Below are 71,705 nucleotides of genomic sequence, written 5' to 3'. Positions count from 1 at the left end.
CTCCGGCCGCCCCCGCAGGCCCCGTCCCCGCCCGTCCCGCGGCTCCTCCGCCCTCGCCCTCCCCCCCGCGGGCCTCCCCCACGGGGGCCGCGAGGGACGCAGCTACTCCGGGAGCCCCGCGGCTCGTCTCCGCGGGCAGGGCTCCCGCCTCGGCTGGTCCGAGCGGCTCTTTGAGACTCTCCCGCCTGCTGCGGAGAGCCCCCCAGGACGCTTCGGACACCCTGACTCTCCTCTCCGGGGCAAGAGAGGCCCCTCGCTCCCCCTGCCCCGGCGCCCCGCGAAGGCGACCCCGCCACGTCCCCAGCCGCTGGCGTGGCCGTGAGCCCCGCCCTCCATGGGCTGTCCCCGTGCGCCGGGGGTCCGGGTGGGGGCGTCGGGCTCCTGCTCCCCCGCTGCGTCTGTGGCTCGCGGGGTCCCGGGCGGGTCCCCGCCGGCAGCTCGCCCTCCTCCCAGGTCTCCTCGGGCAGCTCCCGGGCCGCGTCCGCCTTCTGGGGGCCTCGGCGCCTCCAGGGTCGCCCCCCCCTCCCGGGCAGAGTTTGGGAGACGCTCACCCCAGACCTGCTCTGAACCGGGCCAAGTCCGTCCGCGGCCCCCACCAGGCGCACGGTCCCCCGCAGCTCGGAGTCGGGGGGCGGGTCTGAGAGGCTCTTCCGCTGGCGTCGTGGGCGTCCCTGGCGTGGGCCCGCGCTCCGGGGGCCCCGGCAGGCGGGAAGGGGGTCCTGGGGCCGTGGGGATGGTAGGGGGGGACTCCGGGGGTCCGGGCACGCGGGCGGAGGGTCCTGGGGCCGCGAGGGGGCTGGGGGGTCTCCGGGGGCCTGGGCACGCGGCATCCTGATTCTGCGCTCTCCCTGGCGCCCCCGCGGGGTCCGCTCCCCTCCCGCCGCCGCTCCCGCCCGGGCCGTGGAGGCGCCCCCTACATGCTCCGCCCGTGCCCAGGGGTCCCCCGCGCCCGGGCCCAGGTGGAGGCCGCAGAGCCCCCGCGCGCGGCGGAGCGGCGGCCTGTACCCCCATACCCCGCTCGGCCCTGAGTCCCCCGCGGGGCCCGGGATCTGCTCGGCCTCGCCCGCGAACATCGTGGCGTCTGGTCGGTCTCGGGAGAGGCTGAAGAGCCACCGCCGCGCGGGTGGCTGCCAGCGGGGACTCTTGGCAGCTCGGGGGCGCCCCATGTCACGCTCAGGCGCCTCCACGCAGTTACCCCACCTGCAGCTCGGGGGCGCCCCACCTCACTCTCGGGGCGCCTCCCCGCAGTTACCCCACCTGCGGCGCCGCGCGTTCCCACCACGGTGCTCCACATGCATTTAACCAAAATATTCCCGGGACCCGGCGCATCGCCCCCAAAGTGAATCACCCCGCTCCCACGAGGAATCCAGGCCGGCCCATTGCACCCCCACGCCCGCCCGGGACAGCCTCCTCCCCCCGCTGACGACACTGCTCTGCAGCTGCGCCCCCGCCCCTGCTCTGCGCCCCCGCCCTTACACCGCGACGGCTCAGCGCGCCCCTGCACTGGCGCTTCTTCAAGAGTCATTGACTGCGTGTCCACGCGTGGGTGTAGACCAGAGCGGGTGCACCAGGGGAGTGGGCAGCGGAACGGGGATCTGCTGAATCCCCGGTTCGGGAGCAGCGGGGGGCTGGGGGCGCTGCGCGCTCCTGGCCGCGGGTCCAGGTCAGGGCGGCGCAGCCCGGCGGCGCAGCCCGAGGGCGCCTCCTTCTGTTATAGAGCAACCCCGATATTAAACGGGTTCCTGGCTGTGGGTCCTCACCCGCGCGCTTTAAAGGGACTTATGAATACTCTACTACAGACACGCAAAAGGGTTAATAAAAGGTTTATTTACAAGAGAAAAAGAAATAAGGAAAATATACAACTCAGGGAGAAAATAGGGAAATAAAGTCTTTAATGCGTCCTACCCGATCCCACGACCTGGAAACCCAAAGTCACTCCCAGAGCTGGCCGGTCGGTGTGAGCTGGCGGAGAGCCAAAATGGAGAGAGCCCCCAAAGCCCACGTGTCTGCCTTTTGTATCCACCTGGCTGCTTAACCCCACCCTCAGGTCCCAGCCACCTTCCCTTTGGTGGTGATGGGATTTGGAGTTCCCAGTGTCTTTGGCTTTGACCTGGGGTGGGGGTGGAGTCCACAAAGCCTATATGGAATTTGCTTTGGGACATCCTTTTCCCCCTAACACTTCCACCCCAGGGCGGCCCTGCGGGGTCTTTCCGTGGGCGCCGTCGCTGTGGGTCTCAAGTCCGCGCGACTAGTATTTATTTACTCTTTCTCTCGGGGCTGCTGCTCGGCTCTCCCGCAGACGCGGGGCGCCTGGGGGGGGGGGCGAGGGGACATCGAGCCGTCCTTTCTGCGGGGTCTCTGGCTCCGCGGCAGGAAAGGGCGTGTCTCCGCTTTCCTCCCTCCCCCCCTCTCCCCCCGCACACGCGGCCGGGCCTCCCGACCACACCCCGTCCCCGCGGCCGTCGCAGGGGCGCGCTCCGCCCGACGCGCCGTCGCCTCCCGCGACCGTCCGGAACGCTCCCCCAGCCCGGGGCTCCCGGAGCGGTGTGGCCGCGGCGGCCCCGTTTCCGAGTGTGGGGGAGGGGAGCGCGGCTGGGCGGGCCGGAGGGCGGCGACTCGCGTCCGCGAGACCCGTACTGCTGGGGCGGGGGCGGGCGTGCACGGGGGGGGGGGCAGGGTGTGTGGATGCAGGGGGCGCCGCTCAGCGGGAGACGAGGGGGCGCTGCGTCCCTCACTGCGGGGAGGGGCAGCTGCGACAAAAGGGGAAAGACCCCCTGTGAACCGCACTAAAGCTAAGTGGGGGTTGCGGGGAGTGGGGGACAGGCGGTCTGCCAGCTGTGCCCACGGCACCCCGGGGCCAGTCTGTGTCCCGGCCCGTCCTCCCAACACCTGGTCCCCCTGACACCCCCTTCGGCCGCCGCCCCCGTCCTCTGACCCCAGCCCCTCGCTGACCTCTCGGAGCCCCTTCTTCTTTCCAGGAACTGGACTTGTCCCCCCGCCAAGTCAGCGAGCATATCTGTCTTGGTCATTCTCACTCGCCGTCCCCCCCAAACCCGCCCGTCCCCCGTGGGCTCCGCCATCCAGCGCCCGAGACGGACACCCGCGGTGCCGCGGCCTCCGCGGAAAGGACCTTCTCGCAGTCGGGGCGCGGCGGCCCCGGCTCCCGTCCCCGGGAAGGCGCAGCCGGCGGGCTGTCCCGAGGCGGGCCAGGGGGCCCGGCGCCGCCTTGGCCAGAGAGGTCCCGGAGAGCCCGCCCCGCCCTGGGCCGCGCCTGATCTCCGGGCCGCGCACCCCGGGCGCTGCGGAGCGCGGGTCTGCGGGTGCCGTGCCGGGCGGCCCCGCGGCTCCTCTGCGCTCCCCGGGATGACGGCGGCGGAGGCTCCAGGGGGCGCGGCCAGGCGGCGGCCCGTCCTCCTCGAGGGAACGGCCCCCCCGGGCGGCTGTTCGGGGCACGCGGGCCGGGCCCACATCGCCCCCGGGGCCCACGGGGCGCACCCTCACCGGGCCCCCAACCCCGGAGCCGCGGCGTCTGCAGGTCACCAAGTCCTGCCTCGCGTCGCCCACGCAGCGGGACCCACAGGCTGCGGGGCCACACGCCGCCCAGGCGGGCAGCTCCCCATCTCAGGGCTCCCGCCGACGAAGACGGGCGTGGACACGGGTGACCGCTCGTGTGCGCGCCCCGAGCAGAGGCGGCGAGCGCCCCGTCCCCGCCGCTGTGCCGGGAGAGCCGGGAGGCGTTTCAGGACCGCAGGCGCCTCTGCAGGAACTGTCCCCCAACCCGCGTGCACCCCGTCTTGCGTCCGCCCTCGCCAGGGGCCCCGCGACGGAGGCCAGGCGGGGGCTGCGGCGGGGCCGGGCGAGAGAGGGGCGGGGCCGGCGGGCCAGCCAGGCCAGCGGCCCCGGAGTCCCTGGCGGGCTCCCCTCCAAGCACCCCCCGGCCCGACGCTGCTGAGCTTCGTGATCAGAGACGGGGCGTGTCTGGGCGCTTTTGGGTTCCCCGGCCGCAGACCCAGCGCCTCCCCCGCGCGATCCAGAGCCCGCGCCGGCGCTGCCGGTCCCCTCACCGCCCGCTCCACCCGCCGCCAGGTCCGGCGCCGGCTGCCCGTGGCCAGGAGAGGCGGGGACGGGGAGGCGCGGGGGCGGGGCGGGGAACCAGGTCGCAGCAAACGCCGGCGCGAGGCCCGCGGTTTGGCTGCCAGGGCTCGTCCACCGCCCCTGTGCTCTGGGGCGTCCGCCCCGTCCGCCCCGCCCCGTCCCGTGACACAGGCCCCGCCCCACCCTGGCCCCGCCCTAACCCCGCCCCGGTACCTAGGCGACCCGGCCCCGCCTCAGCCCCACCACACCTCAGGACCCAGGCGACCCGGCCCCTCCCCGCCGCGCCCCGTCCTGCTCTGCCCCGGCCCTTACGCGCTATTGTAGCGATGACCCCGGGGGGCGGGTCCCGGCGCCGCCGCCGCCGCCCGCAGCGCGGCTGGGAGGGGCGGGGTCCAGGGGAAGCCCGCGGCCTGGGTTGGGACTCGCCGAGCAGCGTGGGCGCGGGCGGCGGAGTCCGCTGTCGGGTTCCCGCGAGGCCCCGGGGGCGCGGCCAGGGGCGGCCGGAGGGCGCCCCGGGGCCCCTCGCGCGTCGGCGCGGGGACAGCGAGGAGGGGCGCGCCCGGTCCTCCTTCGGGCGTCTCCCCACCCGACCTCCGCGCCGCCCTCGGCGCCCCGGCCGCGCCCTCGAGGCGCAGGGCAGAGGACGGGGTCGGGCGGGCAGGGCGAGGGCCGTGGCCGCGGGCGGGCGGGCGGCCGCCCCACACGCCCCGGCGACGGCGCCCAGCGAGCGCAGGAGGCCCGGCCGGATGGGTGGCCTGTCGCCATCTTGGCGAGCCATGCTCGCGACGTGGCCTGGAAGGGCGGGTCTCACCGGAGGCGGTGACGCCCCCGCACCGGTCACGTGCCGGCGGCGGGCCCGCGGGGGGCGGTCAGCTGCTCGCACAGCGGCCACGGGTCTCGCCGCGCCCCGCGAGTGCCGGAAGCAGAGTCGGGCTCGCAGGCCGCTGGGCTCCCCTCCTCGCCGCGCCCTCGGGCCGCCCGCCGCCTCGAGGCTGCGCAGGGCCACTGCCCGCCCCGGCCTCGCCGGCCCCGAGGGCTTCTCCCTCCCCAGCGCGTTTCCGTCCCTGCCGCGGACTGTGCCCGCGAGGGGCGTTCCGGACGGCCGTGTCGAAGGGGCCGGACCGCACCATCAGGGGCCCGACCGCACCATCAGGGGCCCGGAGGCCGCGGGGGCCGCCAGGGCGGAGGCACGAGGGATGATGCAACCCTCCCATCGCTGCAATGGCGCAGGGACGCCCGCCATTTGGCGAGCCCTGTCCCTCTGAGGGGGAGAGCCCGCGAGGTCCCAGCCACCCCCTCAGCGCGCTCTGAGGCGGGTCTGGGCGGCCCTGGGTCCGAGAGCACACGAGCCTTCCCACCCGCCAACTTGTGGTCAGGGACTCCCGCCTTCTTGGCGAGCCCCATCACTGAGATGTCGGGGCTCGGGAGACTCGCCCCAGCGATGCAGCGGGTACTCCACAGTGGGCGGTCACATGACACCCCCAAGGGGCACACGCGACCAGTACGTGGGACCCTCGCCAGTACACATTGAGACACAGGGCAAGCTAGGGTTATTAGGCAGTTTCAGGGACAGTGCAGGAGGGGACCTCTGAAGAATTTAGGGAGGCTTCAGAGATATGGACAACCAAGGGAAAGTAACCAATTCCACTAGGAAAAACAAACATCCCAGGACCAAGGACAACATTGTTAATGCTCGTCCTGGTTTCCTTCAGGTGGTAAAGGGAGGCAGAGATTGGAGAAATGGAAAGTGGTTTAATTTATGGACAACTTAGAAGGGCAGCTGTTTAACTTCAGTGCAGGGATGCCCATCCAGAGGACTGGGCCATAAAGATAAAGATGCAACAAATGGGGAAAGAGAAAGCTGTTAGATAAGGAATGTGAAGATCCCCCGCTCAGTAGCAAATTAAGTTAAGATAGCCGAGAACTAACCAATCACAAAGAGACTGGTGGAGTTTTAGAATAATGAGGGAAAGAAGGTCTATATTCCCTGAGACACGACTCCACTTTGGCTTCCTTGCCCCTCCCAGGCCTGGTTTTCCTGGCCTGGGAGTCCCACTTTATTTCTGTTCCTTTTCTCAATAAACTTTTTCTTTCTCTAAACAAACCTGCCTCTTCTCGCTTGCTTGCCTGAGCGTCTGCGAAGTTCCTGCTGCGGCTTCGTGAGACACCAACCCATGGGGGTCTAGTGGCTGGGGCTCAGCGCTGTCCCTGCAGCCTGGGATCTGTTCCTGGCTGGGAGACTAGGCCCGACAATTCCGGTATCAACATGACAGTGGTGGTCCTTATCCAAATGTCCATCTTCCCAAAAGCAATTTACAGATTCAATGCTATTCCACCAAAAATCTCAGTGACAGTCTTCAAAGAACTAGAACAAATACTGATGAAATTCACATGGAGCCACCAAAACCTGCCTAAGAATTTCACCAATATTTTGTTCCATTTCTTTGAAGACTGTCATTGCGATTTTTATGGAAACAGCGTTGAATCTGTAGATTGCTCTGGTAGGATGCCCATTTTAATCCTGTTAATTCTTCATGATCATGTTAATTCTTTTTTCATGTTTCTTAATGTTAATTCTTTCCATTTCTTTGTGTCGTCTTCTATTTCTTTTAATAGTGTTTTATAATTTTCTTTGATCCTTCCCCTCTTTTGCTAGGTTTGTTCCCAAGTATTTTCTATTTTTTTTTGTTTCAATTATAATAGGATTGTTTTCTTAATCTCTTCTGCAGAGTGATTGTTTGCATACAGGAAGTCTACTAATTTTTGTGTGTTGATTTAGTATCCTGCTTTTTACAAAACTGGTCCATTAGTTTGATTACTTTTTATGTGCAGTTTTTAGGAGTCTCTGTATATTATCATATCATCTGAAAATAGTGATAGTTTTCCTTCTTCTTTCCCTCTTTGGATTCCTTTTATGTCTTTCTCTTGTCCTATTGCTCTGGCTAGGACCTCCAGTATTATATTGAAAAGCAGTGGTGAGAGACGACATCCTTGTCTTGTTCCTGATCTTAAACGGAAGGCCAGAGCCTCCCCGCTGGTGCAGTGGGTTGAGCACAGCGCTGTGAAGCTGTCTGCGGCCTTTGCAGTGCCTATTTGATCCCCGGCCAGCCAGGGAGAAACCCACAAGGCGCTGCTTCCCTCAGCAGTGTCTTTGGTCAGTCTGCCTGTTCTGTTCCCTGTTCTGTCTCTGGTGAATTCTCTCACCCTCCCACGCCTCTGGCCTGTACCCCAGTTCTGTATAAATAAATCTTTAAAATAAAAAAAAATTAAAGGAAAGGCCTTCAGCTTTTTGCCATTGAGTATAATATTGGCAGTGGGTATGTCATATATGACTTTTATCATGTTATGTATGTTCCTTCTATCCAAAGAAATTCGAGGACCTTCATCATAAATGGATATTGAACTTTGTCAAATGTTTTTTCAGCATCTATTGATATGATCTTATGGAGTTTTTTTGTTCTTGTTGATGTGTTGGATTACACTGATCGATTTTTGTATGCCGAACCATCCTTGTGCCCCTGGGATAAATCCCACCTAATTGTGGTGGGATTGTAAATGTGATGCATTGTTGGATTCTGTTGGCAAGGATTTTGTTGAGGAGTTTTGCATCAGCATTCATTAGGGAGATTGGTCTGTGATTTTCTTTTTTGTGTGGTCTTTGTTTGGTTTTGGTATTAGTGTAATGTTGGCTTGGTAGAACATACTTAGTAGTATTCCTTCTTTTTCAAATTTTTGAAAGAAATTGTGTAGGATAGGCATTTTTTAAATCCAGCCTGCTACTCTGTGCCTTTTTATTGATGAGTTTAGTCCATTTACATTTAGGGTTAATATTGACACATTAGTCTTTGTACTTGCCCTTTTGTTTGTCTTTTTGTGATTTTATTCTCTGCTTTATTCTGTTCTTCTTAGTCATTCCTCTTTTGGTTTTGGCTTTAGGACTTCTTGTAGAATTATTTGGAGTGGGGGGTTTATTTGTAATGAATTTCTGGAGTTTCTGTTTGAGAAGGTCCTCATTTTTTCTTCGTAGAGAAAGGAGAGCTTTGCAGGGTAAAGTTTATTCTTGGTTGGTATTTGCTGTCTTGAATATGTTTCTCCATTTTCTTCTTGCCCATAGTATTTCTTCAGAGAGGTCTGATGTCAGCCTGATTGGTTTTCCTTTATAGGTTATCTGTTTCTTCACCCCCCCCCCGCAACCACAACACTGCCAGTTTCCTTATTTTTTCCTTGTCTTGGACTCTTGCAAGCTTTAATATTATGTGTCTTGCTGTAGTTTTCCTTTCAGTGTGGTAATTAGGTTTCTTCTTGCTTCTCGTATGTCTATATTTTTCTCCTTCATGTTTGGGTAGTTCTCTTTGATTATCTCCTTGAATAATTTATTGGTTCCTTTGTCTCTCTCCTCCCCTTCTGGAGTTCCTATAATTTTTATATTTCCTTTCCTCATGGTGTCAGCTAATTGTCGAAGAGTTTCCTCATTCTTTTTCCTTCATACTTCTCTCTCCTTTTCTCTTTTGGGGTCTTTTTATTTCTGTATCTTTAAAAGTATGGATCCATTCTTCCATTTCACTGATTCTGTTTTCATTGCTTTCCCAGAGTTCTTTAGTTCCTCCATTGATCTTTTGATCTCCTGCGTTTCTTTCATTTCCTTCTTTAGGGACTCAATTTCAATTTTCAGTTCATTGTTTTCCTCATTTCATTCTTTTTCTTTTTGTCTTCTTTGTTTTTAATCATGATGATTTTAAATTCTCTGTCAGGCAGAGTTCTTCCATGTCATTATTGTGGAGTTATGATGGCTGAATTTCTTTTTGTGATGTGTCCTTCCCCTGAAGGCTGGCTTGGTCATTTATATTTTTCCTTCTCCCTGCTGTTTGCTTTTTAATTAGTTCTATGTATTGGGACGTTGTGCTGCTGGTGCTAGCAAGCATCTCTTTGGGGTGCTCCTTCAGGGGTGTTAGATACAGTTTTACCAGACCAAGTCCAGTACTGTTAGGCCAAAACTCCACCAGGGTATTGATGCTGTGGCTATGTTGTTAGACTCTGTCCCTTATAGTTCCCTCCCTCTGTATTTACTCAGTTCCAGAACAGTCTTGGAGTCCCTGTCTTCCAATTATCAGGTAGTTGGTGATTTTGTTCTGATCACCAGGTGGCACCTGAGATGTCTCCTAGTAGACTTTCAGACCTGTGCTTTTTCCCAGTAATTCTCTGGGAAACAAAGAGGGGAGAGGAGCACCTCAACACAGGGGCTAATGCTCACACTGGGTTCTGTCTGCTCCGTGCTCACCCGATGCTGTGCCCGCAATGTGAAGATCCTGTGCCCTGAATTCTGTGCCCTAGCTCTCAGTTCCAGGGGCCTCAGATCCAAAATGCTGCCTGTGAAACTGTGTGGTGCCCACTGTTATGGCAGGTCCCACACCCTGGATCCTGTGCCAAGTTCTCAGTTCCAAAATGTGGGCTGCTGTGTGTGGGGCCTTCGGTGGTCTTGCTCTGTGCCTTCTTTCCCTTCTCCGTGGCTCACCCCCTCTCAGAGCCCGAGGGTGGTTTGAAGTCCCTGACTTCCAACTCTCATGTAGTTGGTTATTTTGTTCTTATCACTAGGTGGTGCCAGAGACCTCTCCTAGTATCCTTCCATAACTGTGCTTTCTCCCCATAGGTCTCCAGGGAACAGAGGAGGGGTGGAATGGACTGCTTCAACAGTGCTGGGTGCTGTGTCTGCCCCATGCCTCACCATTGTGGGGCTCCTGCACCCCAAATTTTGTGCCCTGGTTCTCAGTTCCAAAACTCTCAGATCTGGGACATGGGCAATAGCCCAGTTTAGTGCCCATAGATATGGCACCTTCTGTGCCTCAATCCCATGCCTGGGCGCTGGATTTTCGATTACCAAGTGCAGGTCCTTCACCTCGTTGGAGGCTCATGCACGTCTCCCCAGTCCTAGGTCTTGGGTGTGGGAACCTGAGCACCAATGATCTGCACATGCTTTTCACATGTGCACTTATACACACAAGCTGACCAGCTGGCCTTTGGTTATTTGCAGGTCTTTCCCTTTCTCTGTTCCAGGTGTGGCCTGCCAGAGTCCCTAACTTCCTCTGATGGCACCAGGTTTGTGATTACCCTGTGCCGGTCGCTCACCTTGGTGTCAGTTCCCACAGGGTTCCCTTCAGTTACAGGTCGCAGGACATGGTTCCTGCAGTAGTTTCTTTCTGCATGCTATCCTGCTTGGTTGCTGTGTCAGAGGGCAGGAGCCACAACAAGCTCCCCCATGCTTGGGTCTGGGTCCATGGCTGTGTGGCACAGTAGCAGGTCTGGGCTGGGTGGGCTATCCTTATGTGTTTTAAACCAGTTACTTCAATGAAAAAAAATTAATTGGCCCCATTAGAGATAATTTAAATAGACTGATTTCCCCAAAAGAAATAGAGAAAATTATCTACAATGAGTCACTTACACACTTTTTAAAAATGTAACAAGTCTTTGTGTTTCACAGGGTTATTCTATCAAATCTTCAACAGACTAGTCAAGTGCTTCAAAATTTTTTGTTTATATTCTTGGCTCCTTTGTGATACATAGATTAACTGCCCATATAGGTGTGTGTTTATTTCTGGACTCTCTATTCCATCCCATTGTTCATTCTGAGTTTGTCCAAGTACCATGCTGTTTAAATTATTATGACTTTATAGTATAGTGTGAATTCTGGAAGTGTGATGCTTCCATTCATTTTTATGTCAGGATTGTTTTGGCTATTCGATGTCTTACTTGGTTCCATATGAATTTCAGTAATGTTTGTTTCATTTCTTTGAGCTATTGAAATTTTTATCAGGATTGAATCTGTGTATTGCTTTAGGTAGGATATCCATTTTGACAATGTTGACTCATCCAATCCATGAACAGGAAATATCTTTCCATTTCTTTGTGTCTTCTATTTCTTTTAACAATGTCTTGTAGTTTTCTTTGTATGTGTCCCTCACTCCTTTGTTGGGTTTACTCCTATAGACTTTTTGTTTTGTTTTGTTTTGTTTTGGTGTGACTGTAAATGGAATCATTTTCGTAGTCTCTTCCCTTCTAGCTCATTGTTTGTATATAGGAAGGCAACTGTTTTCTGTGTATTACTTTTATAACTGGCTACTCAGCTGAACTGGCTTATTTTTCTATTAGTTTTTTAGTGGAGTCTTTAGGGTCGTCTACACAGATTGTCATGCCACCTGCAAATGATGATAGCTTACTTCTTTCCCAATCTGGATTCCATTTATATCATGTTCTTGCCTATTGCTCTAGCTAAGACTTCCAATACTATGTTCAGTAGCAGTGGCGTGTGTGGACATCCTTGTCTCATACCAGATCTTAGTGGAAAAGCTTTCAGTTTTTCACCATTGGGAACGATGTGAGTTGTGTGTTTGTCATATATGGCTTTTATTATATCAAGATATGTTCCATATATCTCTAATTTTGCTAATGGTTTTAATCATAAATGGATGTTGAATTTTATCAAATTCTTTCTTGGCCATCTGTTGATAGGATTACATCAACAGATGTCTTTCTTTTTGCTAATATGTGAATTACATTGATTTATTTTTGAATGTTGAACCAATCATGTGCTGTTGGTATAAATCCCACTTAGTCATGATGTATGATCTTTTCGATGCATTGTTGGATTCAGTTTCTTAAGATGTTGACTGAGGATTTTTGCATCAGTATCTATTAGGGAAATTGGTCTGTAGTTTCCTCTTTTTGTGTTGTCTTTGTTTGATTTTGGTATTAGAATAATGATGGTCTCATAAAATAGAATTGGTAATATTCCTTCTCTCATTTTTTGTAAAAGTTTGAGCAAATTAGGTATGAATTCATCTTTGAAAGTTTGCTAGAACTCACTTGTGAAGCCATCTGTTCCTGGACTTAAGGTTTTGGGGAGAGTTTTCATTGCTATCTCAATTTCCTTGCTTGTGATTGGTCTGTTCAAGTTTTCTACTTCTTCCCTATTCAGTCTAAGAACTTGTCCATCTCACTTAGTTTGTTGAACTTGCTTGCATAAAATTGCTCATAGAAATATCTTATCTCTGGATTCTGCAGCCTATTATAACTCCTCCTCTTTCATTTTTTATTATATTTTCTCCTTTTTTTGTACTGTGCCTAGCCAAAGGTTTGCCTATTTTATCTTTTTTTTTTTAAATCTATTTTTTTTAAAGATTTATTTATTTATCCAAGCACTGGGTACAGTCAGAAGTGCGGGAGGATGAGAGAATTCACCAGAGCCAGAGCAGGGAGCAGAGCAGGCAGAAGGACTTAAGTACACTGCTGAGGGGAGCAGCGGGCGGCAGGAGAGGTCTGTGCGCCATGTGGGACCCTCCTCTGGTGGCCGGGGAGCACCCAGGGATCGAACCAGCGTCGAAGAGGCTGCGGGCAGCTTCGCAACCCAGCGCTCAACCGCTGCGCCACCGGGGAGGGCCCTGCCTATTTTATCTTTTTAAAGATAAACTGATAAAGATTTCACTGATTTTTTGGATGGCCATTTAAACCTCTGTTTTATTTATTTCTGCGGTAATTTTTATTTCCCTTCTGTCTTTTGGCTTTTTTCTTTTCTTTTTTTTTCTAGTTTCATGGGATGAGAAATAGTGTTATTTATTGTGAGTGCTTTTTTCTTCATGTGAGACTGTATTATTATAAACTTCTCTCAGCAGTCTCAGGACTGCTTTAGCTGTATCCTGTAAGTGCTGGAAGGTTGTATCCTTGTCATTTGTCAGTATTTTTTAATTTCTTTTTTTTTTTGATGTCCTCATTAACCCAGTAGCCTTTCAGTAGAGTATTGTTCAGGCTCCACATATTAGATGATTTTTGTAGTTAATATCTAGTTTGATACCCCTATGGTCAGAGAATACACAAGGTATGATTTCAATCTTCTGTTGCATCAGCAACACCATACTGTCAAGGAAACAGGAGTTGTGGAGCAAGCTGTACAATGCAGGATGCTTCCCAAAACAAGATCTTGTCTTTTTTATTAATAGAATAATCATACAGTGTCAATTACATGGCAAAGGAAAAGAGTGGGTGAAACTGAAAATGTGCTTATGTCATTTAGGGATTCAGCAGGAAGGTGAATCTGCTGACCAGGTTTTTTTTAATATCTTTTATGACATGATATTGTAACGGAAAACTATACCCCAGACTCCCACACATGGTTCCAATCTTATTGACAAGGCATCCCACTGATCAGTGTGTGGGAAGCAGAGTCACACATGAGCCAATGGCCCTGTGGGCATTCCTGCTCATACCTTGTGATGTCCCAGGGTGATGAAGTGTCCTGCTCTTGCTTTAATTTGAAAGGAACCTTATGAGGTCTGGTATATTACATTCTTAGGTCAGATAACTGATTGACAGAGCTGTTCTGACCTTGTACTAGACTGCAGCACTTTCTCATAAACAAAATGTTTAAGTCTAGCAGACCCACAGTCTTCATTAATTTTATTATTATTTTTATATTCCCCATACAATTGCAACCCCCTGATTTTGACCCTAATTCCTCATTTCCCTGCCCCCCTCAAAGTGTGTCTCTGATTCATAGCTGTTTGTTGATTATGATTTTTCTTTCTTTCTTACAGTTATTCTTTTCCTGGTCCCTTATTTAGGTTTTCTAGATTCCTGCTATGAGTGAGACCATCTGGTATTTTTCTTTTTCTTTCTGGCTTATTTCACTGAGCATGATCCCTTCCAGCGCCATCCATGTTGCTGCAAATTGCATGTGTTTATCTTTTTTGAATGCTGAGTAATATTCCATGGTGTATATGTACCACATCTTCTTGATCCAGTCATCTATTTTTGGGCATTTGGGTTGTTTCCAAAGCTTAGCTATTGTAAACAGTGCTGCTATAAACACAGGGGTGCAGGTGCTCTTTGGAATTGATGTTTCTGTGTCCTTTGGGTAAATACCTAGGAGTGGAATTGCTGGATCATATGGAAGCTCTATGTTTAGTAGGTCAAGAAATCTCCACACAGCTCTCCACAGTGGTTGGACCAGTCTGCACTCCCTCCAGCAGTGCAGGAGTCCCTTTTCCTCCATATCCTCGCCAACATTTGTTGTTGCTAGTTTTTTTTAATACGTGCTATTCTCACTGGTGTGAGATGGTATCTAGTAGTTTTGATTTGCATTTGCCTGATTGGAAGTGACTTTGAACATTTTTTAATATGCCTGTTGGCCATTTGCATTTCCTCTTTTTTTTTTAATTTCTCCTATGTTTCTTTCTTTTTTCTTTTTCTTTTTTTTTAGATGTATTTATTTATTCATACAAGCACTGGGCACAGTCAGAAGCGCAGGAAGGTGAGAGAACTAACCAGAGCCAGAGCGGGGAGCAGAGCAGGCAGAAGGACCAAAGTATCTGCTGAGGGGAGCAGTGGGCAGCAGGAGAGGTCTGCATGCCATATGGGACCCTCCTCCGGTGGCCAGGGAGCAGCTGGGAATCGAACCAGTGCTGCAGAGGCTGCGGGCACCTTAACAACCCAGCGCTCAACTGCTGCGCCACCGGGGAGGCCCCCATTTGCATTTCCTCCTTGGAGAAGTTTCTTTTTAGCTCTTCTGCACATTTTTTGACTGGATTATTTTCTTTGTTTTTGTTGAGTGTCATCAGCTCTTTGTAGATTTTTGTGATCAGTCCTTTATCATTAGTGTTGGGTGCAAAAATTTTCTACCACTCAGTGGGGTTTCTCTTTGTTTTGGTAATTGTCTCTTTTGCTGAGCAGAAGCTCTTTAATTTGATGTAGTCCCAGCTGTTTGTCTTTGCCTTCACTATCACTGCTTTGGGCGATGCACCTGTAAAGATGTCTTTGAGGTGCATGTCATGTAGTGTTTCACCTATATTTCCTTCTATGTATTTTATGGTTTCAGGTCTTATGTCTAGTTCTTTAATCCATTTTGAGTTGTTTTTTGTGCATGGTGTGAGGTAGTAGTCAAGCGTCATTCTTTTGCACGTAACGACCCAGTTTTCCCAGCACCATTTATTGAACAAACTTTCTTTGCTCCAGTGCATATTCTTTGCTCCTTTGTCAAAGATTAGTTGACCATAGATCTGTGGGTTTATTTCTGGATTTTCTGTTTGGTTCCACTGGTCTGTGTGTCTGTTCTTGTTCCAATACCATGCAGTTTTGATTATTATAGCTTTGTAGTACAGTTTGAAATCTGGGAGAGTGATGCCTCCATTCCCTTCTTTTTTTTCAGGAGGGTTTTGGCTATTCGGGGTTTTTGGTGGCTCCATATGAATTTCATCAATATTTTTTCTATCTCTTTGAAGAATGACATTGAAATTTTAATTGGAATAGCACTGAATCTGTAAATTGCTTTTGGTAGGATGGCCATTTTGATAATGTTAATTCTTCCGATCCATGAGCAGGGGATGTCTTTCCATTTCTTTGTGTCTTCTTCTATTTCTTTTAACAGTGTTTTATAGTTTTCTTTGTATAGGTCCTTTACTTCTTTTGCCAGGTTTATTCCCAAGTATTTGATTTTATTTCAATAATAAAAGGGATGGTTTTCTTGATTTCTTCTTCTTCAGATTTATTGTTTGTGTATAGGAAGGCTACTTATTTTTGTGTGTTGATTTTGTATCCTGCCACTTTACTAAACTGATTGATTAGTTTAATTAGTTTTTCTGTGGAGTTTTTGAGGTTCTCTATGTATATTATCATATCGTCCACAAATAGTGATAGTTTCACTTCTTCCTTGCCTATTTGGATTCCTTGTATGTCTTTCTCTTGTCTTATTGCTCTGGTTAGGACTTCCAGTATTATGTTGAAAAGCAGTGGTGAGAGTGGACATCCTTGTCTTGTTCCATATCTTAATGGGAATGCTTTCAGCTTTTCACCATTGAGAATGATATTGGCTTTGTGCTTTTCATAGATGGCCTTTATGATGTTGAGGTATGTTCCTTGTATCCTGAGAATTTCAAGAGCCTGTATCACAAATGGGTGTTGCACTTTGTTAAAAGCTTTCTCAGCATCTATGGATATTATTGTATGGTTTTTATATTTCTTTTTGTTGATGTGTAGGATTACATTGATTGATTTTCGGATGTTGAACTGTCCTTGTGTCCCTGAAATAAATCCTACTTGGTCGTGGTGAATTATCTTATGGATACATTGTTGGATTCTGTTGGCAAGGATTTTGTTGAAGATTTTTGCATCAGTGTTCATTAGGGAGATTAGCCTGTAATTTTCTTTTTTTGTGCTGTCTTTGTTGGGTTTTGGTATTAGTGTAATGTTGGCTTCGTAGAACATATTTGGTAGTATTCCTTCTTTTCCAATTTTTTGAAAGAGTTTGTGTAGCATAGGCACTAATTCACTGCTGAACGTTTGGTAGAATTCATTTGTGAAGCTGTCTGGGCATGGGCTTTATTTTTGGGGAGTGCTTTGATTACTGTTTCATTTTCGCTGCTTGTAATTGGTCTGTTTAGTTGTTCTATTTCTTCTTTGTCCAGCTTTGGATGATTATATCGTTCTAGGAATTTGTCCATCTCTTTTAGGTTGTTAAATTTGTTTGCATATAAGTGTTCATATTAATCACTTATTATTCTTTGATTTCTACTGAGTCTGTTGTGATTTCTCCTCTTTCATTTATAATCCTATTTATACGTGTTTTCTACCGTTTTTTCTTTGTGAGCCTTGCTAGAGGTTTGTCTATTTTGTTTATTTTTTCAAAGAACCAACTTTTGGTTTCATTGATCTTTTGGATTGCTTTTTCAATTTCTAATTATTTTATTTCTGCTTTGATTTTTATTATTTCCTTTCTTCTACTGACTTTAGGGTTTTTTTGTTCTTTTTGATGTGGGGTTAGGTTGTTTGAGCTCTTTCTTGCTTGTTGATGTGAGCCTGTATTGTTATATATTTTCCTCTTATTAGTGCTTTTGCTGCATCCCATACATTCTGGAAAGTGGTGTCCTCTTTGTCATTCAACTCAAAGTATTTTTTAATTTCTTCTTTGATCTCCTCATTAGTCCAGTGGTCTTCCAGTAGCATGGATTTCAATGTCCATGAAGTGGGAATGTTCCTTGTTTTCTTTTCATGATTTATTTCTAGCTTGATGCCTTTATGATCAGAGAAGATAGTTGGAATGATTCCAATTTTCATGTATCTGTTGATGTTTGTCTTGTGGCCCAGTATGGGATGATTCTGGAGAATGATCCATGCGTACTTGAGAAAAATGTGTACTCAGATTGTTTTGGGTGCAGTGTCCTATTGATGTCTGTTAAATCCATGAGTTCTATGTCTTTATTTAGGGCTCTAGTGTCTTCTTTTTTTGTCTCGTTGATCTGTCCATTGGTGAGAGTGGGGTGTTGAAGTCTCCCGCTAGATATGTATTTTCTTTAATATCTGTTTTCAGAGCTGATAGTAATTTTCTAATACATTTTGGTGCCCCTTCATTTGGTGAGTGAGTGTATGTTGATGAGTGTTATATCTGCCTGATATATTGTCCCCTTGATCATATGTCCAGAGCCGCCTGGAGCATGCGCCATGTTGCGCATGTGCTCGATGAGTGAGGTTTCGATGTACTGTTTCGCCTTCAGAGAAACCCCTGTGTTTTCCTGTAAATCACGTGAGACTGGGAGGTACGATGGGAGGAGCGACCGGGGTATAAGAAGGGAACAGAGAGAGAGAGAGAGAGAGAGAGAGAGAGAGAGAGAGATTTACTTCGAGGAGACTGCGAGAAGGAGATATGGTGAGGGGTACTGCGAGAGGAGCAGAGAGAAGGCCAGGGAAGTAAGAAAGACAGGGAAAAGAAAGACATGGAAAAGTAAAAGAAAGGTAAAGGAAAAATAAAGAAGCAAACACTAGCATCAGGTTGTCTCAAGCCCCTCATTTCAATCCTCAGCCCTTCTCTTTTCGTGCCTCCGAATCCCGCGGGTCGGGACAATCATAATGTAGTGTCCATCTGCATCTATGTCTCTTTTTAGTTTTTTTAATTTGAAGTCTATTTCATCTGATATAAAGTATGGCTGCTCCTGCTTTTTTTTTTTTTTGGTCCATTTGCTTGTAGGATTGTTTTCCACCCTTTTACTTTGAGTCTGTGTTTATCTTTTGTGGTTAAATGTGTTTCCTTGAGACAGCAGAAGGTTGGATTTTGTTTTTTAATCCATCCTGCTAATCGGTGTCTTTTTACTGATGAGTTTAATCCATTTACACTCAGAGTTACTATTGATATGTTGGCATCTGTGTTTGCCATTGTTTGTCTTTTTTGTGATTTTATTCCTTGGTTTATTCTGTTCTTCCTGTTCATTCCTCTGTTGGTTTTGGCTTTAGGAATTCTTGTAGAATATTTTGGAGTGGAGGTTTATTTGGAGTGGAGGTTTAATATTTTGGAGTGGAGGAATATTTCTGGAGTTTCTGTTTATCTGAGAAGGTCCATACTTTTTCTTCGTAGAGGATGGAGAGCTTTGAGGGTAAAGAATTATTGGTTGGCATTTGCTGTCTTGAAGTTTGCTGAATATGTTACTCCATTCTCTTCTTGCCCGCAATGTTTCTTCGGAGAAGTCAGAAGTTAACCTGATTGTTTTTCTCTTATAAGTTATCTGTTTCTTCCCCCTTTCCAGTTTCATTATTATTTCGTCTTGGACTCTTACAAGCTTTACAATTAGGGGTCTTGCTGTAGCTTTCTTTTAATTATGGTAATTGGGAGTTCTTCTTGCTTCCTGTATGTCTATATTCATCTCCTTTATCATGCTTGGGAAGTTTTCTTCAATTATCTCCTTGAATATCTCAGTTCCTTTGTCTCTCTCCTCACCTTCTGGAATGCCTATAACTCTTACATTTCCTCTCTTCATGGAGTCTGATAATTGTCTGAGTCTCCTCATACTGCTTCATTTGCATTTCTCTCTCCTTTTGTCTTTTGGCTCTTTTTATTTCCCTATCTTCTATAGTACTGATCCGTTCTTCCATTTCATCGATCCTGTTTTCATTGCTTTCCCCAGAGTTCTTTATCTCTTCTAGTAATCTTATCACCTGTGTTTCTTTTCTTTCCTTTCTTAAAGGTCCTAATTTCATTCTTCAGTTCAGTGATTATTTGTATCAAATCATTTTTTTCCTTTTTGTTTTCTTTCTGCTTTTTAATCAGGATGATTATCAGTTCTCTATCTGATAGGCAGAGAAGTTCTTCCATGTTATCGTTGAGCTCTGGTGACTGTGTTTCTTTCTATGGTGTGTTCTCCTGCTAGCTTGCTTGGTTATTTACATTTTTTCTTCTCCCTGTTGTTTGCTTTCTAATTAGTTCAATGTGTTGGGACGTTGTGTCACTGGTGTTGGCGGGCATCTCTTTGGAGTGCCCCTTTAGGGGTGCTGGAAACTGTTTACCAGACTGAGACCAGCACTGGTAGGACAAAACTCCACCAGGGTGTTGATGCTGTGTTGCTGGGCTCTGTCCCTTACAGTTCCCTCCCTCTGTATTTACTCAATTCCAACAGGGAATCAGTTAGTTGGAGGTTTAGTTCTGGTCACGAGGTGGCGCCAGAGACCCATACTTGCTGCTCTGTGCTTTTTCCCAGTGGTTCTCTGAGTAGCAGAGTGGGGGCAGAAGGGAGCCCCTCACCACAGGGGTTCTTATTCCAGCCAAGTGCTGTGTCTGCCCTGTGTTCACCAGGTGTTGTGCCCGCAGCTGTGTGGATCCCACGCCCTGAAATCTGCACTCTAGGTCTCAGTTCTAGGGCTATCAGATCCAAAACGCTGGCTGTCACCCTGTGCAGTGCCTGCTGCTAGGGCGTGTCCCACACCCCGGATCCTGTGCCTAGCTCTCAGTTCCAGGATGAGGTCTTGCTCCACACCTTATTTCCCCCCCCCATACCCCCGTTTTCTTGGCCCACCCTCTCTCAGCGCCTTAGAGTGTTTTTGTGATCCCTGCTTTCCAACTGTAGGGTGTTGGTGATTTTTTTCTGGTAGCTAGGTGGCGCCAGAGATCTTTCCTAGTGTCCTTGGGGAACTGTTTTTAAACCCGGGTCTGGGGAAACAGAGTGGGAGTGGCATGGAGAGCCTCAAAGGCTTGGGGGTGCTGTGTCTGCCTTGTGCCCCACAGTTGTGAGGATCCCACACCCCGATTTTCGTGCCCTGCGTCTCAGTTCCCAAAGCCCTCAGGTCCAGGACGCAGGCTGTAGCCCAGTTCAGTGCCGCAGAAATGGTGCCTTTTGCACCCCGCTCCCATGTCCGGGCGCCTGGTTTCTGATTACTCAGTGAGGGACATTCACCTCAGTGAGGGCCCCCGCGTGTCTCCCTGCAAGCCTAGGTTGCAGGCGAGGGGACCTGGGCAGCCCAGATCTGGGTATGCTTTTCATGTGAGCAGCTTTTATGCACAAGCTTACCAGCTGGCCTTGGGCTATTTGTAGGTCTCCTGGGATTCTTTATTTTTCCCCAATGGCACCTAGAGCCATTCCTCACCTCCATGGCGAATCCTGCATGGTTCTCCACAGCTCCATTTCACAGGGTGTGGTGACTGAAATATTTCCTTTCCACTCACAGTCCCACTTGATGCGTAATTTGTTCTTGTTGGTTGTCTTAAGTTTTTTTTTTTTCCTCCTTTCTGTTGGTCGGAGAGTGCTGACTTTGTGGGCGGGGGAGGGTAGCAGGGATTTGAGCTTTCCTCCCTTCTAGTCCTCTTTCATGGCAACTTTCTTCTTCGGGCAGTTTGCCAGAGTCACCCCTTTATCTTCTGTGTACCAGTTCTCTCAGGGACCTGCTGCTTTTCCTCCCTATTAACTTTTTTTTTTTTAATGGAAGGTCTTACTGGCAGCGTTTCCTCGCTGCCATGTTGATGATGTATCTGCTCTTCATTAATTTTTTGATACTTGTCTTGTGACCCCATGTGTGGTCAATCCTGGAGAATATTCCATATGCATTTTAGAAAAATGTGTATTCTGCATCTGGGGGGGTGCAGTGCCTTGTAGATATATATTAGCCCCATGTGGTCTACTTATGTTTTGGACTGTTGTGTTCCTATTCATCCTCTGTGCCATTGATCTGTTCATTGATGAGAGTGAGGTACTTTGGTCCCCTACCACAGATGTGTTTCTATCAACTTTTGTTTTCAGGTAATAGTAGTTGCCTAATATATTTTGGCATGCCTTCATCTGATGAGTACACATTGATGGTGTATTTTTTTCTTAATCATTACATACTGTTTATTCCTGTTTCGTTAACCTTTTTTAGCTGGAAGTCTGTTTTGTCTGATATAGGTGTCTGAACCTGCCTTCCTTTGGGTCCTATTCCCTTGTAAGTTTGCTTTCCAACCTTTACTTTTAGCGTATGTTTATCTTTGGAGCTCAGGTGTCTCCTGCGGACAGAAGAAGGTGGATTCTATTTCCTAATCCAACCAGATATACAGTGTTTTTTAATTGCTGAGTTCAGTCCACTTACATTTAGAATGATTATTGGTATGTGAAAGTCTGTTGCTGTCATTTTGACCTTAATTTTATGGTTATATTTATTTATGCATGTGCTTCTCTTCAGTTTAGAGATGAGACTCCTTTTAATATTTCTTGGGGTAGAGGGAGGATTCTAGATTTTGCAAACACCTTCAGTTTCTGTTTGAGAACAGAAATTTATTCCTCCCACATATCTAAGGAGAGCCTTACGGTTTTGGCTGGCGATTTGTTTTTGTGTTTTTTTTTTAACCTTTTCTCATGGAGTTGGATAATTCTCAGTCTTTTTTTTTTTTTAACTTCAGCTCTCTTTTTCTTATTCTATCTTGCTTCATTGTGCATTAGTATCTTCAAGTTCACCGATTCATTCTTCCATTTGGTCTATTCTATTTCCATAGATTTTCTCTGAACTTTTATCTTCTCTATTGATTTTTTGTCCTGTTTCTTATTTAAGGCTTCAACTTTGATCTTCTGTTCATTTTATTTCTCAGGACATTCACTTTTCAGAATTTTCTATCTTTCATACACTGTGTTTTCTTCCATTTATTTGAATTTCTTTATTATGTTAATTTTTAGCTATGCATCTGAAGGGATGACAAGTCTTCCATGCCTTTGTGATTGGGTTTTGGAGATTTCTTCCCTTGCTGTAGTGTAGTGTCCCCCTGAGGAATCATGTGGCCATTTGGGGTTTTTCTGTCTCCCCATTCTTTGTTTTCAGGGCCACACCGCTGTGGGTGCAGCTTCAATTGGGGCTTGCTCTGCCCTCCATGCTGGTTCAGGGCTCTTACCCAGTAGGTCTGTGGGACAGTGGTGCCCTAACTCTTTTACCAATGATGTCTAAAGGATTAGGCAAGTTTTCCTTTTATAGGGTGGAAGAAGCAAGTGGAAAGAGGGTATCAGGACATGGGACAAAAGGAAGTGACATGGTCAGTGTGGCCATTAGAAAATATTTCTACCCTGAGTCCAGCCTGTTCTCAAGAGGAGTTATGAAATAAGAGAGTAGATCAAAGTTCAGGATTTGGTTAACAATTACTTTGTTCTAACTGATCAGTGAGGAAAAGCAATCCTGCTAATCTTTTCAGGGAAAAATGTGAATTTGGAATGTTTGTGTCTGGCCTTCAGAGGTAAATAAAGGGCTGTGAGTCTTAGCTCAGCCATGTGTATAAGGGGGATCACTGCAGTAAGCTGTTTTCCTGAACACAGCGAATAGGGAATTTCTTAAATAGTCCAAGTTTTCCAGGATCACCGGGGTTGGGTAAAATTCAACACTGTTCAACAGGTTAGGGAACAAGAAAACAGTGAGCATGAGAGACAGAAATGTGAAAACACAAATAACCTTTGGTATTGTTTGAGAATCTTAAGCATAAAATACATGAGATGTGAATCTGGAAATAATGGTCATAACCAGTTTTGAGATATCTGGGTGCCAGCCCATTAGGGTAAGTGTTAGGTGGGTCTGCAGACTTTAGGACATGTGTGTCTAAGCACAGGCCTTGGATTTGGGTGCTCAGGTACATCGGGGGACTATTCAGTGAGCTGCCTATCTGTGCCAATCACTGTTCAGAAGGTTAGGGAAGGTGGCTCTTGCTTCCAAGCACCCCTAACAAAAGGGACAGTCTTCTCCCCAGGACTGGTTTGTGGCTGTTGCAAGGTTCAGCCACATAGGTGCAATCATGTCATAATATGGAATGCTGATGCTGAGCTGCTGGGGTTGGGGGGGTAGGTGGGAATCCAAATTTAGAGTCCTGAGTTAGCACAGGCTTTTAACACTCCCCAAGTGTGAACACTGCTGCCTTTTAGAATAAAGCCGCCTACCCAGAGAGCAAGGTCTTACTCATGACCTCTGCCTCTGTATGCCTTTCTTATATGGAGAAATCCTACCTGCTTAACACGCTTCCTTTCATACCAGCAACAAGAGAAAAAGAAGCCCAAGGACATTTTTAGAATAAAAGAACTAATTATAAATGACCCAAGACTTCTATGCTGCTCGTAGGAGGGGAATCTCATCTATCAGCAATATCTAAAATGTACTTTCAAAGATAAATAAGGGGCCATGTTCTCTCAGAGCAGATGAACTATCAAGCAGCTGCATGTACCATGGCTTCCGAAGCAGGTGACAGCCTATAGGTGACCTAGAGGACTTCCATGCTGTGGGTGCTGCAATGGAATCCACCTGCACTAAACAGTGACTACACAGCTCTACAAACTGCACAGGCTCTTCCCCAGAGCTGGGCCACCCTCCCTAAGCTCCCAGCCATTACCACAACACTGGATTACCACTGGGCACTTTTCTCTAACCTGAGTGTGTGGCCCCATCTTACACTTTTGTGCTTGCTACAAAGTGGGGCCTTGATGAAGCTTTGTCATCTACACCTAACTCATGCCTATGACAAGACCTAAGATCTAAAATGCGGTTCAGTGTTCTATTTCTATTTATTCAGGAGAACATTTATATACAAATACTATAAATTTTTATATACAGAAATAACCCCTTCTTCAACAAGTGTGAAAAGACCAAAAAAAATAGTCCCTTACCCCCTCACCTTTTTTAAATCTAGATGACCCATGAAGACAGACTCAAACTCCGGGTGTACTTTCTTCACTGCAGACACCAGATACTGAATCTAGACCTGTCTGGGCGGTGCTCAAAGGAAGAACTTGGATGTGGGAAGTGAAAATCCCTTTCCCAAGTTGGTGCCCAGAACCATGACTTCACCTGCCTGGCCTCATGGGTGTCATTTCCTGAAGCGCTTGAAAAGCAGGTGCACATGCTTAGTGGAAGCCTTGTTCCGTGATGAGTGGTACTCCATGTACACTGTGTCATCAGCCCCCGACATGGAGCTCATGGTGCCAAAGCGCCGAGACACCTGTGGGAGGACCCAGCCCACTGTCAGTTTCCAAGAGGAAAGAAACTCTTTTTATAGTATTTATAAGTTTTATAACATTTACAAGTTTAATAAACTACATTTTAAGAACATTTACTGACCTTTTACTATGTTCCAGGTATCACGTTAAGCAGTCTACACATATTAACTCTTCTAATCCTCACAATAATTCTCATCTTAACAAGGAGGAAACTGAGGCACAGAAAGATTAAGTAACTAATACAAGAGCACAAAGCTATTAAAGACCTGGGCCTTGAACCCAGGCAGTAGAGCTTCAGATTCCGTTTTTAACTATAGTACTACCCGGCCTCTCCAGGTAGTACTGAACAGCATTTTTAATAGTCTCTCAAAATGTCCCTCGACTCCATCATAAGGCTTTGAATCAACTGGAGAGCAGAAAGTCCTGGATATGGATCTTGACCCTGCCTCTCACTGGGTGACCTTGGTAAATACCGTCTGCCTGTACCTTAATGAACTCATCTGTAAAAGGGTTATCCCCCAACGTAGGTGGCCCACAGTGCACACATCAGGTTCTGACTTGGAGCCAGGCATTACAGTGCACTGGTCACAAGGAAGGATGGAGCAGGCACTGGGAAAGACTTTAAGAGCTTGGCCCCAGCAGAGGGACTGACCAGAAGTCAGTCAGAGACAGAAAGGTTCCCTGGGATTTCTTTGAAGACTGTCCAGAGGGCGATCCAGCTGCCCACCCACTCAGGGGAAGAAAAGCCTCCAGCTGGAGAGCGAGGACCTGTCCTGGTGACACTTCTTCCTTCTCTCCCCGTTACAGTCATTGCCCCCTTCTTGGCTCAAACATCAATTTAGTTTCAAAAGGACCTGCCTAAACTGTGCTTGTCTCTCTGAATGGACCTGAGATAACTGCCTATGATTTTTAATTATCACATGTTACATGTTGTATTTGCCTGTATGTTGGAAAAGGCAACTGAGAGAATGGACTGTCTTTGACCAGGAGCTGGAAGCAGGCAAGTGGAGTCTCCTTTGTCTCCACTGTCTTTACAATGTACATTCCTTTGCCTTCCCCTCTCCAAGAAACTCCTCCCAGGACACAGCCTTGAGGTAGTGATGCTGAGACCATCCAGGTGGTGTACTTGACTAAACCCAGTTAAAGTCTCTATGTAAGCCTTGAGATTTGGGAGGTGGGGGTGGAAAACGTGTTTTGCAGCCATCCAAATCAAATCACTTAAGTCAGTTTCCTTGGTTATGAAAACTACCACTAACACTCTGGAGAGGCTGGCCCTTTTCATCAGTCTCTCCCTACCCTCCTTGTACAGGGCCTGGTTTCACATCATGCCTGGAATTCTCCCAAGGTTGTGACCTAACACCAGCATACAGTAGGTATTCGCTAAGTATCTACAGAATACTTAGTGAGAACTCTAAATTTTCCCCCAAAAGCATTGAATCTGCAAAATGAGTTGAGCCTCAGATCTCTATTACAAGTTGGAAAATTCAGTTCTATTACTGAGGACAAAATCAGAGTTCAACGAACCAACTTGCCAAAGGCCCCAGTCCCGTCATATTCCAACCCAAAGCCACCCTTATGAAAGCCTGGGGTCATATTTGCTTCCATTATTCGCTCTTCAAAAGACTGCACAAGCACATACAATGTAATGTGCCTGTGTGTGTGTGTGTCTAAGAATTCTGTCCCTTAGGAGTAAGACACTGGAGCCTCACCCACTCACTCACCTGGCTGGATCTGGAACTAAATTCTCCTGCCACCATCTCTTCCTCAACATCCAGGTCTGTGGCTGCCAAGACTTTTTGTAAAAGCTGCTGTTGCTCTTCTTTTGTTGAGAATGCCAATTCTTCCTCCTCCATGCCAGCAAGCTTTGTGATCACCTACAAAGTCAAAACCAGCAGGCTGAGTCCACTTTTGTTTGCACTCTTCTGGCTCAGCCTTCTCCTGGGTTGGCATGCTAGGATCACTTCCTTCCTATAGGCAAAGCTGGGCAGGTGGCTAGCAAGGGAGAGCTCTGACTGGGCATTCCAGAGACCAGCTCCAGCAACTTCCGTTAACAGGAAGCTTAAGAGGTAACTGCAAAGCAAATAGAGAGAAATTGGCTTCCAACACAGAGCAGCCAAATAATCACTTACAGAAAACAAAGAAAAATATTAGCAATTTTAAAACGCCCATCCTGGTAGTTCCCCATCTTGTACTAGGTAAGGAAGGGAGCAAATACTCAGGGGCAGTTTCCGCTCTCTGAGGACTTTCAACCTCCCGAGTTTGGTGCCCAGAGCTTCAAGCAGCAGGGAGCACTCGCACATGACAAGCTGTCAAGAATGGAGTCACAAGAGCAAGATACAACACAACCGAGACTTCTTTGGAGACAACTTAGAAGAAAGCCTACCTGTCCCTCAGAAAACTGGAATGGAATGCTTAAGGTGGACTTCTTTTCCCTCTGGTTTTTCCTCAAGATTTTACCACCACCACCACCCCCCGTCCCTTGTGTCCTCCTGTCCCTTTCCCTCCCTCTCAACTGCAGAAGGTTTACTGATGTCTATTATTTCTTTAAGTATTTCACAGTTGAACTTTGTTTTGTGAATGTCTAATACTTTGTTTTCACCCTTCTCCTTTACTATGCTGCACAGAACTCTCTCAAATTCCCTCCATCCTTTCTTACGGCAATGTACTACTGCATGGCGTGTGCACCGCATCTTCTCGGGACAGGGTTTCTATGCCTTTCTCTTTCACTTCCCCTTCCGGGAGCCCTGGCACACAGATACTATTTCTTTTTAAGTTGTCCCAGAAAGCTTACCCTGTTTTCATTTCCTCACTCCTTTTTCACTCTATCGAGTTCTTGTGTCCTCCAACACTGTGTTTTCAAGCTCATCAATCCTTTCTGTTGCTTCTGTTGGCTGGTGAGGCCCTGAATTGTATTTTTAAAATCAGCTATCGTGTTTCTTTTTTTTTTTATGAATTCTATTTTTTTTTAAGATTTTATTTATTTATTTATTTTATTTATACAAGCACTGGGTACAGTCAGAAGCGCGGGAGGGTGAGAGAATTCACCAGAGCCAGAGCGGGGAGCAGAGCAGGCAGAAGGACCGAAGTACACTGCTGAGGGGAGCAGCGGGCGGCAGGAGAGGTCTACACGCCTTGTGGGACCCTCCTCCGGTGGCCGGGAGCAGCCGGGATAGAACTGGCGCTGCAGAGGCTGCGGGCAGTTTAGCAACCCAGCGCTCAACCGCTGCGCCACGGAGAGGCCCCTATCGTGTTTCTTAACTCCATTACTTCCGAATGGAGCTGCCTCCTATTTTCATTATCCTTATTCTGGTGTTGTTTTGTACTCTGGGTGTTTGTTTGTTTGTTTGTTTGTTTGTTTGTTTTTAAAGTCCCATCGGCATTGCCAGGACTGTTACCTTGAATTCCCTTTCCATCATGCTCTGCATCTCCACTGAATCAAGGCTCTTGTCAGGGATCTTTCGTTATGGCATTTGGACTGTGTTCTTCTGCCTCCTCATTTTTGATTTTGTATAGGTTTCAGTAGGAACAAACTTCCCACTGCTGTTTTAGTCAGGAGACTGGCACCAGTGAGGGGCAGTAGGTACAGAAGAGCAGTGGGGCGACAGGCATCAAAGGATCACCTCCAGGGGTGACACATTCCTTTGTGGGGGCCGCAGGTGATCTAGATACCCCAGAACAGGCTTCATTAGCCTCTTCATAGGGAATGCAGGTGCTCTGGCCTGAGTCAGGCTACAGTGCTCTGTATGAGCCTTAGATTCAAGTCAGGAGTCCTCACTCTGTTCCCTCATCCCCCAGCTCCCCTGCAATGCACCATCCATCCTGACTACCACTGACACACCCCCTTGTTCAATGCAGTACCAGACCTTAGGAGCCCAGATGTTGGCAAGTATCTGAATCAACAACTGTAGGGTGCTGCACAGGAGCTACTTCCGTAGCTCTTGGGGATTGTCCCGCCCTGTTATCACTCTAAACAGGGCTCACGTGAGGTTTTTCCTACCCCTTTCCGTTGGGCCAATGCTCTTATTGTCTATGATGCTAGTCAGTTTTTCTCTCAGAGGTCTTCTGGGTTCGTTTTACATCAGTTTTGCTGTCCTCATTTGAAGAAGGCAAGCCCAACACCTTCACTCTGCCACCCTCTTGCCAGACTCCCCTCATAATTTTAATTAAAGAAAGCTCCTAGCAGTAAGGAACTAGGCAGAGTTCTCCAGGTGGCCACATTCAGAAGGACAAATATAGGACACATCTGTCTTGGCTTGATCACCCTCCTGGAATGCCAGGATGATGATTCTGGGAACTCCAATCCTGCCACTTCCAGAAATCACCACTGGAGGCATGGAAGGAAAAGGGGAGTACACGCTGGGTGCTGTTTTTGTCGAGTACACATTTTGGAGAATCCAGAGCTATTCCTAACTCAGTGCTTCTCTTGCACTGACTGTCCCAGGAATCGGGAGGTCAGCATCAGAGCTCCAGTGCCTGCCTGAGCTCTGATGCTGCTGTCAGCACATGCCTTTGATAAAGAGATAGAAAGGTCACAATGCAAATCTTTCAAAAATCCGTCCTACTGCAAAAAAAGTATGAAAAGTGTTACTGTTTCCGGCTAAAAGCAGTTTCCTGCTTCTGGCACCCTCTAGAAAGGTCAAGAAGCAGAAATTCCACGCCTTGTGCTTCTAAGGTCCCATTCTCTGACTATTCACTCTGAGAAGCTGGGGGCAGGCAGGGGTCCTGCATGATACTGTCCCTCAAACCTCCCTACTACCGGCACCACCACACATCAGTTTTTGCAAAGTCTCCAGTGTCTGCCTGAGCTCTGTCCCATGCCGGTGGCCCCCACTTCTGGAGGCCTGGGTACAAAATAAGCCTTGGCTCCTCTCTGACAAGAGACCAAAATGGATCCATACCTTAAAGCTACACCCCTGATCTACCAAGAATCTCTGACGCTTAGTTGAGTAAGCCATCTCCTGTGTATCCTGGGACACCAGTGAGTAAAAGAAGCTTTGTATTCCTCTGCAACCATCCCTGGAGAAGAGGCAGGAAACAGGGTATCAGCTGTTGTTAAGGTAGAAAGTAAAGGCAAAAGACACGTCTTGCAGTTGGAGAGTTTTGTGTCAGGGAGTGATCATCCTAACCCTGCATGAGGACATCATCAAAATTAAGTACTTCAGTGCTTCAAAGGACACCATCAAGAAAATGAAAAGACCATAGATTGGAGAAAAATATACAAGGCATACTTCTGATAAGGGATGTTTATTTGTAAAAAAATTATTACATTCCCAGGGAAAATGGAACAAAATGGTCACTAGTTCTGACATCCAGGAAATTTGGGTTTAAATACTAGTCCTGCAGCTTAATAAACCTGTATATTTCAACTAGTGAAGACAAATAACACAAACATAAGAAGACCAAAGGATCTGAGCAAATGTTTCTCCAAAGCAAATATAAAAATCAACAGTAAGGACAAAGAGTTCCACATCAATAAGCAGGGAAATATAAACCAAAACCGCAACAAGACACGACCTGGCACCCACTAGGATGGCTACAATAAAGACAGATTACTATAAGTGTCAAGAATGTGGAAAAATTGGAAGCCTCATAATAGATTACTGGTGAGCATGTGAAATGGTGCAGCAGCTTTAAAAACAGTCTGGCAGATTCTCTAAATGAAAAATGTAAAGTTACCATGTGAGCTAACAATTCCACTCTTAGACACATACCCAAGAGAACTGAAAGCATATATCCATACAAAATTTTCATAACAGCATTATTCCATGAGCCCTAAAAATGGAAACAATTCAATGTCCATCAACAGATGAATGGGTAGTGTTATGTCCATGCAGTAGAATTATTATTCAGCATTAAAAAAGAACAACAATCCTTTTGTATAATCCTTTTGAAAACATGTACACTAAATAAAAAAGCCACTCATAAAATGCCCAAATTATATAATTCGATACATATGAAATGTCTAGAACAGTCATGTTTATAACAATAAAAGTAGACTTGTGTCTACCTGGCGTTGCAGACTAGGAGGCAACAGAAAAATGAGAGTTACTGTTAATGGCTAAGGATTTCTTTATTGTGATAATGACAATATTCTAAACACAGATTTGGTTATGATTATACAAATTTGTGAATATACTAAAAACTACTGAATTATATACTTTAAATGGATCAGTTGTATGGTATGTGAATTATATCTCAATAAAGGGGCTTAAAGAAAAAAAAACATGGGCCAGTGGCTCAGCGGTTGAGCGCTGGGCTGCGAGGCTGCCCGCAGCCTCTGTAGCACTGGTTCGATCCCTGGCCACCAGCAAGGGTCCCACATGGCACACAGACCTCTCCTGCCATGCCCACTGCTCCCCTCAGCAGTGCATTTCATCAGTCTGCCTGCTCTGCTCCCCGCTCTGGCTCTGGTGAATTCTCTCACCCTCCTGCACTTCTGACTGTACCCAGCGCTTGTATAAATAAATGAATAAATATTAAAGAAAAAAAGAAAAAAATCCCCAAGAAATTCTAGAATAAGAGAATTCTAGAAGAGCATTATCACAGAAACTAGGACAGGAAATATACCTGTAAAACCTAATCCTTCTGGAAAATCTGAATAGTTCTGTTTCACCGTTCAAATGTTAGTAGGTTAAGTATCTGTGTACTGCCTCTGGATCCAACTGTTTCTTAGTCTTATAGGAGCTCAGAGATGCAAAGAAAGCAACAAAATAGCTTATAATAAAGACAAAACTTTAATTAAATCCAAAGAAGCTTTCAAATTAGGTTTTCTTTTTCTTATGATGAAAAGAATAAGTAATGAATAGCATCATGTACACTTATCAGATTATATTCTTGTCAGTTTAGAAAAGCTACAATTTCCCCAACAGCCTACTATATTCTGTTGTGTAAGTCTTTTTCCTGCAAGATAGTACTGCTGTTCCTACTCTGGATGGCAAAGCAAATGTTCAGCAGGGAGATTCAACTGCCCAAGGTGGCATGGCTGATCTGATGTCCAAGTCCATGCTATTTCTATCAAAATGCCTGGTCTCTAACAACCAATCAGGTGCCTCTTAAGCATACTTGAATATAGCATAATTCCAACAGATGTCCACTAACCCTGTCCTCTTCAAACACTCTTGCAATCCACGTGCTAAGGTAAGCGAATTCCTTGAGGACAGGATCTGTGTCCCTGTCATAGGACTTGAGCCATGGCCATCTCAGTAGCAATGCCAGTTCCTACCACAGCCCCATGATAGGGGCTCAGGCTCTTTTACCACAGGTGTCAAGCAGATGCCTTCCCTGTTGTGTTCTCGATCACTGAGCTCGTACTGCTGCAGGCTACCATCCAGGGCAGCATTCTGCAAGGTTCCAAGTGAGGTGTCAGTCTGCTGGCTCCCTACGCTACACCTACCAAGACCTTCCCTTACTCCTGAGTCGAGGCCAGGAGACAGTTTTGTCCTCCCTTCTATTTCTGCAACATTAAGCACTGATTCCTGGCACCTCCTGTCGACCAACACAACTGTTCAGGTTAAAGGACATCTGTGTGAATTCCAAACAGCTGCCAGAATAACCACTCATGGAGTCACCCGGTGGACCTGAGAAGTAACCAGGGGCAGGAAGACCTTGCTCCTTGCAGGCCACCTCACCCCAGAACACAAGCTTGCCATAAGAACACAAGCAGCCTGTCTGAAAGACCTCCCAGGCCAAAGGGATATGACCACCATTAGATTTTTTCACTTGGAGCACTCACCCAAGCCTCTGCGCCTCCTGCCGCCGGGAGCCACCATGAGATGTTATCTGAATGAGGACATTTGCTTCTGGCAGATCAAACGACGTGTCACCCACCTACAGAAATACAGCAGTGAGTGTATGGGAAGGTTTTCATATATGGAAAAAAAAAGAGAAAAAAAATCAGCCGGCCTCAAGTTTAAATAAATAATACAGGAAAACAATGACTACCCTCCTCTCTTTGGGTACTTTGGATGCAGGGAGGCCTGCAGAACCTGTAACGACCTCTCCTGAGAGCTGTCCTAAGGAAGCCCTAGGACTCCTGGTCAGCAACCCACATCCAGTGATCCTATCAACAGAGCCTCTTTATGAGAGATTCTCATTTCTTGTTACAGATAGAGGTCTGTACAAAATCGCCCATACTCTTAAGTGGTGACTACTAAGAACAGCGGCACATGAAGGACAAATGGTCTGGTGGAGTGTAGGGCAGGAATGACCACTGAGCAGGTTTTCTGATCCCATGCAGACTGGGTAAAGGAGGAGTCAGAGTCCTCAGTGGTTTTCTGCAGGTCTTTATTGGGATTTAGTGGGTACAGGGCAGGCAGGAGGGCTGGGGGGCCGGGAGACTGGCAGTTCTCCCAGCCCCCAGCAAATCTTCACTCTATCTGGGCTCTCTGGCATTCGCTCTGCTTCTGCTTCTCTTGCTTCTCTCTCAGCTTCTCTTTCGGCTTCTCTTCCGCTTCTGCTGGCGTCCCAGTGATGCCGCTCTTAAAAGCCCAATCGAATCCCATCTACCTATGCCCACACCCTACTCCAGGTGCCCGCCATCAGGCATGCATTCAGGACCGCAGGGTTCTGTCATCTATCCTAATGGCGGGAGGGCAGAAAAGCCTGATACCTTTTATCTTACCCTACATGGAGAGACTGCTGGCACTGGATTCTGCCTCAGAAAAGCCAATTTAGCTGGTGAGTTCCTACTATCAAGGTTTCCAGTCACAGACACCAAATTTAGTGCTTTATGACACTTCATAGGTAAATCTTCCTTTGGACTTTGGGTTTATACAAACATGAATGTTTGAAATTGCTGGGCCATCGCTTCTAAGTGCAGATCAAAATCATCACTGAGTGGGCCTCCCTGGTGGCACAGGCGGTTGAGCACAGCGCTGTGAAGCTGCCCGCAGCTTCCACAGTGCCAGTTGCATCCCTGCCAGCTGCAGAACAACCCACATGATGCAGCAGACCTCTCCTGTTGCACCCGCTGCTCCCCTCAGCAGTGTATTTCGGTCATTCTGCCTGTTCTGTTCTCCACTCTGTCTTTGGTGAATTCTCTCATCCTCCTGCACATCTGGCCTGTACCCCAATTCTTGTATAAATAATTTTTTAAAAAAATCATCACTGAGTGACCTACAGGAGTTTATAATGTGCTCACACCACCCACCACTAAGCACACCAGGAGCAGAACAAAGGCTGCCTGTGACCAAAGGATTCTCCAAGCCCACAAAGAGCACCAAAATTCCTAAATTCCAAAAGTAGACTTTATATATTACCCATAAGACATTAAAAACCAGTATCTGCTGCTTCTACCACCCAATAGGCAACTTCCCTGTGCCCCAGACATAAGACATGTGTGAATAAAAACTGATGTGTGGCGTTCCTACAACAAAATACCAACTCACTGTCCAGAATCATACAGTGTCCCGCAGACCATGGGCTTCCGAGGGCCTCACCACACCCTGCATGCCACACATACCTTGGATATGAAGATGGTGTTGATTTTGGGATTGTGCTTGAAATTCTGGAGAATACGCATCCTTTCTCCCTGAGATGTAGGGCCATAGATATAGGGTCTAGAAAGGAGCAAAGCAGTGATAGGAAAACCACAGTGTTACTCTGTAAATATCCAGAAATCATGTCAGAGGGGAAGAGAGCTCCTGCAAGAATTTTCTCTTCCAGGCAAGAATATCAGGAGGAGACCTGTAAAAATGAGTCGCTACAGACTCTCCCCCAGCCCCTGCCAAAACACACATGCCGCCCCTTTCCCAGGATCAACTTCAGGTGAGTAGTCCCTTCGGGCTTCCTCCTCTACTTTTGTCTTTGCTTTTGAACCTAACTCATTTCGGTCTCAAGATCTTCTGCTCAAAGATTAATCCCCACATAAGGAGGACCCCCTTCAAGGATTCCTTGAAGCCCCATGGGAGTGGTGAAGAAAACAATGCTATATGCGAACAGAAGTTCAGAAGCAATTATTTCCTAATGACAAAGGCATTCTCCAAGAAAAGGGCAGGACGGAGAAGAGCCCCTTTCAGTCTTTTTCCACTGACCTATTGTCATACTCCACTCCAAAAACTTATCTTTAACTTCCGCTTCTCTGCCAAGGAGCACCACCCTATCTATCTCACTGATTGTAAGCTGTTGGCATCTGGCCATGTCACGCCTCTACTCTTCTCAAGTTATCTGGTGAGCGGTTTCCATGTCTTCCCAAGGAGCAGTAGTATGAGTGACGAGAATAAGAATGAGGACAGCTCCCAGGTACACAGGACCCACCCACATGAAGCACCGAGGTGGATACTACAGTGGGGGTTTAAAAAAAAAAAAAAACGGGCCTCCCAGGTGGCGCAGCGGTTGAGCGCTGGGTTGCGAAGCTGCCCGCAGCCTCTGCGGCGCTGGTTCGATCCCCGGCTGCTCCCTGGCCGCCGGAGGAGGGTCCCACATGGCGCGCAGACCTCTCCTGCCGCCCGCTGCTCCCCTCAGCAGTGTACTTCGGTCCTTCTGCCTGCTCTGCTCCCCGCTCTGGCTCTGGTGAATTCTCTCACCCTCCCGCGCTTCTGACTGTACCCAGTGCATGTATAAACAAAACAAACAAACAAACAAATAAATAAAATAAAACATGCCTCTAAAAAAAAAAAAAAACCCACCTATTCCCTTCAATGTTCCTTAAAAGGGTAAAAGGTAGTTTCATGTTCCCATTTAATGCACAGGGAGCTGCGGGTCAGGAACCCGAGGAGGCTGCCCCTCAGTGTGGCTGTCCCAAGCTGCTCCAAGGCCATGCCCGGGAGAATCAGGAAGCACCACTCTCGACACTCTACACAGCACTTTGCAACACAGCGCTATCAGCGAGTAACTGCGGAATGGTAATGGGTGTGCCAGAGAAAGCAAAGCCCCTGCCTATGGGGGAGCGAAGCCTGGGTCAGTTGGACACCCCATACTGAAGGCCTCTGGTCACACCAACCACCAGCTGCCTTACTTGTCATCTGGGTGTCCAGCGCACAGCACGAGTGTGACCCTTTCTGTGCATCACGCTGTAAAAACGGCCGGGAAGGCCCAGAGCAGCCTCTCTCCCAACACCCAGGTCTTAGGTGGGTCCTTCCCGCCTCCTCCATCCTCAAGAAAAAGTCCTCACGCATTGGTAAGCTCTCTGTTTCTGAAAGCTCCCCACACGCAAAAAACAAAACAGAAGTATAACCTTCCTTCAGAAAGAGAACCTAGCATCTGATGAACACCTACCAGATGCCAGACACAAGAATTCTCTGCGGTGGTTAAGTGCTTCAAGCGAAAGAAGAGCAAAATGAGGTCCAAAGACGTAAACAACTTTCCCTGGGACACACAGCAAAAGAGAGGAGCTGGGACTCAAATACAGTGTGTCTGGCTCCAAGTCTCATGGACTAACAAATTGCTCATAGTATCTCCTGCAAAGTGCTTAGCGACACCTACTCTCCTCATGCAGACTCAAAGACTTCCCGCAGCAGTCCCAAGTTATGGAATAGAGCAATGCCGGAGACACATTTTACAGCAAGAAATCAAGACAGACAAAAGCACTTTGAGCATTTAGAGGATAGAGGTACCAACAACTAAAAGTTGTAGCCATAATTCTATCATCCATGGGGAAGCACAGCCTTGCCCCTCTACTGAGCCAGAAAATCAAAGTCCAAATCAGGCAGATGCTCAGAAAGCCACAACCACAAGCCCCAGGTGTGTTTGCATGTAGGTGTCAATGAGGTTACTCAAGGCAGGCACCAGGGAGAATCTGGAAGGAGGACTAGAATGGGCAGATGAACAGAGAGAAAAGATGGCTATTAAAATGGCAAAGTAAATAATGCATTGTTTTGCTGCCCCTCTCAAGTAGACACTAATGTGATAAAGGACACAAACTCACAGAGTCAAGATAATAGGAGTTGCAAGCTGACCAGGCAGTCTCTCCTCCCACCTGTCATAAGACTCTAGATTCTGAATGTCCCCTATACTTAGAGACCTTAAGAAGAGCTGAGAGCAAAAGCAAATGCTACAAGTGAAGGGTGAAGGAGATTCACTTCTCCCTCCTATACTACATACTGGTAACCAGGAGACCAGACGCTTCCTTCTCTAGAGAAACTGTCAAGCTCAAGAGAAAAGACCTAGAAATAACAGGCATTCAGTAACCTCTAACAAAGTAGATTGGTCCCGGCCCAATCATGCTGTGGTGAGGTCCAGAGGTCAGCAAACCCACCAAGCTATTCAGAGAAACTAATCAGTTTTTCAGTGACAGACTTTTGAACAAGAAGATACAGTTAATACCGAACATCAGAAGAAGTGCTCTGAATACAGAGGAGAAACAATCAAAGTAAAAAAACTTGAAAAGAGAAACTCTTCAGGAACCAAAGAAGGGTCAAAAGCTTTATTAGCCTCAGAGAAGACAATGTACTCATGAAATAAGAATAACTGTCAACAAAGAACTCTTGGAAAGTAGCAAAAGCCTTAACAGATGGATTGGAAGACAAAGGAATAAAAAAGGGGGGAAGAAAGAAAATCAGAATGCTGTTCAGAAGATCTAACACCTGCCCAGTAAGGATGCAAAAGAGAACAAGGAAAACAAAAGCTGAATAACAGGAAATATGAAAGTTCTCAAAAATGAAGGACATGAATTTCTAGATGAAAAGGGTCTATTAAGTGCCCAACATAAGGAAAGAAAAAAGATCGCACTAAACATAATGTTTTGAAATTTCAAAAAAAGGATCCTAAAAGCTTCGTGAGAGAAGGAAAACACATCACCACCACAACAGATCACAACAAGAAGACTCAGGAGGGCACCAGACTTCCAACAGCTGCGCTGGAAGTCCCGAACTGAGTCCTCAAATGTTCTCAGGTGCAAAGTACCCTGCGCGCTTCTCTCAACCCTGAGACGGCCTCATCGCCTACTGCTATGCTGGTCCGCGGCAGTACTGGTCAAGGGTGAGTCTGTAAAGGGTAAAAGGTGTATACGATGTGAAGAGCATCAAGGGTGAGTTTAAATAAAGACATCTATAAGCAAAGTCTTACAAAATGTTCCTCCTACTTAAGTTCTCTCAGGAAAAGGATATGTTCCACTGAAAGGAGTGACAAAGAAATGGAAACTTGAAATATGGAATGGGCTGTAATTCCGGGGAGAGGCACAGGGAATACACAGGGTGATGTCAGAGGGAAGCCCAAAGATGACAGCTGGGTGGCTCTCATCCTCGAGAGCATGCAGGCCAGAGCAGGAGGATGAGGTGCTGGTAGGGATCCCACTAGGGAAAGTAAGAAAAAAGAGAACTGAAAAATTACCTGACAGGGCCGACGCAACTGAGAGGGAGACTACAGCGGTGCGACTGTGGAGAGGAGTAAGTAAGTGTACTGAAAACTCAGCAAAAACAGCGAGAAGGCAATGATTAGCACTAGCAAAAAAAAAAAAAAAAAAACTGTTTACAAAAAAAAAAAAAAAAACCTAAGCATACACTACGTGGTTTGAATCTACATATACACATATATAGATTCAAAATAAGATGGGGAAGGGGGTCGGGGCAGCATACACAAGAGACCTAAATCCTCAACTCCCACAGTAGAGAGCTAATAGGCAATTTCTCCAATTATTCACCAAGAAATTACTATATAAGGTACCTCTTAGAAATATGAAAGTAAATATAGAAAAGAATCAAAAGAGTCTGCCTTTAGGGCCTCCCTGGTGGGGCAAGGGGTTAAGCACCGCACTATGAAGCAGTCCGCAGCCTCTGCAGCACGAGTTCATTCCCCGGCTGGCCAGGGAGCAGCAGACCTCTCCTGTCTCACCCGCTGCTCCCCTCAGCAGTGTATTTCATCAGTCTGCCTGTTCTGTTCCCCGCTCTGTCTCTGGTGGATCCTCTCACCCCTCTCAGACCTCTGGCCTGTACCCCAGCTCTCGTATGCATAAATAAATCTTTTTTTAAAAAGGACCTTACCATCTGCTAACTCACAGTACTTACAGCCCTGCAATCACTAGGAAGAACTTGGCAGAGAATTTGCAATAGCCAGATGTAAAGGGCAAGACTGGACACGGTGCAGGTTTTCTGATTCCATGCAGATGGGGTAAAGGAGGAGTCAGAGTCCTCAGTGGTTTTACAGGCTTTTATTGGGATTACCAGGTACATGGCAGGCAGGGGTCCTCGGGGGCCGGGAGGCTGGCAGTCCTCCCAGCCCCCAGCAAATCCGCACTCTCTCTGGGCTCTCTGGCATTCTCTGCTTCTGCTTCTGCTTCTTTGCTTCTCTCTTGGCTTTTCTTCGGCTTCTGCTGGCGTCCCCGTGACGCCGCCCTTAAAAAAAAGCACAGTCTTAGCCCAGGTGAATCCCATCTACCTATGCCCACACCCTATTCCAGGTGCCCGCCATCAAGCATGCATTCAGGACCGCAAGGATCCATCATCTATCCTGATGGCAGGAGGGAAGAAAAGCCTGACATTTTTCCTTACCCTACACCAGGTCTTAAACAACAGGTACTGGGTGGAGCTATGAGCTGGTGAGGATTCAGATGGGTGTTCCTGAAACGCTTTCTAGATGCTGGATGATATGTGAGATGCTGGCCTAGTCTCCCCTGCCTTCCTGGTCCTTGACCCACACAGTCTAACCCCAACTTCACCCGGAGCATTCACTCGGCCTGAAACTCCAAACACCCTCTCATATCCACCTTGGCTCCTGTAGGGTAAGGTAAAAAGTATCAGGCTTTTCTGCCCTCCCTCCATTAGGCTAGATGACGGAACTCTGCTGTCCTGAATGCATGCCTGATGGCAGCACCTGGAGTAGGGTGTGGGCATATGTAGATGGGACTCACCTGGGCCAAGACTGGGCTTTTAAGGGTGGCATCACGGGGACGTGAGAAGCCAGGAACGAACAGAAACTGAGAGAAGAGGAGAAGCAGAGAGAACACCAGAGAGCCCAGATAGAGTGAGGATTTGCTGGGGGCTGGGAGGACTGCCAGCCTCCCGGCCCCCCAGCAGCCCTGCCTGCCATGTGCCTGGTAAATCCCAGTAAAAGCCTGCAAAGCCATTGAGGGTTCCAGGATTCCTCCTTTAACCCGGCCTGCTGGATCATAGAAAACCTGCCCTGTGTCCATTCCTGCCTCTACAGCTCCCCACCAGAACAGCACAACTCCAGGTCCTGCTCCCCAGGACTGGAATGACCAGGCTCCCTTTTCTGTATGCGCTAACCTCTGAATCCAACCACCTATTCCTGTCTTGCCTGGTTCCTGCGAGTGAGGACACAAAATCAGGCCTTTAGATCCTAAGAAGGTCCTGAGAGGTTTAAGAAACAAAGAGGCACCCTCTGCACTCACTAGGATAAATAAATCAGCTGGAAAACAGGTGCAACTTGTCAATTACTTAGTTGTTCAGCTGAAGGGCGTATTCCCTCAGGGCAAACCCATTATCAGCAAAGACAATAATCTTGTCATTCCTTCTTTCATGAAACTTGATCAGAAACTGGCAGGCTCTAAATTTGTTGGGGTTCATGGTGTACAGCAAGATTCGCTTCTTAGTTTTGATTGCTACATACTCCCGGTAAAACTCAGGAGACATAGGACACCAAACCTGTGATCAATAAAAGTCAGGAGTCAGCCTGCAAGTTTAAACATCACACTATTAGAAACTTCTGAAGACCATTATTTAACAGAATTAGCCTTAAACAAATCCAAACAAATGCATGTGAACTATATCTCAATAAAACTATAGACACAAACACCACAACCCTAATGTTGAACTCAGACACTTTTACAAAGATTTAATTCACTAATGTTCAGGGAATTATTTTCACATAAGTTCCAAGTGAAGAAAATCAGATTCTCAACCAGTCACACAAGCAATCCCATGCATTTAGATCACATCTGCACACCTAAGTCCATACAAAGCACCACTGCAGAGAACTTCCGTGCACATGCGCGTGCACACACTGCCCAGCTGCCTGTTGAGTCAGTCTTGCAATGCCATCTTAGTTGTGATGAACAACACCTAATACCCAGGTGTTGGTTTTTAAATTCCATTCTCAATTAAAAGGGCTCTGTGGAGAAATGGCTAATTCCAGGGCCAGAACAAGTACCAGGTGAGCCAGAAATATCTTGCTGTGCCAGAAAGCAAGGAAGTACTCAAGAAATGATGGGGAAATGCCAAATGAACAGAGAACCAGCTTGAGGTGATCCCACTGGTCACATCTGAGACTATCTGAGCATACAAAAAAGAGTGACAGTAACACTCCATAGGGCTTTCTCTGTGCTAGGGTTGCTGAGAAGTTGAATGTTTGGGTAAATATATTAAAGTGCAATGAGTTGTGAAAGTCTCAGTGCTGTGGACAAACAAAAAGGATCCAGAAAGGACTGAAACAGGCTGTAAAAATCTACCCTTACGGGCTCTGGGTTTTGATTGTGACCAGTGCTACTTCTGTGTGATCATTCCAGACCATTTCTTCAATGTGGAATTAGCTTAAGTTATTAGTGATACCTAATACCATAATGTAAGGTAAGGAAAAAGTCAGGCTTTTCTGCCCTCCCGCCATCAGGATAGATGATGGATCCTTGAGGTCCTGAATGCATGCCTGATGGTGGGCACCTGGAATAGGGTGTGGGCACGGGTAGACGGGATTCACCTGGGCTAAGACTGGGCTTATAAGGCGGTGTCATGGGGACGCCAGCAGAAGCTGAGAAGAAGCCAAGAACAAACGGAAGTTGAGAGAGAAGCAGAGAACGCCGGAGAGCCCAGATAAAGTGAAGACTTGTTGGCAGCCCTCCCAGCCCCCCAGCACCCCTGCCTGCCATGTGCCTGATAAATCTAAATAAAAGACCTTGAAAAGCCACTGAGGACTCTGACTCCTCCATTACCCAGTCTGCTGGATCAGAAAACCTGCTCTGTGGCCATTCCTGACCCTACACATAACCTTTGCTGAGCTCAAATCCACATGTTTTGCTGTTGTTATATTTTCCGGTTTCCTGAAACCACATGACTATAGTTCTTAATTCTTTATAGCAAAAGCAAGTTTTTCACAATACTTAAAATCTTGTATCTCATAGATCTGAAACACAAATGGCCCAAATATAGGAAAAAATACTTAACATTAGTAAACAAAAAGATACCAATTAAGACAAAAGGAATACCACATCACACTTACCAGTTTTTCTGAAACACTATTCCCTTAATACATATTTTGCATGCTGGCAGATTCCCTATCAAGTTCATGACATACTACTATGGGGTCACAGTTCACAGTGAACAATAGGACTTTACAAAAACTCTGACACACACACACAAAAAACCCAAAAATATTTGTAGCAACATTATCATGATAGTAAAAGCAAAAAAGATCTAAGTTTAGGGACAGAATCAGTCAAGGGCTGGGAGTCAGAAATTTGATTCATTGTAAATGAGCATAAGGAAAAGGGGTGGGAATGTTCTAAAACTTGATTGCAGGGCAGCTGCACAGCTGTTTCTATTGACTGAAAGCAGAGAATTCACTTACAACAGGGAAATATTATGAAATTTAAACTAAATCTTCATAAAGGCGTTAACAGAACAACACTGCAACCCAAATGTCTACCATTAGAAATAGCGTTTTTTAACAGTTGTATAATATTCCATTGTAATTTAAACTGTGGTGTATTTGTACAATGGGACACTGCAGAGCAAATCAAAGGAGTGGACTTCAGCTACATGCATCTGTAAAAAAACAACATATGCAAAAAATAAAAATATTGCACAAAAGACAGAAGTCATACAAGAATATATAAAATCTGATTCTATTTACATATATGTAAAGATTCCAAAAAAACAGCTAAAGCTGTTTAGGTCAGGAAATACACACAGGAGGCAAAATAACAAAAAGGCAATAGAATGACAAACTAAGTTCTAAGACAGTGGTTGGAGGGGTGGGAGGGAAGGTGTTCTAGATGGAACAAGGAGCCTCAATGATTCTGACAGGCTCTTTCATAAGATGTGCACTGCTTACAAAGCTGGAACTGAAGGCTAAGGGATTTTTTCCAACAAAGAAAGTTTATATTTCACCAACAGGCTCCTTTCCATCCTTTCAAAACAGAGGCAAAACCTACTTCAGTCTCTAGAAATGGTTTTAATCATTCCTTCTGAGAAGACTTACATTTGAACATATATTTTTTAACATATACCTGTACAGGCAATCATTACAAAACAAAATTGGGAAAAATGTGTTCTTAGAAATAACCTATTCTTGACACCCACACGTAATCACTGAGGGGCATCAAAACCAACAGGCTTTGACTCTAGAGATAGCCTGGATGGTCACACACACAAGACCAACCAAGAACCTCACAGCAGAGAGGGTGGGCGAGAACACCCTGAGGCACTCACTCCGGGAGAAGAGGATGAGAAGACAAATGCACTTTGCAGTTGGGCCAGCCTGGATTAGCGTACTGACTTGCACACACTGACTGGTGCCCCTGGACAAGCAACTCTGGCTCACAAGTCTGTGAGGTGGGGAGGCCCCTGGGAACTGTGTGAGGGGGCAGCAGTCTGCTCTGGCCCTGACCAGTGTACCTGTGCCAGAGGAAGTGACCCGGTCCATTTCCCCTTAACCCTTAGAGACTGTGCCGGGAAGAGGACAGTTACCTCAGGACAATGGACTTTGGCAATGTAGCCGGTGTTTTGTAGTTCCATTCAGTTGGCCTCATAGAGCCTGGGCCCAATCAGAAAATTTAAATCCACAATTTTGTCATCTTCCCAGACGAGAGTTGCAGTCAAACCCAGCTTGCAGTGGGCCTGCACAATGGTGAGCACTCGCCGGAACATCTTGGCTGGGCAAATAATCACACTATTACATTTTCAATGCTCGAGTAACACATACAGTCTTGGACCTTCACTCTCTCTTCACACCACATGGACTAAGCCCCAAGTTTCTGGCCCACAGAAACCTGGCTCTAGATAAGGATGACTAGATGACAATGCTTAACTATCACTTTAGACCCATACAGAAGGATGAAAAGAACAAGAGGTAGAAATGATTTGTGTTTCAAAGACTTTTCAGTACTCCTAACCCAGTTTTCACAGGGTCATCAAAAAATGGACTAAGGGTTAGTTTGACCTGTAATAAGCAGCAAGCTGGAAAAAGGAATTAAATATCATTTCCTAAATGACTATCAGTCAGTGGCGAAGGAGGCTGTGAATATGGACATCCTTCTACCACTCACCTGTCCCTTCACTGACGCCAATGTGGGGCTAACGTGACAGGACCCCTGGCTCTGGTAATTAACCCACTTCTGAGCAGGTTCTCATGAGAGGTCAAGGGAAATCATGTCCTGTCAGGCTCACAGGATCAGCTGTGCTGGGCCAACAGAGACTAAGGAATGAGAACTTTTTCCTATAAAAATATACTGCAAAGCAAAAATCAGAGCCCATTTTTCTATATTAGTGATGGTCACTCGCCCTTTTTAAATCCAAGGTCACTTCTATCATTGGGGACTTTTATCCAGGGCCAGTTTGGTTTCTGTGGTCTGAGCACCCAGAACGGTCCCCTGGTGACCCTCACAGCCCAGCTCCCCATCTTTTGTAGAGATTCTTCCCTTCATTTTCATGACGCTCCAGACACCCCAGGCTGCAGCTCCCCATAGGACAGTGTCACCCACAGTGGGGGGTGCTAGAGGGGGGGCCCTCTCACCCAGCACATAGGGGTCGGTGGCCAGAACACTTGGACAAGCACACGGCCCTGGCAGAGAGGCACGCAGAGTGACAGGCACCCTGTCCTCGGAGGCCAGGAGCTTCCGGTGAGCAGCGTCCAGTCCAGGACCAACAGCGCTGTGAGAGAAAGAGACTGAGGGTCAGAGCGATGATGGGTGTGGGCGCCCCATGTCCTGGCCCCGGGCAGACTCCCAGCAGATCATGGAAGTGACCTGTTGTTCAGTTTTCTCCTCTGGAAGCTGAGAAATGTCATTATTAGTAATGAATATTACTGAAAAGCTTGAATTCATTATCCTCCTATAGTGCACACAGAGCACCTTTACATGACTCTGGAGGCAAAGGGGAAAGTGTGGCTTCTCCTTCCCAGGAGAGAAGCATGTCTCAGGAGGGGGGTCTGTGGATCACTTGCTCCCTCGGGTAGAAGAGCATCTCTAATGGGGCCCTGGAGGTGACCTTACCCCATGTCTGCAGTGTCCAGGTGGGGAGAGGGGTCTCTAGGCATCTCTGCCCTTGATGTCCATCCTCACTGTCTGTGGCTGCAGAGACCTTTTCTGCCTGATGTGAACGCTCACCCTGCAGCTCACAGAATCCTGCTTGTCCTTAGGTCTCTCTCTGGGCTGACAGCCATGGCTGTTTGCCAAAATAAAATCATCATTTCTTTAAAAAATATAAGTTATTGGCTTCACTAGAGAAACTCAAATGTTCCCCTGAGGTTGTTTTAAGCCCAGCTGCTCCCCCCAAACAGGTCTTTGAGTATCTTTCATGGTTTCATTAAAAAATATTTATCAATCTTCTGCAGATCCCCCAGGAGAAAACAGGAGCATGTACATTGACTGTGGACCCTAAGTAGGCCCCTCACATGTTTGCTCACAGGCCTCACCCCAGAGAGCTTCCCCCTGCTCCTGTGCGTGTCCACAGGGTGTCTGTCCTGATATCCTCCCCAACCCATAACAACAGTGTGTTACTTCAGCTCAGCACCCAGGACTACAAGTCGGTGTCCTTTTGATATCAAACATTGTTTCCTCTTTTCCCCTCTGTATTAACAACATTTTAGTGAGGAGATTTGAGGTGCTTCTAGACAAAACAGACATCTTCTGCTACTTGGCCCTTAGATTGAAATACTCATCAGGGTTTAAAGCTTATGGTCAACGGGCCTCCCCTGGTGGCGCAGCTGTTGAGTGCTGGGCTGCGAAGCTGCCCGCAGCCTCTGCAGCACTGGTTCGATCCCCGGGCGCCGGCGAGGGCCCCACATGATGCGCAGACCCCTCCTGCCGCCCGCTGCTCCCCTCAGCAGTGTACCTCTGTCCTTCTGCCTGTTCTGCTCCCCGCTCTGGCTCTGGTGAATCCTCTCACCCTCCCACGCTTCTGAATGTATCCAGTGCTTGCATAAATAAATAAATCTTTAAAAAATAAGCCAGTTGCACTCCCACCAACAGTGCAGTAGAGTTCCTTTTTCTCCACATTCTCGCCAACATTTGTTGTTGCTAGTTTTTTTAATATGTGCCATTCTCACTGGTGTAAGATGGTATCTCATGGTAGTTTTGATTTGCATTTCCCTGATTACAAGTGATGTTGAACACTTTTTCATATGCCTGGTGGCCATTTGCATTTCCTCTTCAGAGAAGTTTCTTTTTAGCTCTTCTGCCCATTTTTTGACTGGATTATTTTCTTTGTTTTTGTTGAGTCTCATCAGCTCTTTGTAGATTTTTGTGATCAGTCCTTTATCATTAGTGTGTGCAACCACTATGGAGAGCTGTGTGATTTCTTGACCTCCTAAACATAGAGCTTCCATATGATCCAGCAAGTCCACTCTTAGGTATTTACCCAAAGGACACAGAAACATCAATTCCAAAGAGCACCTGCACCCCTATGTTTATAGCGGCACTGTTTACAATAGCTAAGCTTTGGAAACAACCCAAATGCCCAAAAATAGATGACTGGATCAAGAGGATGTGGTACATATACACCATGGAATATTACTCGGCATTCAAAAAAGATAAACACATGCAATTTGCAGCAACATGGATGGTGCTGGAAGGGATCATGCTCAGTGAAATAAGCCAGAAAGAAAAAGAAAAATACCGGATGGTCTCACTCATAGCAGGAACCTAGAAAACTTAAATAAGGGACCAGGAAAAAGAATAACTATGAGAAAGAAAATATCAAAATCAACAAACAACTATGAACCAGAGACACTCTAATGGGGGGCGGGGAAAGGAGGGCTTGAAGTCAAAATAAGGGGGTTGTAATTATATGGGGAATATAAAAAATAAAATTTAAATAAAATGTGGAAAAAAAATTAAACTTATGGTCAAATTGTAACAGGGCGGATGGCAGAACCCATTTAGAATAGGTTTGCAGGGTTTGGGATGCCCCTCTCCCTGCCCTATAACAAAATATCATAAATTATATTCAACCCAGAATAGCAAATATACTCATAGATAAATATTTTCCTGTGGCCTAAGTTATTTCTCCACTTGTTTCCTATATTTTCCATGAGGGAAGAGCAGGAGGAGGGGAGTGTCCAGCTCCTCTCTGGGGACCCTCAACCTCCGTCCTCCCTCAGGCATCAGGGGATGAGCAGGGACGGGGACTCAGGGTCCCTGCTGTGTCCAGGTTCTGCCATCACTGGCCTGATGGTCTTTTCATCGATCACCCTCAAGGGTAGAGTGAGAATGACTATGAAGATCTTTCCAGCTCAAGGCCTCACATGTCCCGCAGCCCTGACTATCTGGAGTGTCCCCTCCCTTATTTAGTGTTACTTCTCAGGGCTGAGCAGAGAAGAGAGAAGGGAGGTGCCAGGTGTCAGCACACGTCCTGCAGGGACAGTCACAACTTCCAGCCTCAGGTCATGTGGCTGCAGGAAAATGCCCACTGGCCCCAAACCTGCCCCAGAGGGGAAGTGGGGGAAGGGGGACATGGGGGAAGGGTCAGGGCTGCCCCTCTGGAGGGCTGATGAGGATCCTGCCTCAGGCTTAGGGAGAAGCCACCATGACTCATTGTCCCTCCAGTAGCTGGATGTGGCGCTAGAGTCTCACCAAGGTCATTCTATAAGCCCCTCTGCCAGCCACTCCCTTTAGCCTGTGCACACGGAGCAGCTCTGCGTGGTATTTTCACCAGCCCTGGGAGCAGGACGCAGGCTACATCACCAGGAATTAGATTGGGCCCCTGAGGTGTGGGTATTAGGCCCTGCCTGGCCCCCACAGAATACTCACATGGAGGTGCCGGCAGCCCTGCCTTTTCCTCTGCTCTGTGACCTTGTGAAGGTGCCCCTGGGAGGGAGAGAACATGGGGGTCCCCTCCCTGCCCCAGGCCTCGGGGAGCCAGTGCTGCTCTGAGTCTGTCTGGCTCACGTGTCTCCTGGGCTCTGGGCTGTGGGGTTGGAGAGGCAGCCCAGCAGGGGTGGGGGACAGAGACTCTGAGACCAAAGGGGAACTGGGGCTGGGGGGATTCTGGCTCAGCAGACTCCAGGCCGGGGATGGGACATGGGGTGTTTCCCTGAGCATCATCTGCTTTATCAAGGACAGAAGGTGCCTGGGGGGATTATTGTTGGGAGCCATGAAATTATGACTGAAAGGACCTGACCCACAGAAGGTTCCAGTACATTATAATCACCCCGTGGGACCCATGAAGGAGTATTTAATTCAGCACATTTATGATTCCATGAAATTCAAATTTTCTCCTTGAAGTTCTTTTTTGATTCCCTTAATTTGATCTTGGTGTCATTTATTATACTTAGAAATTTCCTAGGCTGGTTTATTTGTGAGTACTCCTTAATTGTTTTGCCAGGTGGGAATTCCACATGTTATGCTTGGAGATTCTAGGCACTATTTCATGTCAAGACTGAGTTTAGTGTATATATATATATATATATATATATATATACACACACATATATATGACTGGAATTTTTAATTAATTGCAGAATTGCAAAATGTAACAATTTTATAAACCAAGGTGTTTTACTTAGGCAAGCGCTAGATAGGTTGATTTAAAAAAGAAAAACCAGGAAAAATCAGAGACTTAATATATCCATTTTTTACATACATGTGAGAAACTCAGTACTGCTAAGTGACTTGCCCACGAGGCAAGACGTCATCTTGAAATTTTGCTAGGACAAGGGGAAAGAAAGAATTTAATTAGGGCTTTTCATGGAAAAGAATTGTATTAAGAGAAGTTTAGGTATAATCATCAAAATGTAAATTTATTTTTTTTACATAGACCAGGTCAATCCTCTTTTTTTTTTCTGAATATTGTACATTTCCTTTTAAAAATAAAGGCATTTGAACATAGAATAAACCATCGATACCCAACGTTATAACCTAAGGCATGCATACTTCAAATTTAACCATTAAGTTTTGAACTAGGTTTTGATTACCAAAATTTTAGATCATGATCTCAAAATTTGGGATTTTTTATTAGAATTTATATAGGCACCATTTATAATTAACCATCTGGAGACATAAGATGATGATAGACACAGATTTTTTTTTTGAAATTCGTTAGAAATCTGAGGTTTGGAATTTAACTGATGAAAGCTGCATTTTTACTCTATAAATTTTTAAAAAAGATTTATTGTTTATGCATACAAGAGCTGGGGTACAGGCCAGACATGTGGGGGGTGAGAGGATTCACCAGAGACAGAGCGGGGAACAGAACAGGCAGACTGACCTAAATACACTGCTGAGGGGGCAGCGGGCGAGACAGGAGAGGTCTGCTGTGCCATGTGTGCTATTCCCTGGCTGGCCTGGGATTGAACTCGTGCTGCAGAGGCCACGGACCACCTCACAGTGTAGTGCTCAGCCCCTTTGTGCCACCAGGGAGGTCCTTTACTCTATAGTTTTTTTTTTTTTAATATAATCTTTTTTTTAAAACTTTTATTGGTTTTTTTTATCTTTTTTTTTTTTTAGATTTTTATTTATTTATTTATACAAGCACTGGGTACAGTCAGAAGCGCGGGAGGGTGAGAGAATTCATCAGAGCCAGAGCGGGGAGCAGAGCAGGCAGAAGGACCGAAGTACACTGCTGAGGGGAGCAGCGGGCGGCAGGAGAGGTCTACACGCCTTGTGGGACCCTTCTCCGGTGGCCGGGGAGCAGCCGGGGATCGAACCGGCGCTGCAGAGGCTGCGGGCAGCTTCGCAACCCAGCGTTCAACGGCTGCGCCACCGGGGAGGCCCCTTTATAGTTTTTATTTTTATTTTTATTTTTATTTTTTTTTTTAAATAGAGGCATGTTTTATTTATTTATTTGTTTGTTTTTTTTTGTTTATACATGCACTGGGTACAGTCAGAAGCGTGGGAGGGTGAGAGAATTCACCAGAGCCAGAGCGGGGAGCAGAGCAGGCAGAAGGACCGAAGTACACTGCTGAGGGGAGCAGCGGGCGGCAGGAGAGGTCTGCGCGCCATGTGGGACCCTCCTCCGGTGGCCGGGGAGCAGCCGGGGATCGAACCGGCGCCGCAGAGGCCGCGGGCAGCTTCGCAACCCAGCGCTCAACCGCTGCGCCACCGGGGAGGCCCCCTTTATAGTTTTTAACAGGTTAATTAGTTTTAACTTTTTACAGACCCAACAAATTTAGAAGTTTATTTTCTTCCAACAATTAAGTGTTCAGTATAGTATATTAGCAAGTTCAAAGTAACTTAGCAATTTTTACCTTAAACAGTCAGATTCTAAGATTAGGAAAACACAAGAAAATAGAATATTTTACCCACAGAACAGACCATAACAGTATTGTAAGGTGGACAAAAGAAAGGTCCAGTGTTTGTAGAGACCAGAGGCAGCCGCCTTACCAGCCAACTGTTGTGGGTTTTTTGTTTTTTTAATTGTGGTGAAATATCCTGAAGCCAGACACTATACTGAGCAGGGGTCAGCACTGTTTTGATAAGGACTTTTTAATCCCATGCAGTCATTTCATACCCATTTGTTATAGCTTTAACACTTTCTTTTTTAAATGAACTTTGAATACCATTGTCAGAAATATTTTCTAAATTTTTTAAAAACAGCAAGTGGCAAATTTTTATGTTGGAGACTCTGGCCTTCTCCTTGAATAATATTTTCCCCTCTGATTGTCATCTTATTTTTATGAGGGGCTCAAAATTTTTTGGAGATGGCTGAGGAGGGAAAGGAGGAGGAGGATGTGTTGGGGCAGAAAGCCCTGGGCCATTTGGATGTGCTATCTTTCTTCCTGAATGGGTCTCAGTGCTAATCTACAGAGAGTCCATGTGGTAAGGTGAGACACTTTTACAGATCCAGCTGATCATCTTAGCCATTGCCCTACCTTTTCCCAGTCTTCCAGATCTAAACTCCCTTCTTTTGGGTACTGAGGACAGTGTTGTCTAATGATTAGAAGTAATTTATTGAGCAGTCGCTCAGGTACTTTGCATCCTCCGCTTTTAAAAGATTTTGTAATTGTAATTTATACTGTTTCTCTTTATGTGTCAGTATATTTCCCATAGTTTAAAAGCAAAAGCAAAACTCAATTAAACAGAGAAAAGAAAAAGAAATCTCTAGGCGAAAGTACCTAACTTGGCCTCCCCGCAGTGTTCCTTACCAGAATGAAGTCGGATGTCCTTCCCTTTGGACAGGCTTCCCTTTTGTTGGGGTCGAGCATGGAGAGGTCGTCCCTGTCGCCGCGCTGGGTTCCTCATACGGGGCACCATAAATAAGTTAATTATGAAACAAAACAAAACCGTCCCCCAAAACAATAGCCCAGGACAAGACGGCTTCATAAATGAATTTTACCAAACATTCAGAAATGAACTAGTGCTTATCCTACACAAATTGTTTCAAAGAATTGAGAAGGAAGGCATTCTACCAAGTACATTTTAGAAGCCAGTATTACACTAATACCAAAACTGAACAAGGACAACACCAAAACAGAAAACTACAGGCCAATCTTTCTAATGAACACTGATGCAAAAATCCTAGCCAACAGTTCCAACAATGCATCAAAAAGATGATTGAGGGCCTCCCCGGTGGCGCAGCGGTTGAGCGCTGGGTTGCGAAGCTGCCAGCGGCCTCTGCAGCGCCAGTTCGATCCCCGGCCGCTCCCAGGCCACCGGAGGAGGGTCCCACATGGCGCGCAGACCTCTCCTGCTGCCCGCTGCTCCCCTCAGCAGTGTACTTCGGTCCTTCTGCCTGTTATGCTCCCCGCTCTGGCTCTGGTGAATTCTCTCACCCTCCTGCGCTTCTGACTGTACCCAATGCATGTATAAACGAAACAAACAAACAAATAAAAAAATAAATAAAAACAGGATGGTCTAGGCAAGTGGAGCAGAAAAAGATCATGAGAAAATGCAGATAAGCTTGTGAGAAAGGCAATCAAGGGGCCTCCCTGGTGGTGCAAGGGATTAAGATGCAACATACTAAGCTGTCCTCAGCCACTGCAGCACGAGTTCGATCCCCAGCCAGGGAGCTACCCACATGGCGCAGCAGACCTCTCCTATCTTGCCCACTGTTCCCCTCAGCAGTTTATTTCAGTAGATCATCATGTTCTGTTCCCCGCTCTGTCTCTGGTGAATCCTCTCAGCCCCCACACCTCTGGCCTGTACCCGAGTTGTTGCATGCACGCATAAATAAATCTTTTTTAAAAAGGAAAAGAATAATTAAAAATAAAGACAGTCAAGGCAATTTGGGGAAGGGGTAATGTGGGAACTAAGCAGACACAGGAACAGATGGACACCCTTGCCACCCACTAACTGAAATGAAGCAGAGACCTAAAGATAGACTAAACTCTGTGGTCCAAGAGTAGTATAATTTAACCACAAATGTCATTTTGTTACAGAGCAGCCCCGATATAAAATGGGTTGCCTGGCTGTGGGTCCTCACCCATGCTTAAAAGGGACTTAGTAATACTCCACTGCAGGCACACACAAAAGGTTAATAAAAGGTTTATTTACAAGGTAAGGGGGAAATGAGGAAATGTACAACTCAGGGAGAAAATAGGGAAATAAAATCTTAAATGCATCCTACCCGATCCGCCGACCTGGAAACCCAATGGCACTCTGAGAGCTGGCAGATAGACGCGTGCTGGCGGAGAGCCAAAAAAAGGGGTTGTTTCAAATCCCACGTGTCTGGTTTTATACCAAACCTGGCTGCCTAACCCCACCCTCAGGTTCCTGCAACCTTCCCTTCGGTGGTGATGGGATTTGTGGTTCCCAGTGTCTTGATGGCTTTGGTCTGGAGTAGGGGTGGAGTCCACAAAGCCTATATGAAATTAGCTTTAGGACATCCTTTTTCCCCTAACAATTTCCCCCTTTCACTTTTTGCCAACATTTCCATGGTGATGAAGATCAATATATGGATGTTGGGATGCAGTCTCAGATGAAAATTTTTACCAGGTTCCAGTATGAAAGAAAACCAGTCTCTCCAGGTATTGTCCACTGTGGAAAGCAAAAGCATCCATTCCTGGAAAAACAGTTCATCAGTCCAAGCCAAAAAAACAAAACAAAACAAAAAACTGTCTGGAGGCATTAGCCAATACAAAACAGCAAATATGTCAAAATCACAGGAAAAAAAAATCTTAAAATGGTTCAGCTTATGTAAAACACAAATTCTCTCAACCTTGATCCCAAACTTTTTAACAGCATAGCAAAAGTTTGCAAACTAAATCTACTTTTAAACCATTTTACCTATTTTTGCATAAAATCACAGGGCAGAATAACAAAGCAGCAATTTTAGCTAGCTTTGTTGGAATACTCCATATAGGATCAGAGTGAACCGTTGGCATCCGGTCCATGTAGGCTTCAGGAATAAAGTTTGTCTCATCGGACTCCACCCGGGCTTTCCTCTTCTCGAGGGTACCAGGACTTTTTCGTTGGCCGGGTTGTCCAGTCCTGCCGATGGAGGCAAGCTTCCTCACCTTCTTTGGAGGTCTCTGGAACCCTACGAACAAAGCAAATAGGTTCTCCTCTTCTTGGTTCAGCTCTGTTTCAAATTCCTGGAAGAACTCCACGCAAAGCCACACAATGAAACTCATGTCCAATTTTTTTTTGTTTTAAGCAGACAAAATCCCTATGGAAATATGCAAAAACAGACTCTGAGACAAGTAGCAAAAAATTACCACCACTATTTGTATGCTGTGTTGGTATCAAGGGGAGAGTGCCAGGACCAGCCTCCGGCAAAATGTCATGTCAGGGATTCCTGAAAGGATGAGATGGCCTAGGCGACCTGTAAGGGGCTGAAAGTTAAGGGCTGAGGGGAAGGAGATGAGGTAGTGCAGAGACACTGACACTGGATGAGATGCAAGTATCTTCTGCCGAGAGACTCAGCAGGTCTTTATTTATTCATTTTTAGTAATCAGAAAAATTACATCATCCTATGTAAAGCAGAAACAATTAGTGTTTTATATTCCCATGGACCACTGGCTCCTACGCGTATCAGCTAAACGGTAGCCTTCAAGGTTAATAGATAAAAAAACCAAACCTAACAGTAAAACTTATTATTTCAGCTAGACAATTACCTAAGACACTGGATAGCCGCCAGTGATTCCCTATCAGCTAAAGCCTAAGCATCAAAGACTCTTCTATTCATATGGCCTTCAGTCGGAGACCAGCTACTACTCAGCTATCAGAACTTTTTCTACCTAGAAACTTCTTAACACAGTTAACTCCATTTTAAAACTTTCCTAAGAAACATCTAAAAAAGCAAAAGGATTTACTATATATATATCAGAAGGATTATACATAGAAGAAATCCTTCTCTCTCTCTCTATATATATATATAGAAGGATTTACTATATATATATTTTTACTATATATATATATTTACAATTGTTGTGCTGGATTGCTTGTCAGATATGTACAATAAATTGTCTCCCATTGTCAAGTGGGCCAAATTGTTTAATAACTAATTTTCTAAACAGATAATTTTCCGTGCCATTTGCTTGCAATATACTGATGCATACAATTTATTGCCTTATGTACCTTCTGATAAATTTTGTCTCTCTTTATGACCAAGAACAAAAAATGAAGGAATGTTAGATCTTCAGCCCCACGGTGTGAGGCCCTTTAACTTAGCTGCTTGCCAGTGTCTTATCTGGCTGGGGCATCAAGGCCCCCAGCAGCAGGAAAGAAAATGTGAACACAAGTTAGCTTTGCTGGGAAAAAAAACCGCGACCCTGCCTCAGGTCCCGGTCACTCAAAACAAAAAACTTTGTGGATTCAGAACAAAATGCAAAAAAATTACCAGTATTATGTCAAAGAAAACTTAGTAAATATCAGGTGTATTCAGTCCTGTGTAGGAAATTTGTACTCTCAACAGTTCCACCAATAGGAATCTGTTGAGGGCCTCCCCGGTGGCGCAGCGGTTGAGTGCTGGGTTGCGAAGCTGCCCGCAACCTCTGCAGCGCCGGTTCGATCCCCGGCTGCATCCCGGCCACCGGAGGAGGGTCCCACATGGCACGCAGACCTCTCCTGCCACCCGTTGCTCCCCTCAGCAGTATGCTTCGGTCCTTCTGCCTGCTCTGCTCCCTGCTCTGGTGAATTTTCTCACCCTCCCGCGCTTCTGACTGTACCCAGTGCTTGTATAAATCAATAAATAAATCTTAAAAAAAAAAGGAATCTGTTGAGATCTTTTTTCCCTATTTTTCCAGAAACAATTTCTGTCAATAAACAATTGAAGTATACACTATTACAAGGTGCCAATCACCATTGACAATTTACATACATATCAGGTACTGAGGTTTTATACACATTTTAGAAAACCAGTGTTAATGTTATAGGACAGGGAGAGGGACAGCCCCAACCCCACAAACCTGCCTATTCTAAATGGGTTCTGCCATCCGCGGCATCAACACAAAACCTATGAGACTTTAATGGAAAGGAACTTTAATACAATTAGGAAACAGTACTGGAAAGGCAAAGAATCTAGTTTCTAAATCAAGCACCCAAAGTTACCCGTCCCCTCGTGGGTAAAAGTCCATCCATATGGGATTGGCTCAGAACAAGGCCCCAAAGCCTGCCACACGTCTAAAGCATCTTCCAGTGGGGACCCACAGAAAATGGTCAGAAACAACCAGACAAGCCCGGAAGGAAAAGAGCAAAATCAACATCAAGATAAAAGCTGCCATGGTCACCTCCCCATGGGTCTCACCCACATCTGTGTCACCCAGTCCACGACCAAAAGACAAGCGCAGTTTATTCAGGTGTCTCTAGGCTCCATGCACCTCCTCCAGGTCTCCTTCTGGCTCCATCCTGCTTCCTTCCTCAGTCTCTCCTCTGCAGCTTCTTCTCTTCCTGCTCAGCTCCACCCTCCCTTGGGTGGGGCAGGGAACCTGGAACCTCCCCCTTTCCTGGGGACCACCCTGTTACATTAACATTTTTGTACATGCCAAAGTTTTACCATTTTCCCAAGTGACAATGCATACCTTCCAGTTTTACTTCACTAGGTACACCAAATAGAACAAATTCATCTAACGCCTTTCCCAGGCGGAAAGGGAGAAATTTTGTGGAGTGTCTCAGGAGCTCTACTGAGGTTCCACAAAATTTCCTTGCATCAGCCAAACGACAGGCTACCAAATTTGTACTTGAATTTAGATTTCTGGGAAGCTTTGCCATAAATATCAGAAAAATAACAGAAATAACAATATTCAGTCTCTACTGATACCGGAATTGTCAGGCCTAGGCTCCCAGCCAGGAACAGATTCCAGGCTGCAGGGGCAGCGCTGAGCCCCAGCCACTAGACCCCCACGAAGCCGCAGCAGGAACTTCGCAGACGCTCAGGCAAGCAAGCGAGAAGAGGCAGGTTTGTTTAGAGAAAGAAAAAGTTTATTGAGGAGAAAAAGAACAGAAATAAAGTAGGACTCTCAGGCCATGAAACCAGGCCTGGGAGCGGCAAGGAAGCCAAAGTGGAGTCGTGTCCCGGGGAATATAGACCTTCTTTCCCTCATTATTCTAAAGCTCCACCAGTCTTTCTGTGATTGGTTAGTTCTTGGCCGTTTCACTTAATTTGCTACTGAGCAGGGGATCTTCACATTCCTTATCTAACAGCTTTCTCTTTCCCCATTTGTTGCATCTTTATCTTTATGGCCCAGTCCTCGGATGAGCATCTCTGCATTGAAGTTAAACAGCTGCCCTTTTAAGTTGTCCATAAATTAAACCATTCTCCATTTCCCCAATCTCTACCTCCCTTTATCACCTGAAGGAAACCAAGGCCAGCATTAACAATGTTGTCCCTTGGTCCTGGGATGTTTGTTTTTCCCAGTAGAATTAGTTACATTCCTCTAGTTGTCCTTATCTCTGAAGCCTTCCTAAACTCTTCAGAGGTCCCCTCCTGCACAGTCCCTAAAACTGCCTAATTCTCCCTAGCTTGCCCTTGCATTCACTATGAAGGCACTGGCTTAGTTCAGTAGTACAATGTTGAACAATCAAACCATAACCTTTAGTTTTTCTCATAACTGGAGACTCTTTTTCTTTTTTTTCAATGTCTGTGGGCACCATTGAAAGGTATGGCGCGGTAAAGAACAGCCAGGCCATCCGTCCTGGGGGAAGAGAAAGTTTATTGCTCCCGGGTGGACCTCACGGACCCAAGGTGGGGGTCAGTGGAGTCGCGCACGTTGTTAGGGGGAAGCAGGGTTTTATAGGGTGAGGAGAGGTCAGGTGGGAAGTTGGGTTCATATGGAGGGAAAAGTTTGTAGGGTGCGAAAAGGTTCCTGGGGCAGGTAGAGGTTCTTTGCCTGAGAAGAGACTCCTAGGAGGAGGGGGAAGGCTCATGGTCTGAATCCTCTCCAGGCAGGTATCTGCATTCCTGCCCCCAAGTGGGCTTCCTGGTAGGCTTTTGCATTCCGGCCTCTTGCATGGACTTTTCAACCATGTATACCAATTTGTCAACCTCTAGAGACCAAGACAGTTAGACACAAGGACATACAGACATACAACATATAGACAGTATTTTTTTTATGCCATGTGGAGTATCTTATGTAACTGCAGTTTTACTCCATAGGCTCAGAAAAAAATGTTAAAGTCCAAAAAAATGTGGAATGTTTCTGGCAGAAATCAGTTTACAATTGTTATCCTACAAACCTAAGACTTTGGAAATAGGAAGAAAAAGCTTTATTAATCGCAAGAGTTACATGACCTTGTTAAAATTTAGTGTTGAAGATTTTTTTTATTAGAAGCCAATCCTGGGGATATCCTGTACAGCAGCCGGAAAGAGCAAAAGCAACAGGTAACTTTTAAGCAAAAGGAGTTATCTCTTGTTAGCCACCAAGCAGGCAATACTTGGGTTTCCTGGGACAGAGCTGAAAGAGCAGATTCAACATCTAAGCACAGATTACACCTCCCCCACACTAGGGAGGAACAACAGAAACAACGCAGCAACAACACACGTATCAAAACCTCATACAGTTACATCACTCATCATAAAGAGTGCTTTCCACAGCAGACCTTCCTCAGTAGGAAGCAGAAACAGAATATTGTTTTTGAACAAATCCAGGATTCAAAATGGCAAGCATGTCCAAAACAAATTGTGTACACAAAATTCACAGCAGTAAATCCTTGGAGACTCAGACAAAATCTTTTTAATTTTTCTGATCCAGACTTTGCAAAAATTCAATCTCCCAGAATCCATCAAGGCTACCAGCAATTACCAGTTAATTTTTGTTAACACCCAGGCATACATTTGCTAATTTAAACACCATTGCTCCACAATTGGCTTGCAAAACCCCTCAGGCAGAGGTCAGGAAGTAGTGGAAGATAAAGAAACATATGATGAAGAATCATTATTGCCTTTATAAATGCTGATGAGACAGCAGAGATCACAAGAAGAAAAAAAAGTCCAAAGTCCTAGCAACAAGCACCTCTGAGTTTTACAGGATCCTGCCAAGTGGCCTCAGACGCCATCTTTGATCTGGCCACATGGTCCAACGTACTACCTACCTAATCTTTTGAGTAAAACTGTTGCACAGAACAATTTGCACAAATCAAATGTCTTAGCAAATCATTACAAGCAAATTACACACAGACACACAGATCTTCACAAAGCCCAAGCAGGTTTTTTTAACAGTAAATCTACATAAGAAATAAACACACTAGAGAAAACAAAAATTACATTTGCACTTATGGTAGCAAGTGCCATAAGGAAGCCCAAGTTCCCCATGGGGCTGACTAATCACAGATGGCTCTGTCCTAAATCACATTGGGCGCCAAATAGATTATAGGGCAGGGAGAGGGGCAGCCCAGACCCCGCAAACCTTTGTCTTTCCAAGACAAGTTTGTCTTGGAAACTTGCCCTGCAAGTTTGTCTTTCCCCCATTTCTTGCAATTCCCCTTATTTATCATTAACACGATTGATGGCTTGTCTTTTTCATTTGTTGCAGCTTCCCCCTCCCCTTGGGATGAAAAGCAAGCTGATGCCCACCGTGCAGACCCTTCCCCCTCCCCCTAATGAAACAAGTTGGCGATCACCCGTCTCTGTGCTGACACTTTCCCCCTCCCCTTGATGAAAACCAGCTGGTACCCATCCATCCCCGTGTTGAGCTGGCATCTACTTGTCTCTGTGCGGACCCCTTCCCCCTCCCCTTCGGGAACCCCTACCCATCTCCCCCTTGTATAAATACCCCTGACCACTGCCAAAGAGTAGGACAGTGGTTTTTCGGACATGAGTCTGTTGCCCTCCTCATTCATCGACAAATAAAACCGCTTTCCTTTTCCTCAAACTCAGTTTCCTTTTATTGGCTGAGGGAAACTGAGGCCGGCGTTCGGTAACAAACTTGCCTGTTCTAAATAGGTTCTGCCTTCTGCCGCATCAACACAAAACATCTGAGACTTTATAGGGAAGGAACTTTAATGCAATTAGGAAACAATACAGGAAAGGCAAAGAATATAGTTTCTAAATCAAGTACCCAAAGTTACCTGTCCCCTCATGGGTAAAACTCCATCCAAATGGGATTGGCCCAGAGCAAGGCCCCAAAGCCTGCCACAAGTCTAAAGCATCTTCCAGTGGAGACTCACAGAAAAGGGTCAGAAACAACCAGACAGGTCAGAAAGGAAAAGAGCAAAATCAAAATCAAGACAAAAACCATCATTGTCACCTCCCCACGGGTCTCTCACCCACATCTGTGGCACACAAGTCAGGCACCTGGCCAGATAAAGTCCATCAGTTACTCCCTGAAGCTTTTAGTCCACACTGAGGCCTTGTCCCAACTCAATTTCAGCTAATTAAGCGGTCAGCCTTACATTTTTCACTTGAAGACATCATAAGAGCTGTTATGCTATTATTCCTTTGTAATGGATAACTTATACATAAACATGTTTGTTTCATATATATATTCTAGGTGATGACAATAAAGTTTAGTTTTCCTACAATTGTTGTAGAGCAACCCCGATACAAAACGGGGTGCCTGACTGTGGGTCCTCACCCGCGCGCTTAAAAGGACTTATCAATGCTCTACTGCAGGCACACGCGAAAGGTTAATAAAAGGTTTATTTACAAGGGAAGGGCAAATGAGGAAATGTACAGCTCTGGGAGAAAAGTGGGAGGCAAAGTTTTAAATGCGTCCTACCCGATCCGCCGATCAGGAATCCCAAAATGGCGCTCTCAGAGTTGGCCGCCAGCCAGGAGTGGTGAAGCCAGGAGGCGAGAGATTGCGGGCCAGCGAGCAAGAACCCAAGGCCCACGTGTTTGGTTTTTATATCCAACCTGGCTGCCCAACTCGACCCTCAGGTCCCAGACACCCTCCCTTGGTGGTGATGGGATTTGTCTTTCCCAATGTCTTTATGGCTTTAGTCTGGAGTGGGGGTGGGGTCCACAAAGCCTGTATGGGATTAACTCAGGACATCATTTCCCCCTAACACAATAAGAAGCGAAAATACACCAAAAGCTCATTAAGCAGTCAACAAATCTTCATTATTAAACTCAGCATATCCTTAGTCTTATAGGAGAAATATACCACCATTTAAATAATAATAAAAAGAACAGATTTAAAATAGAGATACCAACTGTAGCTTTAGTTTCCCTTAGGACAGGAAGTTCAAACTGCAGAGTTACAAATGAAACAATTTCATATAGCTGAGGTTTCTCTTAGCTAAGACAAGGGAAGGAAAAAAATCAATTAAGATGCTGACGGGGGAAGTCCAGGTATGAACAAAACCACATTTATCCACATTTATCTCTGTTGACATAGACCAGGTCAATAACTCCTTTTTACTCCAAGCTCCTTTCTTTCCCAAATTAAGCACATTTAAACATACAATAAAGCTATTAACTTTTTAACATTATAATTTTAAGGCGTATATAGTTTAATTAAACCATTACATTTTGAATTAGTTTTTGTTTACCAAAAATTTTAGATCGCTATTTCAAAATTTGGTTTCATTTCTATTAGAATTTATATAGGCGCCATTTATAACAAATTTAACACAGCAACCCTCCAGAGACAAAAGACACAAAGGCAAACACACAGACACAAAGATCTCTTTCATTTAGAGATAGTTATTTTGCCAATACTTCTGACAACACTGACAAAAATTATTAATTTACTTTCAAACGTTTCTTTTTAACTATTTTTTTCAGATAAGTAATTATTTCCCAAGTTATATTTGTAAGAATGCCCCGTAGGTTCTAAAGAAAGTGGTGCAGAAAATTCCCTCTCAGTTTCCTTGCTCTTTTTTTTTTTTTTAAAGCACCTCTGTCTGCTCCATTATCCAATGTTACAGCAAGAGAAGGGGGAGCACACAGATGCTTTTCTGGCCTTCCCCTCTGAGATTTTGACAAGTCCAGTCACCGATCAGCCAAATTGTTATAGTACAGCCCCCATATTGAACGGGTTCCTGGCTGTGGGTCCTCACCGGCGCGCTTAAAAGGGACTTATTAATACTCCACTACAGACACACACAAAAGGTTAATAAAAGGTTTATTTACAAGGGAAAAGGAAATAAGGAAAATGTACAACTCAGGGAGAAAATAGGGAAATAAAGTCTTTAATGCATCCTACCCGATCCGTCGACCTGGAAACCCAAAGTCACTCTCAGAGCTGGCCGGACCCTGCTAGCTGGTGAAGAGCCAACATGGGGGACCCCCCCAAAGCCCACGTGTCTGTCTTTATACTCACTTGGCTGCTTAACCCCACCCTCAGGTCCGAGCCACCTTCCCTTTGGTGGTGATGGGATTTGGAGTTCCCAGTGTCTTTGGCTTTGGCCTGGGGTGGGGGTGGAGTCCACAAAGCCTGTATGGAATTAGCTTTAGGACATCCTTTTCCCCCTAACAATATGACTTGTCCACAGAACCACAAGCAAAGCCCAATTTATCTCCGCAGCTACAGCTGTGGAGATTTTGTAACAGGGTGGTCCCCAGGAAAGGGGGAGGTTCCCTGCCCCACCCAAGGGAGGGTGGAGCTGAGCAGGAAGAGGAGAAGCTGCAGAACAGACTGAGGAAGGAAGCAGGATGGAGCCAGGAGACCTGGAGGAGGCGCGTGATGCCTAGAGACACGTGAAGAAACTGCGCTTGTCTTTTGGTTGTGGACTGGGTGACACAGATGTGGGTGAGACCCATGGGGAGGTGACAATGACAGCTTTTATCTTGATGTTGATTTTGCTCTTTTCCTTCCGGGCTTGTCTGGTTGTTTCTGACCCTTTTCTGTGGGTCCCCACTGGAAGATGTTTTAGACTTGTGGCAGGCTTTGGGGCCTTGCTCTGGGCCATTCCCATATGGATGGACTTTTACCCACGAGGGGATGGGTAACTTTGGGTGCTTCATTTAGAAAGTAGACTCTTTGCCTCACCTGTATTGTTTCCTAGTTTTATTAAAGTTCCTTCCCATTAAAGTCTCATATGTTTTGTGTTGATGCGGCGGATGGCAGAACCCATTTAGAATAGGCAGGTTTGCGGGGTTTTGGGCTGCCCCTCGCCCTGCCCTATAACAATATCATACACACACCCCACTCTCTCACACATACACACACCAAAGGATATAACCATACCATCCCTCCCTTTCTGGGAGTTCCAAGGTTCCCTACCAAAACCAAATGAGACCACTGAGGCCTCCCTGAGAGGTGATCAGCCTCTCCTTCTACCACTCTGGGTAGGCCAAATGGGAACCAGGATCCCTGGACCTTACCTGATCAGACGTCTGCACCTAGTCCTGGCCTCACTCAGCCCTTTGGAAGTCTGGCCTGGAAGGCGACGTGGGGGCTGGGCAGGAGCAACCAAGTCAGAGACCACCGACATCCCTCAGCGGAGCACACTTCCCCTTCCTTGGCTTTCTTTCCCATCCCCAACTCTGCATCCTCCAGACCCGGTGGCTCAAAGGGCCAAGGCGCTTGTTGTTTCCGGGTCAGGGAACCAAAAAATGTTGCAGAAATAAATTCTAGCCTTTACCCAGGCAGGGTAAGAACAAGTGGTACTTTAGGAATGGTGAGGTCAGGTCATGCATGAGGTCTCAGACCTGGGTAGTCCCATAAGGTCTGAGCACTGGTCTAGAGACAAAGAGTTTGTTTTATACACAACCACTTTACATTGATAAAGTTGGTTAGTTAGCATACAAATTCTTGACACAGGAAAAGGGGCAGGACACAGAACTTCCAGGATGGCTGGCTGCCAAACCTTGTTTAGATATGTTTATTAAGGAAGCAAACTTATTATTTACTTTACATTTCCAGGTCTATGACTCTTTAACAGGGAAAGATTTCTTTTTTTTAGCAGTTCCCTTTCATTTTGACCCCAACCCCTCCTTTCCCCGTGGCCCCCTCCCCACCCCATACTGGGTCTCTGGTTCATAGTTGTTTGTTGATTTTGATTTTTTCTTCTTATAGTTATTCTTTTTCCTGGTCCTTTATTTAGGTTTTCTAGATTCCTGCTATGAGTGAGACCATCCGGTATTTTTCTTTTTCTTTCTGGCTTATTTTTCTGAGCATGATCCCTTCCAGCTCCATCCATGTTGCTGCAAATTGCATGTGTTTATCTTTTTTTTTTAATGCTGAGTAATATTCCATTGTGTATATGTACCACATCTTCTTGATCGAGTCATCTATTTTTGGGCATTTGGGTTGTTTCCCAAGCTTAGCTATTGCAAACAGTGCTGCTATAAACATATGGGTGCAGGTGCTCTTTGGAATTGATGTTTCTGTGTCCTTTGGGTAAATACCTAGGAGTGGAATTGCTGGATCCTATGGAAGCTCTATCTTTAATAGATTGAAGAATCTCCACACAGCTTTCCACAGTTCACAACCACCATCTTTTGAAAGCAATGATATAGATTGAAAATAGTTATAGGGACTCCCCTGGTGGTTCAGCAGCTGAGCGCTGGGCTGCGAAGCTGCCCGCAGCCTCTGCAGCACCAGTTCGATCCCCGGCCACCGGCGTGGGTACCACATGGTGTGGCAGACCTCTCTTGTCTCGCCCGCTGCTCCCCTCACCTCTCCTGTCTTGCCCGCTGCTCCCCTCAGCAGTGTGTTTCATCAGTCTGCCTGTTCTGATCCCCGCTCTGGCTCTGGTGAATTCTCTCACCCTCCCTCACTTCTGACTGTACCCAGTGCTTGTATGAATAAATAAATAAATAAATCTTTAAAAAAATAGTTATAACTTAATTTATAGGAATAGATAGTGATAGTCGACTTAAAAAGTAACCTTGATGGGGCCTCCCCGGTGGCGCAGTGGTGGAGCGCTGGGTGGCAGAGCTGCCCGCGGCCTCTGCGGCGCCGGTTCAATCCCCGGCTGCTCCCCGGCCACTGGAGGAGGGTCCCACATGGCGCGCAGACCTCTCCTGCCGCCCGCTGCTCCCCGCAGCAGTGTACTTCGGTCCTTCTGCCTGCTCTGCTCCCCGCTCTGGCTCTTGTGAATTCTCTGGCCCTCCCCCTCTTCTGACTGTACCCAGTGCATGTATGAACAAAACAAACAAATAAATAAAACATGCCTTTATTAAAAAAAAAGTAATCTTGATGAAGGAAGTAATGAAGGAAAATATTACTAATTTTGCCCCCCTCAATTTTAACTTTTACAAAAAATATGCAAAGTCAAAATATAAACAAAGGAAAAGTTTCTACCACACATGATTGAACATGGGGCTTCTCCTTATTTTATGAAGAGCTCATCCTATCAGTAAGAAAGAGGTAAATGATTCCATTGAAAAATAGATTATCAACAGTTAAATGACAATAAAAATGCAAATAGATATCAAATATGGGACTGCTCTCTCAATTACATTCATAAAGAAATACAAATCAAAATGATGGTGCAGTGTAAATAATCATCTGTGTAACTGACACCAAATAAATGGACACAATCTAATATTTGTGAGGTTTGCCTGGAGGTCTTATGGGAAGGTAAATTTGCGCAACATTTTGGTGAATAATACCTGTCAAGATGTAAAATGCATCTCCTTTGCCAGTCAATTTTATCTTATGGATATATTTTTAAGTACATTATATATCTCTCTCTATCCTTTATCTGTATCAATATTTGTATCATCCATCTAATCTTACCTATTTCTGTGCCTAAGGATATTTACAGCAGCGTTACTTCTAAGGCAAAAAAAAAAAAAAATGGGGGGAGAGCTAAGTAAAACTCCACTGTCCATGAATAAAAGAATAGACAAATTAAAGCGTATACATATTATGGAATATTTTGTGGTTATTAACAGAATGAGATAGACCAATACATGCTGACATGGCAACTTCTGCAAGTCAAAGCACTACTAAGTAAAAAGCAAGATTCAAAGCCACATACACAGACACACAGAAATACAGATGTGGGTATATATGTGCATGCATGTGTGCTATGGATTTCTGTGTGTATATGTGTATATTGATAATAATTTCATGAGCGTATGAATTTGAAGATGTGTAGAATCATCTCTGTATATCAGAAGGAAGTTTAAGGGGAAAGCGTCTGAAGGGAATGGAGTTTGTTTGGGGGTCAAGGTGCCCCTCATTCTGACTCAGTCCTTAGCTCCAGGAGATCTGTGATTGGGGAGATAGGTCCTTTTGGGCTGTGAGGTTGGTTTTAGTTGACATGAAACTGAAGCACACATTACAGTATATTACATATTACAGTATAGCCTTTTTATAAGACACCAATTCAAGGGTTTCATTTTAACTTTGGGGAGTATCTACACCTGACAAAGCAAACCACACATACCCAGGTGAGTTTCATTGTCAAAACCATTGAAACTGGGGTCTCCCCAGTGGTACAGCGGGTTGAGCGCAGTGCTATGAAGCTGTCCGCAGCCTCTGCAGCATGGGTTCGATTCCCGGCTGGCCAGAGAGATACCCATGGTGTGGCAGACCTCTCCTGCCTCACCCGCTGCCCCCCTCAGTAGTGTTTTCAGTCCGTCTGCCTGTTCTGTTCCCTGCTCTGTCTCTGCTGAATCTGCTCACCCTCCTGCACCTCTAAATAAATCTTTAAAAAAAAAAAAACCAACCATTGAAACTGGCTTGGATTCACCTGGTAGCAAGGTGGTGAAAATACGTCCACACCTTGCTACCCACTGCTTAACTGAGCACCTCTACTTTTAGACTTCATGGGGAGGGGTATGATTCTGTATCTTTGTCTCTTGGTTTCTGACGTGTGTCTCCTGTCTTGGCTTCTTGGAATCCAGATACACAGAAGGAAGCCTCCACAACCTGGGCCTTCCAGAACATGGTTCCTGAGATTCCACCAACAATGCCTAAGCATCCAAAGAGCATGTCCACAGGGCAGTCCACAAAGAGGATCTGGGAGACATTACTGCCTTGAAAAAATTAAGTTTGCAAAAGCATATTATTTAGTTTTGTCCAGTTTCCCTAAAATTCTCCAAAGAAAGTGCTTGTCTTCACTCTAGAATGGCAAGGAACATTTTTTCCCCAAGAAGTAAAACAGGAATAAGACCAAAAAATCTGGTGTCTGTTACTTTTATAACACATGGAAAATGGTTATCTTTGTTTTACGCTGACCCACAGAATGACAAAAACCAAGATTTTATGTTTTTTATATGAAAGTTTCGATTGCTGAAAAAAGTTTTAAAACTATTGCACTGTAGGGCCTCCCCGGTGGCACAGCGGTTGAGCACTAGGTTGCAAAGCTGCCCGCAGCCTCTGCAGTGCCGGTTGGATCCCCGGCTGCCTGCGAGGGTCCCACATGGTGCGCAGACCTCTCCTGCTGCCCGCTGCTCCCCTCAGCAGTGTACTTCGGTCCTTCTGCCTGCTCTGCTCCCCGCTCTGGCTCTGGTGAATTCTCTCACCCTCCCGCGCTTCTGACTGTACCCAGTGCTTGTAAAAATAAATAAATCTTTAAAAAAATAAATAAAACTATTGCACTGTAGTAAGTCATAAAGATATGATTTAGTTATAGAGTAAATTCATCTTTTTTCCATCCTTCCTTCCTCCCTCTCTCCCTCCTGCCTCTTCTTTGCTTGTCTCTTCTCCTTCCTTCCTACTCTTCACTTGCCTTTCACTTGTTTGAGGACACATCATACATCTTCTCCACATGGAAGACTGCCTGGGCGTTTCCCTCTCTTCCTTCCTGAGGGAACCCCAATTACGTTGAATAATACATAAACTCTAGGGAACATCTCACGATTGGTTCCAAGTGCAGGAGTCCATTCCCTTACCACAGGTGGGTCGAGGAGAAAACGTATGACCCGGTGTTGTCCAGCGTGCGTAAGAGGAATTCTGCTGGTGCTACTTGGAAATATTCCCCTTCCTGGTAGGGAAGAAAGGTGTAAGAAGAGGCTTTTTGCTTCTCTCTTCCTTTTGTGACTATTGGGCTGCCCCATGATGCCTGCAACTGGGCTAGCCGTCCTGCCACATCCCAGGGTGCTCCCTTGGCCTAGAGCCAGTGATAGCAGATTAGAGGGACAGAAAGAACGTGGGACTGGAACAGTCCCAGCCTTCTCGAGCATTCCTAAGTAAACTAGAATTTTCCTAATGGTTGAAGTCAGGTTTTTCTGTGACTTGTAGCCACAAAAGCATTTCCCTGTACCCCTGGACTCTAAAATCAAGTGGAAGGCTCTATTACATTCAATAGAAAAGTAATCGTGTTAATTATGATGACAGAAATGTGATCAAAGAGCTTTGGCTCCACCCAACACTGATAGTAGCACTGTTGGAAGGGGCTGGGGAGAACGCCACATTCTGTCTCCCGGGAGGGGCGGGTTTGGGAGGCATCTGTGGTCACTGCTAAATAATCCTGAGCAAGTTTTTAATTTTTTGAAGATTTATTTATTTATGCCTACAAGAAGTGGGGTACAGGCCAGAGTTCTGGGGGGTGAGAAGATTCACCAGAGATAGAGCCGGGAACAGAACAGGCAAATTGACTGAGACACACTGCTGAGGGGAGCAGCAGGGAGACAGGAGAGGTCTGCTGCGCCATGTGGGTAGCTCCCTGGCCGGCTGGGCATCGAACTCGTGCTGCAGAGGCGATGGATCGCTTCGTAGCTTGCGTCTTCACCCCTTGTGCCACCAGGGAGGCCCTGAGCAAGTTTTTAAATCTAAGTAGACCCATTTTGCCGTTTTAGTGGCTTCCTGGAGTTTTCGTTGACATAGTTTTGGAGAAGACAGGGCTATTTGCCTCTGTTTGAGTTTGATTTCCCAACTTGTCCGGCAGCAGCCGGCCTGCGCAGTGGGCGTGCCCTCCCCCACCTGCCTGCCCCACCTGCGCCGCCCCCCCAGACCATGCATGTGGGCACTGCAGTCGCGGCTGCTATGCTCGCTCTGGCTTCCCTGACTTTGGGGTGGGGTTGGGGCTGCTGGGACCTGGTCTCTCTAGACCCAGCTGGGAGTCGTCATCTGTGCATTTATCTGGGGCCCCCTCGGGCGGCAGAGGAGGAGGTGAGCCGAGGGCGAGGGGAGCTGAGGACATCTCCCTGAGGGCAGGTGACCGCGGAGGGCAGTGGTGGACCCAGGGCGGGAGGGCTGGATGTGGAGAACTGGGGGGCATTTGGGGTTCATACTGGGCCTGGAGGAATAGAGGGGTCCGGGCTGGTTCCTGAGCGTGACCCTCCGTGTCTGCCTCCAGGGACTGAAGCACGGCCTCCTGCGCCGCCCCCCAACCCCACCCCTCCGGGCGCTTCTGCGCCGCTGGCCTGGGTGTGTTTATCACAGCGGGTTTACATGGAGTTTGGGGAGCAGGGAGCGTTTTCTGGGCCTGACGACCCCCTCCCGCCCGGGTCTAGCCGGCAGGAGGCAAAGCTACCCCCGAGGCCAGGTCTGAGCAGCCCCCCCTCCCTTCTCACCTCTCTGTGGCCCTGGAGGCAGAGAGAAGATGTGAGGAGGGCTCTCAGCCTTTGCCTCTCTCCAGGCGTCCTTCAGGAAGAAGAAATCCTCCTGCATCAGCGTCTCTTTAGGCTGGGCCGGTTGGAGTGGAAGCCCCTGCCCAGGACAAGCACATCCTTAATGTCCGCGACTCTTTCCGGAGAAACTGAATTCAGATTTGCTGTTTGGCATCGTTGGCACAGAATCACCCTGACCGCTTCCTGGGTTCAGATCCTCACTTTCGTTATCTACGAAATTACCTCCAGTGGAGACTTTGCGTTTGGTTCAGTTTGAGTCCGGGAGCAAGACACCTCCAGCTTCACTCTGGGGAGTCGGCGCTTCTGGGCCTCGGCGCCCCCCCCACCGCAGCGCTTCAGGAGGGTTAGTTTCTGGGAAAGCTGCCGTGGGGGTTGTGAGCAGGCTGCGCTGACCCTGTGGTTTGCTCTGGGAAGGCTGCACATTTCCTACTATTACCTATTCCCATCACAGCACAGAGTATCTTTCCATTTATTTCTGCTTTCATTTCTTTTACTGGTATTTTCTAGTTTTTCAGTGTACGGGTTTTTCTTCATTAACTGTTTCCCCAGGTATTTCATTCTTTTTGATGCAATTGTACAATTTTCCCATTGATGCTTTCCGAGGGGTCTTAATGAGGGTGTAGACACACAACTGAGTTTTGTGTATGTATTGATTTTGTGTTGTCACCTTACTGGATTCATCTTTTCTAACTGTTTGCCTTTTTTGGTGGACCGATGCTTCCTGGCCGGGGATTGCACTCAGGCCACAGTGGCCTCCCACAGCTTCATAGCACCGAGACGAATCCCTGCGCCCCCAGGAAGGACAGAGTCTTCCTTTGTGGGCTACTGCTCACTGACGGGATTCCCGGGTTGTGTCACAGAACCCTGCCCTTTGGGCCACAGTGGGGTGGAGGGGGGCAGAGCCAGGGGCCGCATGCCGCGGCCCAGGGAGTGGCTCATGGCAGAGGCCTGCTCAGCAGGCTCCATGTCAGGGCTGCATCCTGCGCCCTGCATTCACTCACACTCCTTCCGATATGTTCATGTGACTGTCTGTCCTAGCCCGCGGACTGTTCAACGAGGTTCTCGAGGGGAGAGCAGCGACCTGAAGAACAGGGGTACACCACGGAGGGAGACACGTGCACTCTTCGTTCAGCTATCGCAGGTCTCGTTTACTTTCGGTTTCGGTGGGGCTTTATAGCTGGGGACCGGAAGCGGAAGAAGCAGGCCAAAGCCGTCATGCGCACTGGGCCAAAAGAGGCTAATCCCGGAAGGGCACATGCCCTTATTTGGTGCGCCGGAGGTCGTCATGCGCACTGGGCTGAAAGGAGCACAGCCAATCACAGAAAGGGGGAGTATCCTGATGCCACGAGGTAAGGCGCCAACAGATCCCCCTTTTCTCTTTATTAGTGAGGAGGAATGTGCCTGTCTTAGGTTGCGGATTGCAGGGACGAGCCTTACCCGTCATCACCCGACAGTCCTAGATGGAAAGGGAGCGCGGGCTGTCTTAGGTTGGTCTTGTCCCGCATTCCATCTTACCCGTCATTGGCTATCCATTCCAGCATCCTCAAGGGGGCCCAGCCAGGAAGCTGGATAATGACTGAAGTTAAAAGGCTGCCAAAGGTCAGGACGGTGGGACTCCCATAGCATGTAGGCTGTGCTACCTACTGGCCAGGCGCAGACGGCGACCGGAGATCCGTATATGCGCCCCCGCTTTCCAGCATTTCCAGGCGGTGATAGTGCACCTGGATAGGTCTCGCCTGAAGGGACTGTATTTGTTGCCTTACAAACCCAACAATTTTGTTTAAAACACAAGGACCTATAGCAAGTAACAATAAAAGAGATAACAGGGGGGACCCAACAGGGGAAGCAAATACGGCAAAAGTCCATTAAGGCAAGTCCATAAGGGGTTGGTTGCAAGTTCCTGGAAATGGAGATGGCCAAACCGGAGGCACCCGTGGCCAGAGCAGAGGTAATGTCTTGCAGTTGCAGGGCGAATCCAAGGAAGAAGACGCGGATGCGAGAGAGGCGGGTGGTCCGAGGCCGGCTAAGACACGGGCGACAGGGTACTGTAGAAGAACCAGGAGAATCCAGGTGGCCACAGGCATCCTGAAAAGGAAACAAAAAGAGACGCCTCAGAGGGACTCAGCCACCCTGGGCGGAAGGGGTTGACAGGGCGCCTCGGCGGCGTCCGGAGGTTTTGTAGTGGCACTGGGTGGCGCAGGTACAGCGCGAACCAAGCGCTCTGGGAGCCAGCGAGGAGAGTCAGCATCGTGGGGTAGACACAAACTGCTCCACGAGCCCAAATCAAAACAGGGTCTGGACCATTCCAAGAGCCGGTAAGTGGGTCCTTCCATTTGACCAACGCAAACTGAGTGGAGGTAGAGGAGTGCCAAAAGCAGTCGGCTGCACTTTTACCAGCATCATCCAGGCGGAGGAAATTTAAAATAAACAAGGCATGACACAGGACATTGCAGGGCGCCAACTGAGAGGGGTACCAGGAAGATTGGCGGATTTTGTGAATAACGGTTTTGAGTGTCTGGTGGGCTCTTTCAACGATGCCCTGTCCCTGGGGATTATATGGTATGCCAGTAGTATGAGTAATGGAAAGGGTGGCACAGAATTCAGAAAATGCCTTGGAAGTGTAGCCTGGTCCATTATCAGTCTTAAGGGCCTTAGGCACACCTAAAACAGAGAAGGCATAAAGGAGATGGGAGATAACATGTTTGGTGGCCTCCCCAGCATGGGGAGAAGCCACTAAAAATCCACTGAAGGTATCAATGGAAACATGGACATACTTGAGATTACCAAACTCAGAAACATGGGTGACGTCCATTTGCCAGAGGTCTCGAGGGGCCAAACCACGAGGGTTGACACCCAAGTGAGGGACAGGAAGGGAAGTAGCACACGTTGGGCAGGAGTGAACAATGTGCCTGGCTTGGTCTTGGGTGAGACGGAACAACACACGCAGGGACCGGGCATCGAGATGATGGAGGTCATGGGCTTGTTGGGCCTGGGTGACCGAAAGAACGTGATTTGTCTGAGTGGCCGCATCGGCAAAGTTGTTTCCGTGTGTCATGGGTCCTGGAAGACCCGAATGGGCCCGAAGATGGCCAAAGAAGAAAGGAGCGGTGCGGTCTCGTATGGCCTCCTGGCAGCATTGAAAAAGGGTCGCAGCCATGGAGGATGTTTTGATAAATGGGGCGGTTTCAAGTAGGGGGACCGACTGGGCGATGTAAGCACTATCTGTATATAAATTAAGAGGTTGATGGGCAAAGGAAGAAAGAACAGTGATCACCGCCTCAAGCTCTACAATCTAGGCCGAGGAATGAGGGGTTTGGTCTTTCAAAAACCTTACAATTATCAATAAACTCAGCCTTCCAAAGGAGGTGATCGCCCCCAGAAAGGGTGGCCTTTGCCAGGGAGTACCAATCCGACGGAGTGAGAGAGGATTGGGCTAAGATGTCCAAAACAATGAGGGTGAAGGGCTCCGTGGCTCCATAAAGGGACACCGCCTCTTTTAGTTCTTTAACGTGGCGGAAATTATGAGGCTCATGATGACGTTGAACAA

General features: G+C 47.0%; 1 pseudogene across 1 annotated transcript; it reads right to left on the bottom strand.

Moving 5' to 3' along the window:
• Positions 1 to 24,196: 24,196 nt before the first annotated feature.
• On the bottom strand, positions 24,197 to 44,426 carry LOC311172694 (general transcription and DNA repair factor IIH helicase/translocase subunit XPB-like; annotated as a pseudogene). The gene is made up of 9 exons: positions 44,422 to 44,426; positions 43,944 to 44,080; positions 42,899 to 43,083; positions 39,660 to 39,862; positions 33,787 to 33,883; positions 32,030 to 32,153; positions 29,225 to 29,342; positions 26,048 to 26,200; positions 24,197 to 24,328 (listed from the first exon to the last, which is right to left on the bottom strand). The product of its transcript is annotated as a general transcription and DNA repair factor IIH helicase/translocase subunit XPB-like (transcript).
• Between the last annotated feature and the right edge of the window lie 27,279 nt (positions 44,427 to 71,705).

The sequence above is a fragment of the Talpa europaea genome, assembly GCF_964194135.1.
Source record: "Talpa europaea genome assembly, chromosome: 7".
Lineage (NCBI taxonomy): Eukaryota > Metazoa > Chordata > Mammalia > Eulipotyphla > Talpidae > Talpa > Talpa europaea.
This window is presented reverse-complemented; position numbering and strand designations above follow the sequence as displayed.